Here is a 72,089-nt window from a genome sequence, read left to right on the forward strand (position 1 = left end):
GCAATTGAATTTAGCAGCTCCTCCCTCCCGCTTAGTTCCATCCCATCCTACTTCATCCACATCTGCTCCCTCCTCTTCTACTAGCGATGTGTCACTGGAAGACATCATGGTATAGCTTCAACGCATGGATGCTCATCTAGATACACTCTTTTTAGAGATGTATCAGATGAAAGTCCGTGTTGGCTGTATTGCACGACGTTAGGCAACCATGGGCGAATTTGCTCCCAAGGCTACTCCTTCACCACCTTCTTTTGATTCTGATGATGATGATGGTGATGACGATGATGCTTTTGAGGATAATGATGATGATGATGAAGATGCTAGCTCTACCAATGAGATGTCTACTTGACACTCTTACCCTTTGTCACTCGTGACAAAAAGGGGGGAGTAGTTTTGGATATGAGAGTAGTCTATCTTAGAGGGAGAGTTAGTATAAGACCATTTTGTTAAGGGGAGTGTTGATATGTTTTGAGGGATGTATTGAGGCTTTTATGTATCTTTTCTTTTCTTTCTTTTATAGATACATTGTTCTTGTACATTAGGTCTTGAGACCACTTTTACACATACATTGTACTTATTATCTTTATATGTGGATGTATGTTTCTTTCACCTACTCTTACATGTGTTGTTTCTTTTCTCTCTTTATACAAAGGTTTCTTATACTTGTATGTAATCTATTATTTCTGTTTCACACTAAGATACCTTGATGAGTTTTATTTAAAGTGTTTCAGAAATATAGGTTGTCAAAGTCTACTTGCCAAAAACTCTCTTCTTACAAAGTTTTTAAGAGTTTGTGTTAGGGTAGATTTTATTGTATTTAACAAGTGAATATGAGTTGAGTGATTTATGACTTCTCTCATATGCTCATTTGTTTGTTGTGGTTTTGTCATGAATTGTCAAAGGGGGAGATTGTTAGGACATATGTGTTTCATATGTTAAGAACATATGTCATGATTTTATGTAATTGGCTTATCCTTTGACGAAACGCACTTTACTTGTAATTTGGTAGATTTAGGATGTGTTTAAATACTTCAAGAAACTATGTTTCAAGATCAAGTGTTGAAGCCTTCAAGTCTGTCCAAGAAAACAAGCAGAAAGTGCAGAGTTACTAAAGCTCGACAATTAGCATGTGTCGAGGTTTAGGGAAGCTGTTTAGCCCATGTGCTCTACACTTGCTCGACACCTTCTATTTGTCGAGGTTTAAGAATTTCAGAATTTTGATATGATTTTCTTAGGATTCTTGAATGTGTCTTTGGGCTTTCTTTTCTCCTAACCCTAGACATATAAAAGAGATTGTTTTAAGGGCCGTCAAACAGTTCATAAGTTGTACAAGCATTCAGCAAACTCTGTTCAAGAAAATTATGATCGGAGATGAAGTTCTTGCCCTAGTTTATCTCTTTCTCTTGAAGAAGTTGTTGTGTATATGCACCATAGGGTTTTGTGACCAAGCATCTTCTTGATCTTCATCATGTGGATGAACTAAAAAAATTTGCAGCCAACAACCTTCTTAGTTGGTGATTGAAGTCGCGTACTGGGATCTGCACAATTGGTTAGTCATGTATTTGGAAGCCGTGCATCGAAAAGGGAACTGTCACTACAGAACAAGTCCAATTGGATATTGGGGTAAGGGTTCAATCGTAGGTTGGTAAGGTATTTGGGATTCCTTTACTTGCAACCGCTTGTTGTGACAATAGTGGAGTTTCGGAAGTGGTGACTTGAAAATCACCAGGTGGAGTTTTTGCCATGTAGGTTTTCCTCATTCGTAAACAAATCACCGTGTCTTTTATTTTTTGCTGCATATTTAGTTGTTTGGTGATTTGTTTGTGCTACCACGTGCTTTCCATGATAAATTGATTAATTAATAACTTGGTTAATTAATTAATTAATTTCAGTCACAGGGGTCAATCCGTTTTTGGCCTATCAATAAGAACAAATACCAATTGGGGGATGCATGTATGATATGTATGAACAAACTTACGAGAAATGCAAAGTATGGGTGCCTACAGACAACGCTTAAATAAGCACAAGTGAGCATGCAAGACAATGACATGGACGAACTAAGAAAATTGGCACAAACCAATTTCTATTATAAAAGGATGACATGATGCATGAATAATGTCCTAGACTCATACATAACACAATGTCAAAATTTGAGACTCATCAGAGTTCAAATGACGATGAAAATATCTTTGGATGTTTCACCGAACACATGGCGTGCACTCTTATTTCCAACACTAAAAGAGTGAGGGATCACCTCAAAACGTTGCTAGAAATACATGAGAATTATGCCTTAGAGGCCAAAAACCACTCAATTACATCAAATCTCAATCAACCAAAGCAAAAGGTTTGATAGAAAAAAGATTTTTCCTCAAAAACTCCAATATTCCCAGTTTTGAACTTCAACTCTCTAAAATGAAACTCATGAATTAAAAATGAGAAAGAGAAATTAAAAATACCTTAAAAATAGATGTTAGAAATGTGATACGAGTGATTTGAGGCCAAAAATCTCAAGTTTGGGGGATTAGGGACAACATAGGGTCAAGAACAGTAAATTAGAATGAAATAGAAACCATTTTGAAAAACTTCTTTAAAATGTTTATGCTTGTAAGCATAGTTAGACCGTCCAATCTGATTGGGTTAATCGGAAACTGGCCAAGCCCAGATCAATTTTTTAATTTAGAAAATTGGCCAACTTCAAATTAAAGTTTTGAAGCATTTGAATTTTTGGTCTAACTAGTGAACTGTTGAACTGATCATTGTTCAGCTGATTCAAGGGATGTCATTTTTTAATGAAAAATTCCAAAGAAGGGAGAGGTGAGGGTTTTAACTTTTAAGTTTTAACCTCTGACCCCCAACTCTTGCAAACTTTTTTTTTTTTTTTTTTTTGAGAAACAAACTGATTATTAAACACACACACACACACTTAATTATACACTTTGGCCAAGTTAAAACGCATTACTTAACGCAAAGTATCAACTCTTGCAAACTAAATGACAAGCACGCTAACCGTTAGGTAGTTGTTATTGTTATGTCTTCTCTTGATTTTTATATTATATATTTATTTTTCTTTTAGATATTAATAGTTTTTATTTTTGCTACTTCTTCTCTCTCTATTTTTTTGGATTAAAAGATAGAAAATCTCGCAATCTATTATTATTGGTTAAATTATTAGTCATTCAAGAATTATGTTTTTATATGTGAATGTGAAATTTATCAATTTATGTTGAAAATGGTTTTATTTTAAATCAAAAGGCTTTTAATTTGAAAGTCTAGTAAAGACATATATACTGTTTTATGCTTTATTATTTTATATTAATTTTATAAAAAAATTAAAAAAATTATTTTGAAAGTAGTTTAATTGCTTTAGATATTTTTACTAACTTGCTAATTTTTACAAATTTATTACCTTTATTTGTATTTTAAATAATTATAAGATCATCACAGTTTGACCCTATTTTAAAATCCTTGAACCCCCCTTTTCAATTCTCTGAACTATTGGTTTTTTAAAGCATTGCTTGTAGGTTCATTTCCTTGTACTCGTGTTATCATTTATTCAAGTATTTAAGTAGATTAATGCAATATTTAGTTGTTTATTGAAATTTTATATAATTTACTATTTACTTCAAATTAATTTATCGTTAGAATAATCATTTAGGTTTGAATCCTTTACATTTCCTACAATTTACTTTACTTTGAGATGATTTTCTTTGGATTAATTTATTGTGCATTAGTTTACTTCAAGATAACGTAGGCAAATTAGGTTCTTAACTTAGTCATTTAGGAACTTTGACAATTAGGATTTTCTCATTTTCATAATGTCATGTAAACTCATGCATTTCTAAACAAGTCCTATTAAGTTAAACATTTCCAAACCCTATGTCTTAGTTTTCGAAGTTAGATATTCACTTCAAGTAACTTGAAAGCATAATCAAGGGACCAAGGTTAATTAAAAATTAATTTTTACTCTAACACACTCACATTGTAAGTAATTGATGGTTACCAAGAGATTTCTTCCGTAATTTGGTCTACCTTCATAGTTGAAATTTATTATTTTTTTTATCCTGATCAAAACTCAACTTAGCTCAATATTCCACCAATCTAAATTATATAAACCAAATCAATTTTCAATTTATAGTATTTTGGATTTGTCAAAGAATTAGAAAAAAAAACACTCAATAAGGACAAGGTCCCTAGTTGGCTTTCAATTTCATGATACAATCCTAGGAGGGAGGCCAAGTTAGATGAGATCCCTTATGTTACAAAATAGATCTCAATGCCTTCCTTTGATTGGGGTCCCAATTATTCATCGTAAGAAAAAACGAACCAAGATAAACTTTATTCGTGTGACCTATGTGGCTGTTTATAGGAAATGAATTTGATTAAAAGAATTTGTGGAATTTGAAAATTTAAGAAATCATATTTGGGGTCCGTTTAGATACCGCTTATTTTGCTGAAAACTGAAAATTGAAAACAATAAAAAAATAATAAAAAAGTTACTGTTCATACAATGGTTACTGTTCATTAGCCTAAATGCACTGTTCATGTCCCATGAACAGTGCAATAGGCACTGGTTTAAAAAAAAAAAAAGCAGAAAATGCAGACGCAAGGGGAGAGACGCGCAAACCAAACGCTCACTTGGATTAATTTGTAACTTTTTTATTCAAGTTTTTGCAAACATGGCTATTTGGTAGATGTCACTAGTTCATTGAGTTGTAACACCCGCAAGGGTGCTAATATGGTAGAACTATTGTGAGAGATAATTTCTTATTTTGGACAAATTTTTTTTTTCTCTTAAATTGGTTTTGAAGAATATGTGGCAAAACATGACCATCTGCAATCTCCATATGGGTTCCAATTGCAAGAACACTTTGAAGAGATTGAATTGAGTAATTCATATAACATTTAGGGTACAGAGAGTATATTTCCTATCATTTTTGTTTGGCCAAAGAAATGAAATATTTTGATACTGGTGTACCATTTTGAGGTTAGATATATGAGTAGTGATATAAGTTTTATGGCATTGAGCTAACAAACTAGTGTGTTACCAATCACAAAATAACAATTCAAATATTTATTTTATGAGGTGGTTGAAGCCTACCAATCACATTTATTGCCATATTAGTTTGTAAACATTATGTAGTATAACTTATAGTACCTTTATCATTTTCCTATACAAAGATTTATTTATTATTATATTTATCAAAATATAATCTAAAATTTCACTTTTTTATAAGCCAAAGTATTGTCCTAAGTACATTAACCCAATGTAATCATTTTATTATATTGGCTGAAACCTCAATATTGCCCAAAATACCAAAAAATCTACAATATGGCCAGTACAACATGGTACAATTCTATATTTTGTCCAGTACATTTAAAAAAAAAAAATTCTAATATTGGTTTAATGACCGATATGGTATATATCGCTAGTACAACTAGTATTGACTTTCTTGATAGGAACACTATTGAACCCAAAAGTTTAAGTTTATGAGTTTGGCCTAATTATGTTCTACTAACAATTTGTTTTCTTTTTTTTTTTTTTTTTTTTTTTTCTTTTTTTTTTTTTTGTTTGGAGAAGAAGCAACTCATTATCTAATGTGAAATTTCACCATTTAACCAACTACACCACTTACATGTGAATATTATAACACACCTTTAGTAGTAACACACAGTGGCAGCTCTAGGAATTTTTTCTAGGGGATCTTAAGAAACTTAAATTAAACAAAAATTTAATTTAAAAAAAAAAAAAAACTTGAATATACTGAGATATCTCGAAAAAAAAAATACACATACACACAAAAATACATGAAATTTTACAATTTCCTTCTACAAGTTTTCATATTTTGAAATCCTCTCATGATAGTTTATTATCAATTTTCATTATTTATTGTCAATGTAAGTATAACCATTTTATTTTATTAAGTTTGTATAATATGTTTGTTTTTATGCAATTGTGGTTATATATTTGTAATTTTATAAAAAAATTTTAAACTAAGGTCTATCATAAGTGAATAGTATACAAATTCATAAATAAGGTCTATCATGACCATTAACCAACCATACCACTTACATATGAATATGACTCCAACTGTAACAGTGTAGAAATTAGTGAAAATTAGTCCAACGTAGGTTAATAGTTTACAAATTCATGGTTACAAATCCAGGAGGAGTACTAAGTAGTCTAGAATCACAACAAAGTTATATTCTGTAACAATCACATAGGTTTTGAAAATAAATAATATATTATAACAATCACATAGGTTTCAAAAATAAATAAATCACATAAAGATAACACTTTGAAATAAAACAATCAATAAAAGGGAAGATCCATCTTCTTTTGAGTTGCTCCCTAGTCATCATTCTCCATCACATTGTGTGCCCCCAACTTCACTAGTAGTATCCCTCTTCAAGTTATCATTAGCATTATGTTCATACTCCCTATCTTTACTAGTATCAGTCTGCAATAAAAGTATATCGAAATTAAAAAAAAAAAAAAGATACAAATTAATCCAAATACAACATGATATGAAAGAGCACTATGCTAACATATTATGAACAATGTTCAGATCTCATCCACCAAATATGTAGATTAGCTAAAACCAAAAGCGACAACATCCATCAATCATAAAAACCAATGTCAACTATATTCAAATTAAATTTCTCACATTCCGAACCGTAGTAAGATACTACATTTCAAATAACAACAATAATTACAACACCAATATGGGAGTTTATCTTTTTTTTTTTTTTAATTACATAATTTAAAGACAGTTGCGGCTCCATGATTATTTTCTAGGGGTTAATAAGAAACATAAATGATACGAAACCTAAAACAAAAGAGAACTTGAATATCACCCAAAAGAAAAAAAAAAGTCAAGTTTTACACCATTGCCTTTTATGAGGTTTCATATTTTGAAATCATCGCATAATATTTTTATTATTAATTCTACAAGCTATATCTCTTTCAATGTACATAACCAAGCAATCATTCATCCATTAATCTCTCTTTTGATTGATTTATTTCAAATTTGCTAAGATTTAAATGTGCTTTTTCTAAGGTTTTTTATTTTAAAATTTCTATTTTCATTATTCAGCTCATTAATTTTATTTTTCCAAATTTTAGCTCAAATTTTTATTTTATTTTAGGTTCAGCTAGCTGAGATATGAGATATCAACATGATGACATATGGCAGTGGAAGTAAATTAATTTTCAGCCACTTACGATTTTAAAAAGAAAAAAAAAAATTAATAAGGAACTACGGCATGCAAGCATGGCAATGTACCTTTTCAACGAACTTTTGGTCGCAAGTCTCCAATTTAGCCTCCCAATACTCTTTTATTCTAGCGTTAAAATATCCTTCTCCATCTCCCTCCTTTCTTACTAACCGCTTTCCTCCCATCAAAAATTGTGTTAGCTTTGGCGTGCTTAAGACTCCACTACAGAAAATCTTAAATTTAGGACAGATGGCCACTAATGCATTATTTAATGATGGGAATTTGATGGTGCGATTCCCCAAATGGAAGGCTGTGAGACTCGGCATTCTGTTGGAGGTAGTGGAGATCGCCGTGCCCAGCAGTGGCTTGGTTAAAACTTTGTTTATCATCATGTAGGATGCCAACAAACCCTCTTAACCCCTCAACCAGAAAATGGGGGGAAAAAGATCATTGAGAATCTATTTGTTCGAATGTAAATTGCATTTTCTTAATTGATATGCTAAGATATCATTTAGAAGTCTCTACTTCCATGATTAAGGTAAATAATTTTAATTGATATGTTATAATTTTCACAGATAAGATGCCCATATTCACCACTAACTTGTTATTTTAGTTAATTCTGGAACTTTGATGATATTTGTGAAATTTTCATTTTCTTTATATATAAATTTTAAATATTACATGGTGCATGCAAAGTACTAGTGGACATAAAACTTGTTGTACATGGTAAACAAACTACACACATGGATACATCTTTACATTTAGGCAAAACCCATATGAGTTGTCTCAATTGAGGATCTTGTCACAAATTCAATTATGATTATAAATATATATAACCACTCTTTATAACCTGTAGAGAATTGAAAAATGTTAAAAGTCACATCAGTAGTTTGTAAAAATGTTATAAAATAATTTGTGTCTGTAACATTATTCTAGATATATATAGGCAATTATGATCATACATCTCAATTTGTGCAATAACAGTGGGGACCGAACTCATTTTTCACACATTTTCCAGTGAGATAGAAGTGTGGCTTCGTACTTCCATTATAGAAGTGTATCTTCCCGCATCTCACATGACAAGTTTTGTGATTGCTGCATGTCAAAGCCAAATCACTTTCATATCGTTCTCTAAGTATTTGTTCAGATCCTTCACTAAAGCAGAAACAAAAGCCATTTGACGAACCTTTATTCACACATGTTGCAAAGATTAGTTTCACCTTTGGGTACGAAATCTTGCATCTATTAACACAAATAAAGTCCTTATTGCATGTCATTCTCATACTTTTTAGTTCAGGAAGAAAAAAACTCTATAGGTTTTTAATTACGAAAAAACTCTGTAGATTTTAGTGGTTGTGGTCTAAGTACTTTTTGTTCTTCACTAAAGCAGAAACAGAAGGAATTCGAGGAATCTTGTCTCACACACGTTGCAAAGATAAATTTCTCATTGAGATAAGTCGCCTTGCATCTCTCCATACAGATTGAATGCCTTTTGCATTTCTTTGTCAAATCATGTAGTTTAGCCTTAGGAATTGGAAGTCCTGTCATACAAAGAGATATTGAAGAGCAAAAATTAAAAATAAAATATAATAGAAATGTTGAAACTTTATGATTGTCTCCCCCCACAACCCCCCCCCCCCCCCCCCCCCCCAAAAAAAAGTCTTCACCATGCTTTACCCCCCCCCTTTTTTTTTAATTTTATTTTAAAATATTGGTTTGAGTCATTGGAAGTTGGGTTTCTATGTAATGACAATTTTCTTTTGCCCAAGCGTTATATCATGAGTTTGAGTATGGAATCAACCTCTCTTAAAATTTAGGGTAAGACTACATGTGAATCACTTTTCTTAGACCTTAACAAAAAAAGTCTTGTACATTGGGTGTGATCTATTTTATGCATTAAGTCATTAGAAAAGGCCTCATAAATGTTAAAAGTGTTGGAGTGAGTGTATTTCAAACACTTAACCTTTGCTTTGTGTCCCACATTTGTTAGGAATAAACCTTGTTATAAGTTTATAAGCCTTTGCATATCTTAAGTGGTAAGTTGGAATACAATGGGCTAGGTGTTGACTTGGGCTTGGGTATGTTATCTCTCTCTTGGGCCTCATTCCTTTTCCCTTTCTTTTCCTTTTAACCCAATTCAGTTCAGTCTGTTGGAGGCATTTAATGTGCTGCCCGTTGGGCATGCACAGTAACCATTGGAACAACCCAAGTCCTTTGCTTAGTTGGCTTATAAAACCCTACAACTCACACTATTCACATAAGTCATTCTTCATCTTCTCTAGCCGTCTCCCTCCTCTGTTTGCTCTAATTTTTCTGCACAAAAATTTAGCTTCAATTTTTTTGGTTAATTTTAAGAAAAGGCAAGTAAGGTTGTTCTTAGTTCTTGTTGCTTGGGTGTGCGTCGAACTTGAAGAATTTTCTATAGTCTAATCCTAGAGGATTGTTCGGCCAAGAGAGCCATTTGCACCGAGCACTACTCCTAGTGGCACGAATCAACCTTTAAAGACAACGCATTTTACGTGATTCTATAATTTGTGGGATCTTTCTAACTTTATCTATTTATTTTTGTCATTGCTAATTTTTCAGGGGTTGTATTGTTGAATCAAAACTTGTTTATTTAGCTAGATGTAGAAGATACCACAATAGTAAATGTGCAATGCTCGATGTAGTAGGTGCCAAAGGAATAAGTATGAGGAGATGTGTCATAACAGCTAAACCAATACAATAAGAAAATAAATGATCTTGTTCATATTTAATATAATGATGTACCTTTAAATTTGATAGAATACATTCCTTTCTATTAAATAAAAATGACAACAAAGGCACAGAGAACAATGGCCTCCAATAGGTCTTATGCTCATACTAAGATTATTGTACAAGAAATTATTTTTTTTTAAAAAAATTGCAAACAACCTAACCATTGTGTATTACCATGTACAATATTCTACTCCATTTTGTGGAATCCGTGACCAAATAGTGGAATTGAAGTTTACTCACCTGTGCTTAAAAGGAAAGTGAACACAAAATAGACACCAAACAAACATGCATTTAAGAGTCTTAGTCATATTTTCCTCCCTCCTAATAACTAGGTTAATAGTTTACAAATTCATGGTTACAAATACGGAAGGAGTACTAAGTAGTCTAGAATTACAACAAAGTTATATGGTGTAACAATCACATAGGTTTCGAAAATAAATAATATATTGTAACAATCACATAGGTTTCAAAAATAAATAAATCACATAAAGACAACACTCAGAAATAAAACAATCAATAAAAGGGAAGATCCATCTTCTTTTGAGTTGCTCCCTAGTCATCATTCTCCATCACATTGTGTGTCCCCAACTTCACTAGTAGTTTCTCTCTCCAAGTCATCATTAGCGTCATGTTCACTCTCCTCAGCGTCACTAGCATCAGTCTACAATAAAAGTATTTCGAAATAAAAAAAAGATACAAAGTAATCCAAAAACAACATGATATGAAAGAGCACGATGTTAACATATTATGAACAATGTTCCGATCTCATCCACCAAATATGCATATCAACTAAAACCAAAAGCGACAAGATCTAGCAATCACAAAAACCAATGTCAACTCTATTCAAATTAGATTTCTCACATTCCGCACCATTGTAAGATACTACATTTCAAATAACAACAATAATTACAACACCAATATGGGAGTTTATCTTTTTTTTTTTTTAATTACATAATTTGGAAGCAGTTGCGGCTCCATAATTATTTTCTAGGAGTTAATAAGAAACATAAATGATACAAAATCTAAAACAAAAGAGAACTTGAATATATCACATCGCAAAAAAAAAAAAAAAGGGTTTTACAATTGCCTTTTATGAGGTTTCATATTTTGAAACCATTGTATAATATTTTATTATTAATCCTACGAGTTACATCTCTTCCAATGTACATAGTCAAACAATCATTCATCCATTAATCTCCCATTTAATTGATTTATTTCAAATTTGCTAAAATCTAAATGGGCTTTTTTCTAAGGTTTTTTAATTAACAAATTTCTACTTTCATTGTTGAGCTTATTAATTTTTATTTTATTTTTCCAAATTTTAGCTCAAATTGGTTTGTTATTGAGTTTTATTATTTTATTTTTTAAAGGCCAAGATATTGATAACATGATCATATTCAAATTTATTTATGTTGGACTTAAAAAATATTTAAGGTCATGGTGTTCAAAATTTTATTTTAGAGGGTCAAAAAAATTAAAACAAAATTATATATATATATATATATATATATTTATATATATATTTTGCCAATTCAGGGGTTGAAATTATATATAATATTATTACTAAGATACTTATAAATTAAAAGGCTCTCTAAAGGCCCAAATAATTTTTTTTTTTTGTGTGTGTGTGTGTGTGTGTGTGTTAAGTAATTTGAAGAAGGCAATATGCATGAATGAAGGCCCACATTTGTGTTTTAATGTGGGTGCAATTGAATGACATCTGCTTGAATAGAAAATTTTGATGCTTTTTAATTAAACCAGTGCCAAACGAAACCTAAATAACAATCGTTAATAACTCTATATATTTTGGATTCAGCTAGCTGAGATATCAACATGATGACATATGGCAGTGGAAGTAAATTAATTTTGCATCCACTCATGATATATATATTTTTTTAATAAAAAAAACTGTTTTTTTTTTAATTTATTTAATTTTTTAATAAGGAACTACGGCATGGCAACGTACCTTTTCAGCGAACGTTTGGTCGCAAGTCTCCAATTTAGCCTCCCAATACTCTTTTATTCTAGCGTTAAGATCTCTATCTCCATCCCCCTCCTTTTTGACTCTTCGATATTCTTCCATGAATACCCATTCTAGCTTTGGCGTGCTTAAGACTCCACTACAGAAAATCTTCAATTTAGGACACTTCTGCACCACTACTTTAACCAATGATGGGAATTTGATGGTGCGATTCCCCAAATGGAAGGCTGTGAGACTCGGCAAGTTATAAAATTCCAGATATTTCAAATTATTGAAAGCGATCTCATCTCCTGCTTCTGCTTCACTTCCCTCATTTGCAACTATTTCTGTCATTCTTTCGCAATCCATAATGTCAATCCATTGGAGTTGCACGAGAGTTCTGGCTGTTGAGGGAGTTAATAAACTAATCAATACATCAGATCCGTATACTCTCAATGTCTTTAAGTAGTGGAAAGATGTGGATGAGAATGGCACAATATTCTTTAATCTGCGAAAATCTGATACTCCTGCTCTTGCAATTGGAGCCTCTACATTTGGAATTTCACCGTTTCCGTACAACCACAGCTCTTTTAGGTTGCAACAGAATTCTGCTGACGGTCCGCCACATGTCTCATTCATGGCATCGCCGTCATCCAATTTCAAAATTTCCAAGTTGAATTTATCCTGGGAAAACGCCAAAGTAATGTACAAATTAAGGAAATAATGAGTTTAATCTCCTCTAAAACGAGTTTTGTACAATTTAAATTAGGACAAGACAAATACGATCTAGCATATCAAAAATAATAACCAAGGAAAAAAAATGAAAAATATTTGAATAGCTAACCAATGCACATTGGTTCAACCATCATGTCATTCAGATCATGAAGAATTGGAGAAAACATCGCACTCACATTCTATTTGCTGACTCGAGCAATTAAATCAATAGTACTTTGGAGTAAAGACTTAAACATGAATTTGCCAACATAATAACATCTTTTTTAAAATGTGTAAATTTTAAAACACTACTAAAATATAAAGTCCATTTGGATATAGCTTATTTTACTGAAAACTAAAAACTAAAAGCTAAAAACACTGTAGCAAAATAATTTTTAAATGTGTGAATAGTATCATGAGACAAATTTTTAATTTTTTTTTGAATAAAGTGGTTGTGGGTCTTGTGAATAGTGTATAAACAGTGCATGAATAGTACAATTTGTATCCTAAAAGCTGAAATGCATGAAAAAAAAAAGAAAAAAAGAAAAGGAAAACGCAAAACACCAAACACAGGAAAATAATTCATATCCAAACGTATACATAATCAATAAATTAATTTATTATATATATATATATATATATATAAATAATATTCTTTTTATTAATCACATTCCTTACCATATTAGTTTATTAACCTTTTGTAGTTAAATTGATTACTATTTAACATTTTCCATAACTAAACATAGGTTCTTTCCATTTGGCCAATGACATACCTTATTTAGTGAATATCAATCTTTTATCTTTCTTCATCTAGTTAGGGACTAGGGCCAAGAGGGCATTGCAACACAAACCCCCCCCCCCCCCCCCCCTGCGGTCCTTCCCCAAGATGCAGAATTTTTTTAATGTATATATTAGGGACTAATTCAAATTGGGCTCAAGGAATAAAACTTGACCCCCTTCCCTGCAAAATCTTGTCCTCCTTCCCCCATTTCAGATTAGTGCAAAAAACTCCACAAATTAGTCAAAAACAACATTACAAATCAGTCCAAATAACCACCTATTAGCCCTAACAACCATAGTACACAAATCTCAACCCAAAAAACTTATCAAAAACTTATTACAAAAATAAAATACAAATTTTGATAACCAATGACCAGTTGAACCACCATTTTCTCTAAAACCTTAACCATTACCTTTCTTTTATTTTATAAAGAAAAGAAATTATGCTCAAATAAACAAATTATGTCATGTCATTGTTGCATGAGACTATCCATTGCACATAGGCTTAAGGGACGCTACATAATTTTGCCATTATTGTGGTGGAAAGCGAATTTAGCGTCAATGGTGTCTAGAACAGAAAATTAGAGGTCACCTAGGATAAAATTCTATTGATTTAAGAGAGACAAATTTATAGAATTTAGTGAGATATTAAACAGCATATATATACTGATATAAAAAATAATTTTTTTAAAAAAAGTAAAGATATTTGAAAGGGAATCTGATGACCAATTATTGTTGATTGGCTTGTAGCCGGAAGCTGAATGACAACATCCCCCACTTCCTTTATATTTCAATTCCCATGTCGCAGGTTCAAACATGCCCACCCTTTCCCTTCCCAACAAAAGCAAAAATTTGAAAGAATGTTCATAAAGAACTAGAAGTATTAAATGGAAAAAGGAGACAAAGAATAATCATAAAGAGAAAATTCTTATTAGAGCGAATACCTAACTGTCTTTTAACAAATTCATAATTGCATATCTAATTAACTATTTTTGTAACTAAAAACCAATTTTAATTACTATACTTTCAGGTTTTTTTTTTTTTTTTTTTTTTAAATTTCAATTAGAGTTTAATTTTACACCAAATGTCCCAACTAATCAAATTTTTTTTAATTTTTGTGCCAAATGAGTTAATTTAGTGTAAAAAAAACAAGGATTCCAATATAAATAAACCATAAAAAACCTAATCATAAAATTAGAGGAAGAGAGAGTTTGAATGATTTTATATTTATGAGCATTTTTTTTGTACAACTAGAAACAATTCATAATTATAAGTCATTTATGTAATATATCATGACTATGTATGATCCATTATATATATATATATAAATATATATATATATATATATATATATATATATTAACAATGGACATTTTTTTTTATACTATTTCTATTTAGATAATTTATATGAGAAAATATTGAACGTAACAAACAATAATTGAACTGAGCGATTCCATGCACTCATCCCTATTCAATTTGCGAGATTCTATTTGACTAATTTATTATTTTATTTTGTGTTGTATCTAATAGAATTTCATGGAAAATAATTTTGAATTGATATTGTAGTATATGTAGTACCCAATAGTGATTTTTAAAATTATATATGTAATAGCAATGCAATGAGAAACTTGGCTTAACTAATATCATGAAAATTGCAAGGAAAAACTATTTTAGTACCTCCAAATGTACTGCCAAACTATATTTTATATGTTTAATAACCTAAACTAACATCAATAGCATCACTAAAATTCATCATTCTTGTGCTTATTACATACTAGTTTTATTAATTGAAGGGCGTCTCAATTTTCAAGCCCACCAAAATTTTATGTTTTGCTCGCAATTCACATATGACAAATCTATTTGAGCGAGAATTCTTAAACAAGTATGTGCAGTTTGAATGCAACCACTAGGGCCTGAACTCAGCCTACTCCACCCACATATAATCCAATGAGTATATATACTATATATTAACAAAATATAATGACATGCAAGGGAAGTTGTTACCTTTTTGACGAAAAAGAGGGGTTGTAGAATAAGACTAGCATGATGGCCCGGCCCATTTGTTTCTTCGACACTTGACTTACTGGAACCAAATATTTTCAGTTTGTCGCATTTATGAATGCACAAGTCTTTCAACGACGGCCACTCTAAAGTGTGGTTTCCTGGATAAAAACTTTTGAGTTCAGGCAAATTTTGAAGTGCTAGATTGGTCAATTGTGGGAAAACAAACAAAGTGGTTGTCTCTATTCCTTCTTCTTTTGCTACGATTTCCTCCACCGTTGCACAATCTTTTATCTCTAGCATCTCAAGTTGCATAAGATCCTTCGCCACAGATGTTGGAAAAACACTTTTGAGACTGGAACAACCCTTAATTTTTATGGTACGTAATTTCCCAAAGGTGATTATTCCTTGAGGATCCATACTCCACACGTGCTTCACTTTTTCCAGATTTCCTAATGTTAAGGATATAAGTTCAGCGACTACTATATCACGTGATTCTTCAACATTATTTGTCCCTTGGATATCAAATACCTCTTCTATGGAGCCACATCTTTTTATCTTCAATTCTTTTAGATTTCGGAGCGTTCTCAACATATTGGGCGGAACAATTTTTGTAAGATTTGTGCAACCTGAAACGTTCAGTGTTTCTAGTTTGCCAAAGAAATCTGAAATGAGTTGGTCGGGCCAGATCATATTCATGCTATCCATGCCTTCTATTTCCAATTTCTTCAAGATCGGAAAGACAACCTGCAATTCTCACATACACATTGAGTCAATAAATGAAACTTAATTAAATTATATTCTGAAGACCACGATTAACAAAGAGGACACTATTATAAGGAAGAATTAAGAAGTAAGAAGGGTAATAATTCCTTTTCATTTAAGAGTTATTGTGTGGCAATACATAGTATCATTTTTTCAAGCTTTTTCTCAATGGTCATGTACGTATTAAGAAGGAAGAAGAGTAATAATTACTGGCATATAAATGGTGAGTTCTCATAGAAATAAAGGTTACAACGTGAAATAACAAATTTCAACTCTCCCTAAAAACATGAACTCATTCAGCCACTCTCCTATCCACTCGCCTGTGTTTTACTGATATAAAACTGCTTTACTTATATAAAATAAAAAAAAAAAAATAAAAAAAAAAAGTAGATTTTCTGAACACACAAGTGAACACATGTTCAGAGGCTAGTATATATAAATGCCAATATCATGGAAATATATTTTGAATCCTACAATATATAATAAATTATTTTTTTTTATAGAAGAGGTATTGTGTTGCAATATAGCGGTTTATTTGTTCAATTTCTTTCACATTGATCCGTAATTACAAATTGGAGATGAAATTTAGATGAGGATAATTTATCCACGAAAAAATAGAAATTGAGATAATTTGCGGCTTGATTCTTGAAAGCCTATTAAAGGCTTTGACTCTATGACAATACTATAATAGTGTATTTGTTTTACTATCATTTTAGCACGTTTTGAAATTCAACCAGAGATAAGATTTCTCCCCTTTTTGTTAAACCGTTTAAAAAAAAAAAAAAAACCCAAAAATGGAAGGGTTTAAAGTTTTTAAATTGGATCAACGGGATTCAAATTTTAATGACATCATATTTATTAAAATAAATAAAATAAATGTATACAATTTAATTATTTAACAATCTTAAGTAAAACAATATTTAAAGATGTTCAAATATATCTTACTCAAAAGATAAGATGATTTTCTTCAAAATTTACCACAAAGTAGATATTCTCTTATTAGTTAAAAATTAAGAGGATGGTTGTAAAAGCTCTAATCTTTGTGCTCTTACGTTAAGCAGGCTAGTCTACTAAGCATATATAGTCATCCCAGTATACATATTTGCATTAAAAAATTAATAATAATTTTATGTAAAAATAATTAAAACCAAATAAAATAAACACAGACAAAAAAAGTAGGACAGTTACTTGTAATTAGATCTAACCTTTTCGACGAAAAAGAGGGGTTGTAGAATAAGACTACCATGATGGCCCAGCCCATTTGTTTCTTCGACACTTGACTTATTGGAACCAAATATTTTCAGTTTGTCGCATTTTTGAATGCGCAAGCCTTTCAATGACAGCCACTCTAAAGTGTGGTTTCCTTGATAAAAACTTTTGAGCTCAGGCAAATTTTGAAGTTCTAGAGTGGTCAATCGTGGGAATACAAACAAAGTGGTTGTCTCTATTCCTTCTTCTTTCGCTACGATTTCCTCCACCGTTGCACAATCTTTTATCTCTAGCATCTCAAGTTGCATAAGATCCTTCGCCACAGATGTTGGAAAAACACTTTTTAGACTGGAACAACCCTCAATTTTTATGGTACGTAATTTCCCAAAGGTGATTATTCCTTGAAGATCCATACTCCACACGTGCTTCACTTTTTCCAGATTTCTTAATGTTAAGGATATAAGTTCAGTGGCTGCTATATCACGTGATTCTTCAACATTATTTGTCCCTTGGATATCAAATACCTCTTCTATGGAGCCACATTTTTCTATCTTCAATTCTTTTAGATTTCGGAGCTTTCTCAACATATTGGGCGGAACAATATTTGTAAGATTTGTGCAACCTGAAACGGTCAGTGTTTCTAGTTTGCCAAAGAAATCTGAAATGAGTTGGTCGGGCCAGATCATATTCATGCTATCCATGCCTTCTATTTCCAATTTCTTCAAGATCGGAAAGACAACCTGCAATTCTCAGGTACACATTGAGCCAATAAATGAAACTTAATTAAATTATATTCTAAAGACCATGATTAACAAAGAGGAAACTATTATAAGGAAGAATTAAGAAGGAAGAAGAGTAATAATTCCTTTTCATTTAAGAGTTATTATGTGGCAATACATAGTATCATTTCTTCAAGCTTTTTCTCAATGGTCATGTACGTATTAAGAAGGAAGAAGAGTAATAATTACTGGCATATAAATGGTGAGTTCTCATAGAAATAAAGGTTACAACGTGGAATAACAAATTTCAACTCTCCCTAAAAACATGAACTCATTTAGTCACTCTCCTATCCACTCGCCTGTGTTTTACTCATATAAAACTGCTTTACTCATATAAAATAAAAAAAATAAAAAATAAAAAGTAGATTTTCTCAGCACGTAAGTGAACACCTGTTCAGAGACTAGTATATATAAATGCCAATATCATGGAAATATATTTTGAATCCTACAATATATAATAAATTATTTTTTTTTATAGAAGAGGTATTGTGTTGCAATATAGCGGTTTATTTGTTCAATTTCTTTCACATTGATCCGTAATTACAAATTGGAGATGAAATTTAGATGAGGATAATTTATCCACGAAAAAATAGAAATTGAGATGATTTGCAGCTAGATTCTTGAAAGCCTATTAAAGGCTTTGACTCTATGACAATACTATAATAGTGTATTTGTTTTACTATCATTTTAGTACGTTTTGAAATTCAACAAGAGATAAGATTTCTCCCCTTTTTGTTAAACCGTTTAAAAAAAAAAAAAAAAAACCCAAAAATTGAAGGGTTTAAAGTTTTTAAATTGGATCAACGGGATTCAAATTTTAATGACATCATATTTATTAAAATAAATAAAATAAATGTATACAATTTAATTATTTAACAATCTTAAGTAAAACAATATTTAAAGATGTTCAAATATATCTTACTCAAAAGATAAGATGATTTTCTTCAAAATTTACCACAAAGTAGATATTCTCTTATTAGTTAAAAATTAAGAGGATGGTTGTAAAAGCTCTAATCTTTGTGCTCTTACGTTAAGCAGGCTAGTCTACTAAGCATATATAGTCATCCCAGTATACATATTTGCATTAAAAAATTAATAATAATTTTATGTAAAAATAATTAAAACCAAATAAAATAAACACAGACAAAAAAAGTAGGACAGTTGTTACTTGTAATTAGATCTAACCTTTTCGACGAAAAAGAGGGGTTGTAGAATAAGACTACCATGATGGCCCAGCCCATTTGTTTCTTCGACACTTGACTTATTGGAACCAAATATTTTCAGTTTGTCGCATTTTTGAATGCGCAAGCCTTTCAATGACTGCCACTCTAAAGTGTGGTTTCCTGGATAAAAACTTTTGAGTTCAGGCAAATTTTGAAGTTCTAGAGTGGTCAATTGTGGGAATACAAACAAAATGGTTGTCTCTATTCCTTCTTCTTTTGCTACGATTTCCTCCACCGTTGCACAATCTTTTATCTCTAGCTTCTCAAGTTGCATAAGAGCCGTCGCCACAGATGTTGGAAAAACACTTTTTAGACTGGAACAACCCTCAATTTTTATGGTACGTAATTTCCCAAAGGTGATTATTCCTTGAGGATCCATACTCCACACGTGCTTCACTTTTTCCAGATTTCTTAATGTTAAGGATATAAGTTCAGCGGCTACTATATCACGTGATTCTTCAACATTATTTGTCCCTTGGATATCAAATACCTCTTCTATGGAGCCACATCTTTTTATATTCAATTCTTTTAGATTTCGGAGCATTCTCAACATATTGGGCGGAACAATTTTTTTAAGATTTGCGCAACCTGAAACGTTTAGTGTTTCTAGTTTGCCAAAGAAATCTGAAATGAGTTGGTTGGGCCAGATCATATTCATGCTATTAATGCCTTTTATTTCCAAATTCTTCAAGATCGGAAAGACAACCTGCAATTCTCAAGTACACATTGAGTCAATAAATGAAACTTAATTAAATTATATTGTAAAGACCACGATTAACAAAGAGGAAACTATTATAAGGCAGAATTAAGGAAGAAGGGTAATAATTCCTTTTCATTTAAGAGGTATTGTTTGGCAAAACATAGTATCATTTCTTCAAGCTTTTTCTCAATGGTCATGTACGTACTAAAAGAATTGGTGATGAAATTTAGATTAGGATAATGCTTATAAGGATGAAAATTCAATTTAATTTCATAACCGGATTTCTCTCTCTATTTGCATAACAAATAGAACTCAAATTCGAAAACAGTATATTAAGAAATTGTTAAATTAATATGCACAATTTTTGGAAAAATGTTTCATTCCAAGCTGTAGTAGAAAATCAAAAGACAATTCTAGTATTAGTATTATACTAAATTTAAACTATTTTTTAGAAAATTTGGCAAGTGTAAAAAGTATATAAAGATGTATCAAAGTCACAATGTAATAGATAGATAATCAATTTAAAATACAGAATACATAAACTAATTATATAAGTATGTTCTACTAAAAAAGCATTTTATATAAGTACGTTCCATTTGTGTTTTATCTCGATTAGGGAATTTGGTTATTCTTCTGTAAAACTCTTGTTCATTGACTTTTTCTTATAATAATACTTTTGATCATTTGGTGCAATTTTCAAAAAGAAAATGTGTCTTGATATTGACAATACATAGTCTAAACTTTGTTATTTATTTTTTAGGGTGCGGAAGACTTATCAACATTTAAAGAGTAAAATTTAAAATTAAATCTTAAACATACCTTCCCGTTGAAAAGTACACGAGAATCGACAACAGAAAGGAAGCCCTTTAACTTGAATAACTTCCTTAATTCTAAAGAATGGAGATTTGCAAACATAATGCTGTCGTCACTATTGACCTCAATTTCTTCTTCTCTTTCTATCGCAACTATTGCACTCATTATCTCGCAATCTTCTATCTTCATTTTTTGGAGGTGTGAAAAGCATTCAACCATAGATGAGGAGAAGACAAATTCCAACTTACGACAGTTCCTCACATTTACCACTCTCAAGTTACAAAAAGTCTTCGTTGGAAGTCGTGTGTAGTATATCCGTTCCAAATTAGTCACATTCCACAGGGTAATTGACTCCAAACTAGGAAAGACAGAATCAAGAAGCCCCATAGACTTGATAATATACTGAATCTCATCATTGTCTTCAACTTTGAGATGCTTCAAACTTCGAAAACCTTCCGATTCTAATTCGTAAAGAATATTTTTGACGCCCTTCATTTTTTCCAAAATGAGAGTTTCACATTCCCCAAATAATCCTTTATAGACAGTCCGATTGAAAGCTTATTTTGAGTTTTAAAATTCGTGAAGTTTCCCAAGTTTCATTCAAGTCCCAAGCACTGCCTATGGCTATTCTATAGCTTTTCAACCTTTCAAAAAACTTGGTGTCCTGTAGAATCTTTGCATTCTCAATACATATATGTAACTTGGTCAACTCAGCCAAACCGTCCAACTCTGAGACCATTGCATTAATACTTTCTGTGCTTTGTGCTTCAACTTCCCATTCAACATAATCTGGCAAATATAATTCTTCTGACATCTTCAGATTAGATAACACATTGGGTGGAATAAATTTAAGTTCGGAACATTTTCTCAAATCTAGTAACTGAAGGTGAGTCAGCTGCCCTATCTCTTTTGGTAACCGTTTAATATCGGACAATGAAAGGCTAAGAGCTTTCAAATTCTTCAGTTCTCCAATTATGATTGCATTCTGTACCACATAACCGTCTAAACACAATGTTTGGAGGTTTTCAAGGGACGAAAGTGATGAAGGAAGTACTTCAGACCAGCTTTCAGATAACTTCAACACTTTGAGATCCTTTAACTCTTCAAAAAATGAATCTGGAATACTGAAATCAATTTTTTGGTCGAACAACAAAAGTAACTCAAGCTTTGAATATTCAAACTGATTAGGAAGCTCTGAATTATCATTAATGTAAGGCAACGAAATTGCAACTGCATCTTCCCTTTTAGACAGATTTTGCAATTCAATAGCAGTTCTTATAGTAAACATATGCTTCTCTTCAGATGCAATATTAATGACAACGTCACGAATTACGTCATGCATTTTGACTGTACCATTATCATCCCCATCCAACAACAAGCTGGAATCTTTGAGTCTTTCAACCAATGAGTGCACCCTACATCTCGCACCCTCTATTGTATCCACGTTATCAAACAAGCCCCAACCCACACCATATCTCAACAAGTCTTCTACTTTTATGTCGTCATCCTCTCCATGTAGACTACAAAGCAACAATAATGACTTTGCTTCATTACTTTGTAAAAACTCATAACTCATCTTTATACTTTTGTACACCTTCTCATTCATTCCCTCGATCTCTCTTGGGCTAGACATCTTCAACTGATTGAGGAAATCTTTCCAAATACGTGGGTTTTTCTGATTTTTTAATGCATTTGCAACTGTTGTAATGGCAATTGGTAATCCAGCTCATTCTTCGACAATTTGAAGCATAGTTGGTTTAATTTCAGAGGTTTTAGCTAAATCACCACCTATCTTCTCAAACAAGTTTCTCGCTTCATCGTTTAAGAAAACTTTGACTTCGAACTGCTTTTGGGTATCCATATCTTTGCATACTACATTATAAAATCTGGACGTCAACAATAACTTGCACCCCTTATTATCATCTCCAAAGGAAAAAATCCCAAGAGCTTCCAAGTCCAGGTACTTCCAAATGTCATCCAAAATTACAAGGACCCTATTCTCTTGTTTCAATCGCTTACGTAGTTGATCTCTTCTTACTAGTTCACTCTCCACCTCAAGTTTTAGATCTAATTGCTCCGCAATTTCCCTTTGAATCCTTTTCAAGTCTGGATCATTGGATACAACTAAAAAAAGGTACTCGTCAAACAACTTGTCTTTCTCAGCTTGTTTTAGAACTTCTTTGACTAGCATGGTTTTCCCAACACCTCCCATACCGTGAATTCCAATCCTAGTGATATTAGGATCTTTTAGTGCCTCTAGAACTCCAGTTATTGTTGGCTTTCTTGATTCAAAAGGCCTCATACCCTCTATTTGATGTCACAGTCTCTACCACTTGTGTAGACTCACGATAGCCAACGCTATTGCCATCAATCTTTGATATCTCATCCTTCAAATTCTTAGCTTCCAATGCTGCCTTGTCTGCCCTCTTGCTCACTTGATAACGGGATATCAAATTAGGACACCACACTACAACAAACTTGAGTTTTTTCAACATATTTTTATCTACTATCACTAAAAAATGTTAATAAAAACCTTAGTTATACACAACTGTTGTGTAAAGTAAAGAAATTCACATATTTATCTCCACAATTGGTATAACTGTTGAAACATGTGTTAAATATATATATATTTATATATATATCTACAATTGGCATAATTGTTGAAATAGGTGTTAAAAAAATAAATAAATAGGGAAAAGTTATATCAACAGTCGGACAAATGTGAAAAAAAAAATTAAATATTTTATTAACAGATATAAAATGTTGAAAATAAAAACACCGAACTTGTATATATTAAATATTTTTTTTATGATCAGTCTGTTATATATAAATCATTGTCTCTCTCTCTATCGCTGTCTCACTCTCTCTCTCTCTCTATCGATCTCTCTCTATTGCTCTCTCTCATAGCTCTTTGCGGTCATGGCTATTAATCAATTTCAAAACCTTTCTATTTTTCTATTATTTTCTAGGCAACCAAACAAAGTTCTTGACTAGGTATTTTTTTTTTTTTTTTTTACGATTTTCGTTTTGATTTCCTCATCAAGATCATCGCCGTCGAATTGATTTCACCAAGCTGGTACTACTACATTCAGATATTCACACTTTTCCCTATCCAAACCCTTCAATTAGGTATTTTTTCTATTTCTCTCGATTTCGTAGTTTTAAAAACTTATTTCTGATCAGTTTGTTTTTGCTTGGACTTGAATTTTGTCCATACTCTGTTATTCGCTTTGAGTATTTTGAACTTTTGTGGTCTTTGTTCTTGAATTTGAAAATTGAAATGCTATGTCAAAATTGAATTTGTGGTTTTGTGTATTGCGTGCTTTCAATGTGATTGCAGGTGCATTTGCATTGGTATTTCAGCTCAATGAAGGGTCAAGGAGAGTTCAAATTTCACTATCTGTGGGATTGAAAGCAAGAACGTCAGTTGGTGAGTAAGTGAGTGAGTTGCAGGTTCTTGATAAATTTCATTACTATTGTTCACATTTGTTGGCTGTTCTACCAAGAGGGTTTCTGAGAATTATGTGATTAAGTGTAGTTGTAAGTTGTAATTGATTAGATGTGCTCAGTTGTAAATTTTATAATGTACATTGTGATAGAGATGGTTGCTAATTTCCAATTTTTTGGTTTACAGCCTCAGTACTGACTTTGAAGTCTGAACTGATCTTCCTTCCCTTTTTGTCATCCCATCAGGTACAAAAACTCTTCAAAGCTTTTTCCTATTCTATATGAAAACAAAGTGTTTTTCATTATACTGAGGCTCTTGATTTCTGATGAATATATTTATGCTATAAGAAAATATTAGTTGGTGGAAGTTTTTAGTTTAGAAAACATTTTTGAGGGAGCTTAAATTTTTGGTACTGGTTGAATTATTTGGGGGCTTGTTCTTTGTGGCAACCCAATAAGAATTAGCTTTAAAAATAAACTCCTATCCTTTGTACAAAGCATAGCAACCTCTACACCAAAATATCACATACCAATACTTTCATCAACCCCTTCTCTGGTGTTGGACTCGTACTGTGAAAGCAATGCTCATGAGGGTATTTACTCCAAAAACTGAATAATTGATAGCCTAATCAAGTCTGGGCAGTTAAAACTCGACCCTCAAGATGTTTGATGAAATGCCATTTTGTGATGTTGTTACCTATAATTGGCTGATTTCTGGTCATGCCAGATGTGGGTTTCCAAAACTGGCTCTTTACCTCTATGCTGAAATGGTTCAAGAAGGAATAAGAGAAAGCCCATCCACATTTTCCTCTGTTTTGGGTTTTTGTAGTGATGCAGGGTTTTATGGAGAAGGAATTCAAGTTCACTGCAGGGTTATTACACTTGGATTTAGCTTGAATTTGTTTGTTGGAAGTTCACTTGTTGACCTTTATATGCATATGAGGCATGATGATGTAGCTTTCATGTTGTTCAATGAGTTGCCAAAGCAAAATATGGCCGTATGGAATTTGGTATTACGTGGGTATTGTGAACCCGGTTGTACGGGTCGATCAGATAAGTTATTAGAGTTGTTCTCTAAAATGGGATTGGATGGTGTGGAGCCAAATGGTCTTACCTTTTGTTATTTATTTCGTGGATGCAGTAACCAGAACTTTTAGATGAAGGAAAGTAGCTGCATTGCCTCGCTGTTAAGTTTGGATGGGTAGAATCAAATATATTCGTAGCTAATGCTTTGGTAGATTTTTATTCTGCTTGTGGAAGTTTAGTTGATGCAAAAAAATCATTTGATAGTATTCCAGTGGAGGATGTGATTTCATGGAATTCAATTGTTTCAGTGTAATGTGGAGTTCATTGTTACAAAGTTGTAGGGTCCATGGTAATGAGATAGTGGGAAGGAGAGTAGCAAAAATCTTGATGGAGCTTAAACCAGAGGATCCTGCAGTTTGTTTGCAAGCTTCAAATTTCTATTCTAAAATTGGAGAATTTAAAACGTCAATGCAAATTAGAGAGAGTGCTTATGCAAGGAAGGTGACAAGAAAGATTGGCCACAGTTTAATTGAGATAACAAGTTGCTGATAATATTAGCACCCTCTAATGATGGAACCAAGAGATCAAATTTGGCACCTACTATAGAGCCTCAAAGCAGAGGACTGCGGCGGTTGATGGTATCTTGGGGGCTATATTCCCATCAATCTAGAACTGTTTATCAAGTCTGGATCTTGTATAGGGAATTATTACAGAAGAGTTTCTTTTGCTTAAAGGTTTAAGCGTGATGTCCAAACGGACAATTTGTACTTTGGATTGCCCTGTTTGGTCTAACTAACTTCTTGACCTTTTCATCCTTCTTTCTTCTTTCTTTTCTTGGTGTGTAGTGCGTGCATGTGAAAAAAAGTGGGGCTGGGGGTTCATTAAAATATGGCTATACTACACATTGTACGTCTACATCAATTTCTTAATTGCAATAGTTTGAGGTTTCTAGAAAATGTAATTGTCTTTCCAGAATAATTTTATTAATTTCTCATAAGATTAGTTTTGTATGATAATCTTCCTTTTTCTGCATTTTAATAAAACTTTTCCTTATATAAAAAAACAAAAAATTGTTGTCCTTCATAGTTGTGTTTGTTTAAAATCTCTAGCTAATCCTTTCCCATATGAAGTTAAGCTTAGTAAACTTATGTTCTGTATGCAAACATAGGGAGGAATGTACACAATACACATATTATGTATGTGTTGCATGTTTGTCTATCTCAGTGCATTTGTTATTTTCTTTTTTGTATGTTTTAAGCACAAATACTAATAAGGCAGTTTTCACCAGATTTTTTAATATGATTTTTAACATCCCTTTTGTTTTAAGCACAACCTTAATCTGTTGCAAGTATAGGATCATCGCCATTTAGATTTTTTAATATAAATTTTTAATATGATCATCTCCATGTGGGGTGCAAAATTTGTTAGGTGAAGGGCTTGTATTCCTGAAATTATTTACTCAGCTTCGGTTTTAGTTTGTGGGTTCTGTTGGCCTCAAAGTTGCCACTTCCCTTGTTTTATTTATTTATTGTTTTCAGGCCTTGGCCTTATAATGACATACTTTTATAATTTTCCTTTACTTTTTCAGGAATTCAAAAGCGTGCTTCGTACAATAATAGTTTGAATGCACAAGATTTTATAAAATAATTCTGTTATTGATTTTTTGACTTAATATTATAGATTTAATTGAGTTGATTAAGATTACTAGTTATTTCTCTTGCTTCCATGCAGTATTTGAAAGAACAAAGACTTCCTCCTCAGACATTTATACCTCTTCAGTCAATTCGTGTTTAGCCAATCATTGAGAGATTGTGGGCCTTAGGTGGTACTGCAAAGCTGGTCTTTGATGTAATTCAATATCCTTTGCTAAGGCTTGTCTCTTTACTAGTTTACCTACACATTCTGATAGTGAAATTTCAATGTGTGCTGCACTGCCTATTGGCATACATCTTTCTGGTGATTTATATATAACAGACTGATCCTAATTTGGTGGTTAAGATACTTCTCATTGCAATTTATCTAATGATTCTTTGCTTCTCTAACTCATGATAATCACTCCAGGTTTTTTTATCTTATGTATGTTGCCTCTATCTTGTCCATTTATTTCATCTTGAAATATATGTTAGTAAATCAATATTAAAAATTCATTGTAAACTTTACTGCAATACGTTTGATCCTGTCTTGGAGAAGGCAATTCTTCTTGCTATTGGAAATACTCTTGTTTGTGATGAACTTTCTGAGGCTAAGGTACTAAGCTGAATTGGTGAGAGGTTTAAAGGTAATTATCACTAATCTTTTCCCTTCTATACCTGTTCCAAATCATAAAATTGATTTTGTTTTAAAATATTGATGTTCCTTCATGTAAATGCAAAATGCTTTTGAGTTTACTGTCTAAGTTGCTTTTCTCAATAATGTGATTTATATGGTTCATTTAGTTCATATATATATATATATATATATATATAGATATATATGTGTATGTATGTATGTATGTATGTATGTATGTATATATACTTTGTTTCTTCTTTGGGAATGGTATGGGGAAACTTTGACCTTAAATAACTTTTTTGTAATATATTATAATTGCTTTGTGTTAAGCTGTATGGGTTTCGAAAGGTTCTGGATTTGAATCCCTTACCATTGCCTTCAGACCAGCCTCAAGGGATTTCTCCCTATAACACAAGGGATTAGTTAGGTGCCTTAAGTGCTAGACACCATGTTAGCCAAAAAAGGGGAAATTTTTTCAAATTATTAACTTACCTGCTACCTAGGCCAATGAATGTTGCTTCAGCGATTATATTAAGTGTCATTTCCTAGACATTGTTGCCATGGTGATCTAGGCCTTACTGATTTTTCTGGGTTTTTTGTTCATGTTCTTTCATAATCTTTTAGGTCACTCCATTTATTGGTTTTCTGGATCCTTTATGAGAATGTCATGTCACTACATCGAATGAAGGCTACCATCATTGGTCGACTAGAGACAAATCGAGCAAATGAATGGATTGTAACAGAGAAACTAGGAGATGCTCTCAAGGCTAAAGCAGGCTTGAAAGCACCAAGAAAACCTGGGTTCAGGTTTGGAGAAAGGTATGCATTCTTCCATAGACTTGCTGTACAATTTAGTCATGCCCTCCTTTTTAAAGTAATATCATCTATACTAAAGAATATTTGATCAATATTTGTTATTTTGTTCTTAAACTGTGACAGACTCCATTTACTAGAGCTTGCAGTTGGAGCTTACCTATTATTTGTTGCCTGGTATGATGTTTTCTTTGGAAAAAACCACTTCTTCCTATTCCTTTTTATCCAAGCAGCTGCCTTCTTCATTGTGGGGTTTGGGTACGTTGGCACCTTTGTCCCAAACTCTTAGAGGAACTCCCAACAATGATACTGAAGTTCGTTTTGCATTTTGTTAATGTGTCTGTATAATTTCTGCTTCAGCAACATATACATGACCATTCATATGGGCATGGGTTTCGAAGGGTTGACTTTTATATTTTCAGTTCAAATTACTGATAAAAAAAAAATATTTTCAGCTCTAATTATCCATTGTATTTGTACAGTTTTTTTATTGTGTTAAAAGAGTAGTTGATTGGTTGTTGTAAATTTAATTAGGAATTGCACAATTGTGTTTACATTATATTTTGAATTAGGTTATTATATTTTGATCAATGTAAAAAGCACATCCAAATTTATTTATTTATTTTAAAGAAAATACTTATTTCAACTTTTACAAACCATTGAAATTTATCTCAAAATACCCTTTATCGATGGTTGAGTACATGTAGAAAAAAGTAATAAGCATCCTTATGTTTTTATGTTTCAACGGCTTTTAATAATACTTCGACATTTATTAACCGTTGATAAAAGTGTAACATTTTTTTCCAACAGTTGCATAGGCTGTAGAAAAAAAATTTCAATATAGTTTTTAATGGCGGTTCTTGATGGTTACTTTAACCGTCAAAAATAGTATTTTCAACGGTTTTTAGTACTTTTCTCAACGGTTTCAACCTTTGAAAATAACCAAATTTCTTTGTAATGACATCCATTGCAGTACGTAATCTTTGCTGGTCTATCATCTTCAAGGATTACCCCTGCCATTGCTATTATGTCATCAGATTCGGTAAGCCGTCTCTGCACATCATCTTCAATTTTCATTAGATTACTTATAGCAGAATCAACATCATGCTGCACCCTATCTCTGGCCTCACCCAACTCCTTAACTTGGGGTGTTTAGATTATCAACATTACTTTTGTAGTGAATCAGATAACCCAATTGACGTCCAACTGCTGCAAATACGCAATCGAGAATTTTCCCCCCGATTTTGTCTAGAAAATTCATTCTCACAACTGGCGGTTGTCTAGGAAGAGAAAGAAATCAATAACATACCTCTCTTCGGGTTTTCAACGTGGATGGTGGACCGTGATGCATTATGAGAATTCTGAAAAAGGGAAAACATATATAATAATAAAAATAATAATAAAACAAATGAAAACCAATTAATATTTTTTTTTCTATTTTAATGATATTGGTTCTGGTTTCAAAAAAAAAATTTTTTTTTTTTTTTTTGAATCTATAAAATTTGCTTTTTTATTTTAGCAATCTTCTGGAATTTATGGAAGGAGAAAATGGGTAACTAGCAATAAAAAACCAACTATTCAGTTAGTTGGTCCGATTCGGAAACAATTTCACTTATTAACAACTCGAGCCTCAGAGGCTCGATTTAGGGCCTTTAAATCGAGCCTTTGAGGCTTGGTTTACGTAGTTTGATGTGGCAAAATTCCACGTGTACTCCACATGGAATTTTGCCACATATAAGGCCTTTAAAATCGAGTCTTTGAGACTCGATTTACTAAAAGTAAAACCGAGTCTCAGAGACTCAATTTTTAAAGCCTCACACGTCAGGTCATGTCTTGGTCATGTCCATGTTTTTGTCTGTTTTGTTTTGGGTATGCAGAGAATATCTGACAACTCTCACACGTCTGTTTTGGGTATGCATTGGTCATGTCCATGTTTTTGTTTTTGGGTATGCATTAGTCATGGCAGAGAATATTTGACTAGCAATAAAAAACTCTCACACGTCTGTTTTGGGTATGCAGAGAATATTTGAATAGCAACAAAAAACTCTCACACAACCTCACACAACTCTCAGAGAATATTTTGACTGCATCACACAACTCTCACACCTTCAGCAACTTGTATCACAGAACCTTAACAACTCTCACAAAACCTCTCTCAACAACTCTCACAGAACGTCATACAACTCTCATAAACTCTCATACATATTCAGCAGCAAAACATTGCTCCTCTCTCATACAATCTCAGCAGTACATTTGCTTATCCTCATGTCAGGTAAGGGTCTCCTCACTCTCTAGTTGGTTGTTTAGTGTATATAGCTGCTTTAGAAAGTGTTGCTTGCATTGAATTTGTCATGCCATTTCCTAATAAAATATTTGTTTGTATTAAATATTTATACTTGTTTCTTGATAAGATATTTGTTTGTATTAAATATGTATATTTGTTTCCTTATAAAAAATATGTATATATATTTATACAACTATATATTTATATTTATATTTAAATAGTCAGTATTTATATATATATATATATATATATATATATATGTATTAGAGAAAGATACACGAATCCACTGACTAATAATCCATCCACATAGAAATATGGAATAGACATGCACGAAGAAAAATATGGAGAGAGATTTTCTTCTTTTTCTCTCTTATTCAATCTTGCACACAAATTCTTCTACCCAATAATGGATATGCGAATCCAATTTATAAAATTTGGCATGAATAATTGCGTATAAAACAGTAAGAGAGATAACTCTAGGTTATATATTAAGTGGACCTGGCGGCTGGTTGCTTGGCCCATTGTGGACAAATTTTTAAAAATTTAAAAACTTAGGCATATAGGCAAGAGTCGGTAATCATGCATGTTCAATGAATAATAGACACATAAGGAACCAAAAAAGAAACAGGTTCAAAGAATTGTGCAACCTCCCACTTTTATGAAATTCTAACCATGAGAAAGACATTATTGAATACAGTAAAAGCTATGAAAATAATTGGGTCACTAGTCCAGTTGCACCTAATTAAGCAGCTGGCATTTTTCCATTTTCTGGATGATATAAAGCTGATGACATATTAGCAGATCCAAAACAAATTTACTGTCATGATGGATTTTTTATATTATTTTTTTATGATTTAGAGTCAAAATTTGAGTTTGTATATCACATCTGGTATATTTCACTGTATATTAATGCCTTGATTTTGAAATTAGATGATATGTCTAATTTGATTGATCATGATCATATTCACATTAGTGTTTTTTTTTTTTTTTTTTTTTTTTTTTTTTTCTCTGATGAACCCTGCTCTATGTTATTTCATTAATAGTAGTGTAATAGGGTATGCCATTAATTTCCATAGCACTGGAATAATGATGTTACATAATTGCACTCATTCATTTGCACATCCTCATGACTTTTGTTATTTGGTTTGATATTTTTATTTATATTTTTGTTAGAGCTGAGTTTAAAATTTGTAGTGGGGGTGAGTTTTGTTTTTAGTTTTTTTATTTGTTTGAGTACGAAATTATAATGATTGAGTGTGTTTGTATGTGATGTGGGGTGAGTATATGCAATTGTTACACTTTTAGATACCTTGTAATTTTTGTACTTTGAGTAGATAGAAAAGGTTTTGTAATTGATGTTAAATGAAAGAGATAAAATATGTCACTAACATAAATTTCTTTGGCTCTCTAATAGGTTCACAATCTTTAAAGAATATTGATATAAATGTATACTTCGGTGGACCCCTTCACAATCCTGAAGGGATTGACGGATTCTCATTTAGAGGGGAGGGTATCGAATGCTACTACATGATGTTACGTCGTAAGTTGAAGACGTTGAATAATTTGAAGAGGAAAATAATGGACGAATTGAAATTGAATCCTGCTTGGTATGACATCAAGATTATTTATCGTTACCCACAAGAAGTCCTTCATGAACAGATAAATTACGGGTATATGGTGATCAAAGAAGATAAACATGTAAAGATGATGTTTAATAGGATCCAGAAAATGCCCCAAGTAAATGCTGCTGAGTTGTATGTAAGTTAGGAGGCGCTTGCAGACAACACTACTGAGGTGGTGCAACAAACAACTACTGCTTTACAATTTACAGCCCTAAATGATGGATGCACTACAATGAGAGGGTATACAATGGGAGGGTATACGATGGGAGGTTATACGCTCCCATCTCAAGATCATGTTTCCAATACTAGTGAAACCCTCTATCCTCAAGAGACACATTTAAAGGAGGAAGACGAAGACGAAGATGAAGATCATGTTGCGAATGATGGTGAAAATGTTGAGGTTGTAAATGAGTACGAAGAGAGGATTGAGCAAGGCGACTTTGAGAACGATGTGGATGACCATGAAGTCGTTCCCAATTTTGAAGAAGAAAATATGGAGTACCATGATGAAGGTGATGCAAATGATGATATTGGTGTCCAGCATAATAGAAATACGACCACTGGCTACAGACCTCCTACCGACTCATTCTACTCAAATACTTGGGAAGATATGGTTGATCCTTCACGTCTTTAGATACCATTTGTTTCTACTTGGGAAGATGGGATGCATTTTTGTAAAGAATTGACTTTTGCAAATAAAGAGGCGGTGAAGCGTGCATTGATAATATACGCAGCAAATGATAATAGAAATTTTATAATCCGAAGGTCAACCAAAACGAAATTGTGTGCCGCATGTATTGACGACAACTGCAAGTGGTATGTTGGGGCATTCATGAAGGCTAAATTCAATGGTCTGTGGATGGTCACGTCTTATGTGGGTCCACACTTGTATACCCTTTGGCCTACAAAGAGACGGTAAAATGATGGATTCGCATTTTGTTGCATCAGAAATTGTGGGAAAATTGCAAAAAAATCACACTGCACGTAATGATGAGCTCTGGGAGATCATACGTATTGAGTATAACCGTGAACTTTCTTACTATAAAGTATGAGACGCAAAACAAAAGGCAATTGCTAAGATATTCGGGGATTGGGAGGAGTCTTACCAAAAGTTGTGAAAGTTGTTGTTGGCATACTTGGATGAGGACTCAGGTACCCAGTACAGCTATCACACCATACCTAGGTCATATGAAGGTACTGCGTTACTACGCTATGTATATTGGGCATTCGCTCCATGCATTGCTGCATTTCAATATTGCAGGCCAGTGATTAGTATTGATGGGACCCATCTGTATGGTAAATACAAGAGGGTATTGATGATTGTAATGGTAACCGATGCTAACCAAAAGGTTTTGCCTCTCGCCTTTGCTGTTGTGGACAAGGAGTTAGGGCCTAGTTGGGGGTGGTTTTTAGAGTGTCTCAGGACTTCCATAGAGCATGTCATACCTAACGATGGCATTTATATTATTTCTGACCGACATAAAGATATCAAATCCGCCATTCGAGAGTGGCCTAGACGTGAGGATGGAAGAGAACAGGTATATCACCGATATTGCCTTCGACATGTTGCTAGCAACTTCAACAGACACTTTGATAACCTGACTCTAAAGGCATTGGCCTTGAAAGCTGGATATGCGAGTCATGAAGCTAAATTTGAGTCCATAATGCAAACCATTAAGGAGGCCGAGATTAATTTACTGAGGGGTGTAGACCCTACTGATTGTCGAATTGAACGTTATATGCCATACACATATCTAGTGAGTGAGGATGTGGAGAAATGGACTCAGTCACATGATGTGGAAGACGTTATGGGGCAATGACAACTAATATCTCTGAGTGCTTTAATGGTATACTTAAAGGTGCCCATGGTTCGTCCATTGCTACAATGGTTCAGTTCACTTGGTGCAAACGTGTTGCATATTTCCACGATTGACATAAACAAATTGCTTCTGATCTCTCTCGAGGTAAGCTGTGGAGTGATTATGCAATGGAGATCTATAACAGAAATGAGCAGAAAATTGCAGGACACACTGTGAGGAATTTTAATCATGCAGAGGGTGTATATCAAGTGGTTACCCCGTACAATGACCATAGAGGTGGAGGGGGAAACCACAGTCATGAAGTGCGCATATTTGCTAAAACATGTGGTTGCAGAAAGTGGCAAAACTTGAAGATCCCTTGTTCACATGCAATTAAAGTTCTTCAAGGTCTGCATCTCAATGCGACCAGCTATATTGACCCATGTTACAGTTTGAACAACGTCATTCTCACATATTCACATAATTTTGTGGTGCCAAAGTCAGAGTCATTGTGGAGGGACGTTTCCGGACCACGATGGGTGCCTGACCCACAGCTGTTGCGGGGCATAGGTCGTCCTATGAAGTCAAGAATAAGGAATGAAATGGATGGGGTACGGCAAGAACGGGGAAATCGGAGGGAAGATCCGGACTTGAGGGAGATTCAACCGAGGCAACAATGCAGAGTGTGTCATTAAGAGGGGCATAATCGTAGAAGCTGTCCCAATTCTCGTGGGGCTTCGACAAGTGGTAGTGCTATAAACTAGGCAAGTGCCCTCACTGTTTTTATATAATATATTCAAAATTTCATTTTGTTATTGTTCTTTGCATTTGGAAACTAATGACCGTATTTTAATTTTTGTCAGGCAAGCGAAACTTGATTTTGCTAAGTGACATTGTACGTGGGACTTGTGGTTATCTTTTATATGGACAAGTGCTAGGTGACTATGTAGAGTATGTTGTATCAGTATGGAGAAGTGCTTGGTGACTATGTAGAGTATGTCGTATCAGTATGGTTTAGTATGGACAAGTGGTAGGTGAATATGTAGACTATGTTGTATTTATTAGTTTTTATTTTGGTTATTGTTGAATGTTGTTGTAATTGAATTATTTGTTGTACATTGTACTCGTTACATTAGTTGCGTTGTGCAGCTCTTGCCTATAATGCTAGCAATGATATTACTTTGGCATTAGTAGCTACTACTTTGGCAAATTCAACCACAGGGCCCTCCTTTGAAGCGATGATAGCTAGTATTGAATGTCTTTGTGCGTTAACAGGGAACCTATAATGCCCATGAATAGTAACTGTTTTAATCCGGTTGTTTGCATATGATGTACGAGCCCTTGACCACTATCATCTACTTGTATCTACTTGTTTACCGCTGCTCATGTTATGTGTTCTGGATCTAGTTTACTGCTGCAGGGGAAGGGAAACCAATTCTGGTTTACTGCTGCAAGAGTAGCTGCCAAAAAAAAAAAAAAAACCCAGTGGAACTCGATTCTCTTATACTCGATTTCCTTAAATGAAAATCGAGTCTCTGATACTCAATTTCCTTAAATGGAAATCGAGTATAAGATAGTCGAGTTCCATTGCGAATTTTTTTTTTTTTTTTAATCCCAAGTTGAGAACTAATTTCAACAAGCAAGTAAAAATTTATATTTTTATAACTTATTGCTTTAATTAGAAAAGGATAGATCTAAAAAGTCACGAGAAATATAACAATTAAGAAAACTTTTCTATTCTGTGCATAAAACTAACTACAATGAAGAAATTGTAAGAGTCAAATTCAATGAATTAGGTTATTTGTCTCCATATATTGCAAGGAAAAAATAATGAAATTATAGACTAAAGAGAACCACACCAAGTCTAAAAGCTCAAATTTGAAATTTGTTTACTTTATCTCATTTGAATTGCAAGTTACACCACCGATTGAGCGGGTTCAAAATAGCTTTAAAGGATTGCTATCAGTAACAAGTACACAAATTTCAATTTGTTAATTTGCAATTAAATTACTTAACCAAACAGTATTCCACACAATTGAAGTCTAAAAATAAATGTTAACTTCAACCCCCAAACACATGAAACCCTGCTACCTGATCTTCATTTCCTTTGAATAATTGAAGAGCTTCTATGACTGCTTCCTTCCAGCCATCCAGTCTGCATAAAAAAATAAATAATAACAAAATACAATTCATGAGAAGATAAACTATGTCATTCACAAAAAAAGTTAGAAAAATTAAACAAAAAAAAGGCCAAATTTATGTAGAATTCAAATGTACATAACCAAATTCCACGAAGCCATCATTGAGAAAATTCTGCTATCCATCCACACAGACACTAAACTAATAAAAAATTGTGCCACTAAGATCCACAAAAAGCTTAACGGCAGATAAAATAGAAAGCTTAATGCCCACAAAGCAGATTCTAACATAATTGCCAAACAATTTGGTTAGCAGAGTCAGTGATATAATTTCTTTAGTTGCCTAATGTCCGAACAACAAAAGCACATTCAAAATAAATAAATAAATAACAAAAACCATCTTATTTGATTTTCCCATATCATTTTAAGAATTAAACCAATACAACCATAATCTAATATTTTACCTAATCACAAAGAGAAACATTAAGAAACAACATACTAAAGAGTTCAAAATTATAATCATGTATTAAAGAAAGAGACGAAGTTTACCATATTGGATTCAAGGATCCTTTTAACAATAGAAAGAGAATCATGCAGAGATCTCTACATGTCATCAAGCCTATAGTCATTTGCCCCTCGGAGGATCAAGGAAACCTAGAGAAAGTTTGTTGTAAAAAGAACACATCAATGGCACATCCTCAATGTGTAATTAATATGTAACAATCAATACATTAAATAAATAAACAAGTGAAATTTTATATTAAGCATTCTTTGAATATAGCTCAATGGCACATCCTCACATACTGTGTAACTTACCAATATAAAATAAATAAATAAAATCATTCTTTGAATATAATTTAGCATACGGTATCAATAGTCAAACTTAACAGAGGTATAGCACTCATTGTCAAGCCCATAGGAATTCCACAAGGATTACAAGCAATTGGGTCCCAAACACAAAACTAAATCCAAATTCAAACTAAAATAAATTACTCACCGCACTTGTAGTTTTAGTCCCCTTTATCAATATCACATCATCATCAGCAATGCGCTCCTCAACAACTTCATCTGCATATCCTAACAGTGAAGAATCACATGATTCCTCTTCTTCCATATCAGCAAATGTTGATACCTGCATCATCCATCAATAGTACAGAATCATTTCCAGAATAATAATGGTTAACCTGTCCAAAATCCAGTAAAATTATCGTAAACATGCAGCGGAGAATCGACGATGTGTCAACTTGAATTGAATAAAGAAAGAGCTAAACATAGATTCCAACAATTCCCTCCCTCATCACTCTGGAAATTCAGGATCAATGTTCTACATTATCCATTAATTAAGTTGGGAACACATGCCTTCAAACCAATGAAATGCCAAAATAACAAGAAGTGCAATAAGGTCTCATCTAACAAGGCATTCTCTAAGACAGAACTGAGCACACAGCCTCAACCAAGCGACCTCACTCAAATCATAGACCTCACTGCTTCCAGTCATCATATGGGAATTCTGGAAGACTTGGAAATTGGTATGTGCCGATGCACATATGGTTTAATTTATTAGGCAAGGACTAAATTAATGTCCAAAAGGAAATTTAAAATAATATAAAACACCCAACAAGAGATACAAACATATTCAAGTGTACGCATACCACTACGCCTATATGAGAACATGAATAGGATAGAACTCGATTTCATAATAAGTGGCTCAAATTGCATTTTTTAACTTGTTCAATAATGCATGTCCACATCCAAAATTTATAGCATTAATTCTGAACTTTTCCAAAACACCCACAAAAACCAATAAAACACACTAAACACTCATCAGAAGTCAACGATACACAGATGCCTTGTTTAAGTATAGAAAGTGTATCAATTTCAATAACATCTACATTCTTGGAACAAAAAATCCATATTACATTCACATGTACAACAAATCAGCATACCAGATTTGCAAAGAAGTCACTGTCACCAGATATCAACTTTGAGGACATGCTTGTCTTGGCACAGTTAATTAGACAATCTTTTCCAAGGTTTTCAACCTAAAAAAATCAACAAAAAAACCTTATCAGGAATATACTATTACATACGTTATAGCTTAGACAAAGCATTTCATTAAAAAGAAAATTAGCTTCAGCCTAGCTCATGGTCTCTTTGATTTTAGTTAAAGATCCTAACGTAATTTCTCCATCAGCTTATGCACAGCTTCTTTTTTGTGAGAAACGAGGGTAAGAAGAATTTGAAGCCAGACTCAAGTCAGGGTAAGAAGAATTTTTATGTCTCAATTGGCAATACACGGAATCTACATCCAAACATTCTTGACCAATATGAAACACAGTGGTTTCTGCATTGGCACCAGCATAACTTTCAAGAAGGAATGCACGACAGTTAGTGTCAACCTAAAGCAGAGTCATCAAGCATGACAGATCACACTCTATACAAGAGTGGACGCCTACAAATTATTGACTAAGAGAATTTTGAAAGAAAACAACTGAAAATCATTGCAGACATACCTCACCCCTCTCCCTAACCCCCAAAAATTTGATAGAACAAAGAAAACACATGTTACACCAATAAAAATGTTCAGAGTCTGTAACAGGCATGATCTCTGATAAATTAGTAATCATGGATTTCTGGTTTAAAATATCTTTTCTTATTAAGTTTTCTTAGCATCTAAAAAGATGCAGGCATAGCAAATACTCACCTCTATGCTGATCAAGACACCAGTAAGAGAGCTAGCTTTCTTTGACAAGGTCAAAAAGTCAGCCAATGTCAGTTATCTTCCAGCATTTTTGTACTTTGGATTCCGGAACAATCTGTAGCCTGCATAGGGATTTGCTATGGACGCTGCAAGAATTTAGAAAAAAAATGCAGGGATGTTAAATATGATTCTAGGAGTAACTTTGCTATTCATTGTATTCACAAAAACAGAACAGAATATGCCAGTCAAATAACATAACCAAAATGCACTAGAAGATATAGAACAAGGAAAGCAGATGAATTGTCATGAGAAAGGGCCCTCTCAACACATAAGAATTTAGGATGTCTCAATTTATGTTCCCTCTCTAAGGTCCAAATATCTTTTCCAAAATGTTACAACATCCCAAAAGTTAAGTGAAAGATTTACATTTTCAGACTAAAGTTGACTAAATCAACCTGTAAAGTTGTAGTAACATTTACTTCCTTTTTTTTTTATATACGTTTGAAGTGGGGGAGGGGCAGGATTCAAACTTAGTCATCTACATTAGAAACACCAAGAGAAGCCATTTGACCTAAAGCCTAAAGCCTAAGGGTCATTGGCAATAACAAGTACTTTCTGACTCTTCCTTGTACCTCCTGAATTTTCTACATACATGTATGGTTCAACACTGCAGTAGTTCTCAGAGACATTACATAGAAAGTTTGGATGTGTGGCTCACTACATTTACGCACCACGTAATTGCATGGTCTATGTGATGACCCAAATCACTAATAAAATCAAGAAACAGTCATGCTCCAATTAAGAATACTGATGAAAATAGAGTTATAAGATATTCACCAGTGACGTGTTAACCAATAATTAGAAGTTAGTAACATTTCCTTAGGTTATAATTTTGCAAGGAATTAGGTAGGATGTTTCTCTCATAGTAATAACAAAAGCTGTGTTTGGAAAAAATAATTTTAAATAACATTCTAAATATTACATTTACACCACAGAATATGTAAATGACAACCAAATTCAACTTACGTGTCAAAGAGTGAATCTGACTCCATGTCGGGCTAAAGGTCAACAATAATATCCTAAAAATGTCACCAATAATATCCTAAAAAATAATGTTGTCATATAAATACAGTTAGAGAAGCTCATCGATCAGTTACGAGCAGAAAAGTATCAAAGCTTTTATTAGAAGCAATATGCTATAGTGATATACATTGTGCTGAAGCATTTTGACCTAGATGAGCAAAGCAACCTGCAATGTGAGAAGAGAAATCAGCATCTTGAAGAAATTATTATTGAAATAAGCAGGCAATAATCTATCATAGAGAAAATTAATTGATTATGTCCGAAATATGTAGACATTACTGTTAAATGAAATGCAACTATAAGCAACGGTATTTTAATCCTTCAGTTCTTAAAATGTAATTGTGGCCTCTGGCACACAAACATATGCAAGTACAAATAGAACAAAATCCAGTTTCACTGAAGGATTTACTGATCTTAATCAAACATGACCAATTACCCATAATTGTTATAGACAAACATCTCCCTAACTGCACACCCTGCGGTATATCATAGAACATAAATTGGAGCCTAGCCTTGTAGCCTCTTAATAAGTTCTTCCATTTAGTATGGTTTTTATTCATAGGACACACCATTCAATGATGCACTTCTAATTTAATCATTCTTCTCTATCGACCTCACTTTTATATACCTCTACTTTATATGTAAACTAACAACAACAACAACAAAACCTTAGTCCCAAATTTTTGGGGTCAAACTATGAATCCTCAATAGATTAGTCAGGATAGGCCACAGGTATTTATATGTAAACCATAATAAAAATTAAAACGGACATTGATGAGTATTATGCATCTTTCCTTCAGCTGTACCATCTTTTACAAAAATTACAACAGAGAATCAATCTTGAAGTCCAGCTGAGGTCCCTAAAATATTTATACTCTTACTAAATAATTTCTTCATTATTGTTGTGTTTCTCCTTGAGTTATAAAATGCTGTCACAAATTCAAACACCATACTTTTTTTTTTTAGGTAACAAAAAACTTTATTAAAAAAGAAGCCAACCCGAGTACATTGGGGATGTATCGTGGGGACAAAAATCAAGGAACATACATGAAAGGGAACTCCACTACAATTCCTGCAGTCTTTTCATTGATTCACCATGCATTGTGACAATGGCCTAAGCATTCATAGAGGCCACTCAATGAACATACTACACAACCATCTAGAACCTATTGCTGTTATAATCTCATATATGATGAAGTGTATGTAAGATAATCAATTAAGCTGATAAACAATCAAATTCAAAAATGCTGCATTAAAGCTCTATTTCGGAACTACAAATAACTATGAAAATGGAGGATTCATTTTGTTCACATTGATAAACATGTGAACAAAATTTAATATTTTTAAAAATGAAAAATGAAAGCAAATTATATGCTAATTAAAAAAGGCAAGAAAATTTTGGATGTCAGGATCTACTGACATCAGTCAACCATTCAAAGGAACCTCTAAAACAGTTGTATAAATTCACAGAATCATTATGTTTATACATCAAAGGATATGCGCTCCATTAAACATTATCAGCACAGTAGAAAGAATGCAAACAGATAACAATGATCTACTGAAACATATGGACCATACCTCAGGAAAGAAAGCAACAGTCCAACGCAAGTGCTGAGTAGCCAAGCAATAAAGCCATACTGCAAAAAATTGCAAAATAAAGATAAAACACTCAATAATGCTATTAGAAATAGCTTATAATGGATACTAATGCACAAAGTGAAACGCATTCATAATTACAAATTGCAATGGATAGCTTTTTTAAGTATTAGAGTTAGAAGTAACAATTAGTTTTATGATGGAGATAAATTATTTGGTACAGGAATTTGCAACTGAAGTACCATATTTATAAAGTCGCCTTAGATTAGAGATGGAGTAAGTGGTAGTGCCAGCCTTTGTTAAAAGGCTTTTACTCTCTGTAGGAAAGCTGGGTTAAAGAAAAAAAATTAAGTACGCAAAATGCTTGTAGGCTCATAGCAGCTTTTCTCCTACAGATTCCTTTATTTAGATAAGCAATTTCATTCAACTTACAGAAAACAACTGATCAGAAAGACAAGCAAGTAGGCTTCCTTCAAGAACGAACAGTTTATTCATTTTTACAGGTTAATTACAAGACTATATACATATCCAACTCAACTTCAAAGACTTCCACACTGCAGAAAATTCAACTATAACCACTTTCGACATAAAAACCACCATATTTCCATATCGAATACATGCACTCATACTTTGCGGGGTTTCGATGTCATGCCCACATCTTCCACTTGAAGTGATCGTAGGAAAGCCATGATTGAACATACAACTGGAGAGAGCAGCAGCACCGCAAAGCCAAATTCAAACTACAAACACAACATTTCCACCAAATATCTAAATGAGGTGAAACAATGTCATACCAAAATCACCTCTACAGTATGAAAACCCATTTAGCTCCCACCATCAAACTGGAATGATTTAAAAACCCATCAGACGGCCACCAAATAAAATGAAAATTAGTCTAAGGAAGAGAGATCCTACTACCTGTTGGTGTGTAGCATTAATGATTTTGATGGTCTTTGGACGAAAAATTGCCACAATGATTGTTTCAAGGATGAAGACAAAACTAAAAAGAACCCACGCTCGCTCTGGAGTACCTGCTACATGGTGTAATACAAGTCTAGACAATTGAAGCCATTTTTCAAGCCCATGAAGTCTCAGCTCTTCTGACAAAGAAATTTGGTGGGGCATAGCATTGTCAACACTGTTTGAGTCAATTACAGTGATATCAGTGTTGTCACGATGATCCCTATCTGCATCCAAACTACTCCTCTGTAGCAATGCCAGTATAGTTGGATCCAAGTTCTTCTCCTTCAACATCATGGCAAAATTAGGATCCAATCCTTTATCTTGCAATAAGTTAGTCAATTCGAGGTCACCATGCCTTGCCCTTCTTTTCAACATAGATGTAATCCTAGGGTCATTCAGCCTTTCTTGGAAGGCAAGAGCTAAATAGTCTAACGCTTGTTGAATTGCAGAAGTTGAAGCACTAGACTCACATCCTTGGCTTTCGAGCCCACTACTACAACAAACCATCAAGGAGCTAGTGTGATCAACATTTTTATCAGCACACGATGTCCCTATCTCAGCCTCTTGAATGGCAGAACGACAGGAACTGCTGCGTAATGCTAATTTGGCCTTCCACTATCTATGCTTTTATCACTGTTTATTCCCTCTTGTGAACTAGCTGTTCAACACAGAACAACATTATTCCAAGAACCACCATCAACTGTGCATTGTGCCATACTTCTTCCATTTGCTTCAATTACATTACCAAGGTGACTCGCTTCAACACTACTACTGCGTTTCATACTTGAGCCGCAACCTTCAGAAGAGCTAGATGAACTGTTCTGTTCCTTTTTACGAAATCCTTCTCTTAGACGAATCACTGTGCTCTGTAAGGCATCCCTCCTAGCTGCCAATGGATTCGTAGCTGATAAATGACGAGAAACTGCAGCCCCCAATAGAACAGATGCTACAACGGCATAACTAACACAATGCCCCAAGTACCTAAAATGAAGAGAAAATACAATGACTGTGACAACAATGACAAAAACCAGTGACATTACAATTGATGTTTGAGATCAGAAAGTCTATAACAAACCAATAATGCACTCCAAAGCAAATTAGAAAAACCCGAGAGGTGCCAGCTACAAACAATGCTGCAACACGACTATTAAGAAGCTTAAAGCCATACAGGCATGCGCCCATGTTCCAATCTACATGACAACAAATGCATTTGAATAAATTAGCACCATAATAAGTAATAACATCTTGTTGTTGAAGCAAAGACAGTAATACAAATTGCCCATTACATACTAATAGAGTGATTAAAAACATACCAAGAATGATAACTGCAGCTGATGTAACGGCTCCCAGCCAATGTGCCTCCTTTGCTGTTACACCATATAAGATGGAGTACACAACAAGTACCATAAGTGAGCCGAGGTAGAGAAGTCCGAGATGTGAAGCCCTATAAATACAAAGCAAAAAAATTAAAATATGGAAGACTATGGAACAAGATTCAGGAGGAAGAATAAAATTCAGATAAATCAAATATGCACCATAATTGTCAAGTAGAAATTGAAGCAAGGTTAAACTGCATATTCAGTCTTCAATATTTGATCTTTGTTAAAATCATCCTTATTCTTTAAAAATTGTTTAAATTTAGTCCCTATACTTTTAAAATTGTTTCAAAAAGGTCATTATCATCTTTTGATTGATGGAAATGCCGATGTGACAGAGAAAATTCATGCCATTTCATCGAAGTGATCACAGTTTCACAAATTCTGTTTGTTACGTCAGCATTTTCCATCCATCAGATGATGGTAAGGACCTTTTTTTTTTAATAAGTACTATTGGTAACAACCTTGTTAAAACATTTTAAAGTATAAGGATGATTTTGAAACAAATGTCAAAGGTTGAGGACCAAATATGCAATTTCAGCTTTAAACAGGTCAAAATCTAACACCCAATCTAATTTTAATACAACCACACCCAAATCTAACACCCAATCTAATTTTAAAACAACCACACCCTCCCTTCCCAAAAAGAGAGAAGAAACATGTCAACCTCAATGAAGTACAATAATAATACCTACTCTATACTGCACAAATCCCCATTTTCAACTTGTCTACATTGAACCATGAAGAAGGTTGTGAAACAAATTATGCAACTATTTAAATCACAAACTTAAAGACCCTTGCCATCCTAGTAATAACCAACAGCTATCAACAATATGAAGATCCAGCAACAGCTGATTAAATATAATAGCTAAACTTCTGTGCAAAAATAATGACTTGCCTACGAGATTGACGAGGATACAATTCATTGAGGTCTGGTGGCTCTGGTAAACAAGCCACAGGACCAACTTCTATACAATCAGAATAAGCAAATTTGTATGCCCGCCGCACATACTCGTCCACATCTAAGCCATTTCCTGTATAGTAGGGAAGAAAATCGTTAAGAAAATAATAGCAGTAACTACAAGATTCATGCCTTGAGTAATTCAAAGTACCACAGTGCAATTATACCCCGGTAATCACGTAAGTGAAGAAACAGGCATCAGGATGAGAAATTACAAGGCTTACCATTAAATACCATTCTGCAAATAAAGAGCATGTTGATTGCCAAGGCAATTGCTGATGCACCAAAGAAGAAACCAGAAGGTGAATATCGCTCAGATGCACTTGAACTAGCTGTAACATACACAGCACAAAGTTCATATGCACAGAGTAGGAAGACAGCCAGAAGAAGTAGAATAGCAACAGCCCCTGTTAAAGCAAAAAGGAGGAAGTTAAATGCATGGATAAAGTCAACTTTATAAGCCTCCGTGTGTGTGTGTGCAAACATGTAAAGACATACTATAAATCTTTTTTTTTTATAAGACATACTATAAATCTATAACAGAAATTATCCCCCCACCCTCTATCCTTCATTCTCCCTATCAGCATTGAAAAGAAAGCTTAACAACTAAATTAGACATAATAACAACAAGATAGAAACAAATCTATGCCAATGAGCTCTAGCTCAAATGGCACCTCGTCCCCTAGTAAGACTAAGGTGGAAGGTGAGGTCATGGGTTCAACACCCATGGGGATCTTAACTTACCTATAAAATAAAAGAGAGTGAGAGAGATAGAAATAGATCTATTTAACAAAATATAATATAAACTCCCATCAACCATTACTCAAAGAACACATTTTTACAAAAATTAACAAAGAAAATTCTCTGCTTGCTCGTTTTATCCATTCTTTCATTTCCCTTTTTCTTAATAGGTTGCTCCACCCACCAAATATCCTTGTTAATTTCCCTATTATCCGTTTTCTTCTGCCTTTCTCATTCTTTCTTCTTCCTAACCTATCCCTCTTTGTATCCGCACCTCAAAATTTAAACCATAATCAACAAATAATAAAATAGTAAGTAGTTGCTCCTTAATAGTATGTTTTTCTCTAAATACTAAATGCAGTATGTTCACCTTGTCTTACCCACTATGAATCCATAAAAGTTCAAATATGCCATCTGAGGTGGGCTTTCTTACCACACTTTATTTAAAGTGTAAGGATCCATTCCACTCATGTTCAGAAAGCTTATGCAGGCTTTCATAATCACTTTGCCATCGCTATTTCATTTGCTTTCTGTTTTTCAAGTTGGAAAGAGACCACTCTGAGCAGACAAATTATAGTCAAGCAGCTGGACTATAAACTACCAAAATTTAAAAGTGTAGCCACCATTACTGTGCTAGATCTAGATCCTAATTCCTAACTCCAAAAGTTAATTTTTTAACCCCCATGGACATAATCTATGGGGAAATCATTACAGGTAAACTTTTTTTTATTGATAAGCTACACATACCTGATGGGCCTTGAACCCATGAGCTTACCTTCCTGCTCTTACAATGGGGAGGAAGTGCCATTTAAGCAAGAGTTCATTGGCACAGTGGATAATTTTATCAAGAGGAAAAAAAGGTTTTTTTACATTGGTGCTGTTTGTTTTTAGATGGAAAGAGACCACAGTTTAAGCAAACAAATTAGAGTCATGCAGCACAACTGTAAACTACTAAAGTCTAACCGTTTAGCCTCCATGACTGAGCTAGATACTACAGCTGTTGGCTTCCCTTGGAATGCTATATTGCAGGCTAAGGTGCCACCAAAAGTTGACCTTTTTTGTCCATGGACAGCATCGATGAGAATATGGTGGATTTTTTTATATATTATTATTTGTAAAGCTGGGCGTCTTTAACTCATGACCTCACCCACCATGCTCTTACAAGGAAGAAGGTGCAATTTGAACTAGAGCTCATTGGAGCGGATAATTTGACTAGGGAAGAAAGGATTTCTGAAATTGGTGCTGCAAGTCAAGTAAAACTGAAAGTGCATGGTGGGGATCACCATTTTCTTATCTGCCATATTGAAAGAGAGATGTGGTAGTTATTTTTCCTATTGTTTGAAATTAAAAATTCCAAATTCAGGGGGTTTTTCTTTTTTATTGTTGATAATGGAGGTTTGGGTGACACAGCACAGTGTTTGGAAAGTGGTACTATTGTGCCTAATGTTGACAATATGGTGGGAAACTAAATAAGACATTTCAACAGGCATAGTATAGGTTTCCGAGGTTGTTGTATCGGTGGATTGCTCCTTCAGGCAGTATGTCTTCTGCTTTTTTTTTTTTTCTTGAATTCCTTATTCGTGCAGTTGTGTCTTAGGGACTATACTGTGTACTTTAGTTACCCCTTCTTTAATATTTTTTTTTATTATTTATGAAAATAAGAATTAATTTAGGACAATCTTATGTAAACATTGTGCATGCATGAGGTCTCTTCTCATTCTAATACAACTTATTAAAAGAAAAATATTCCAGGTTTTTAGCGCCTATTTTAGCATGTAAATTGACTCCATTTGGTTCCCATTGAAGATGAAATTTTCAAAAGCCCATTGCAGATGAAATATTTGAAATCCCTTTACGAAAGTTCCATTAAAAAATGATCTCCAATCACTTGACAGGCATCTGTAATTTTAAATTTAATAGACTACTATGCAGAATAAATGTTGAAAGGAACTACCAAACATTCTCATTTTCTGAAAACTTATTCAAAAGAAGCCAAAAATAAAAATTATTTAACATATATATATATATATATGAACTCATACAAGTACAAGCAACCAGAAATATCACTTTGGAAGCAGGAATTGCATCCAAAACAGCATGCATCTTGCGAAACAAGCCCAATTGTTAAGTTGAAGCAAAATATCATTTTTGTTACCAAACATAAGAAACTCAATACAAACACTAACTTAGGAAACTTGATCGCCAACTAAATAAGATTAACAAATCAGAGTAGCAGAGTAGCCAAAACTAGTAATTTAATTAGTCAACAATAAAAAGGTCAACAGAATACATACTTGAGCTCTGCCATTGTGTTCTCCACCAAAGCATGATTGAATAGAATGCCAAAAGAAGAGCACTACCAGCCATTATTACAGCCAACCCAATTATATCTCGACCCAATATTACAATCAACCACCATCGCTAGGAAATAAGCACCACAACTGGAGAAATAACAACCATCCATGCAGACAGATTCAAGATACCACAAAGTAAACGGAGATGCGGTCCTTGCAAGATATCTGGCCATTTTCTGGCAAAAATCCAACTGGAAAGAGAAACAAGGGAAAAAAAACAAACAAACAAACAAACAAACTAAGTACAAAAGCCACAATAATGTATTTTGGGCAAGCTACAGGATGAGCAAGGAAGAATTGGCAGTATGTAAAAGATAAAATTTAGAAACCATCAGTGTACAAAAGAATTTAGAAACAATTTTCCAATATTGGAAAAAAAAAAAAAAAAAACAATACAATCAGCAATAGTATATCAAGTTTAAGGGAAACCAGAGAAACATAATTCATATGTTCTCATTTTTCAAGTCTTTCCATATACCTAATCGAAAGTTCATCCTTAAATATTCCGCTATAGTTTCCAATTTCTGAACCCTTACTCTATCTCCTCAGTTTTGCTAAAGTTCCTCACTAGTTTTCTTTACAGTCATTCTCAGAAGATGTTCATTTAAGTATACTTCCCCTGTACTAGGGTTGCACCCATTTTAGTGTTTTTTAATACATTACTTACTAATCTAAAAAAATTTCCCACTGAGAAAACTCACATATTCATCCATCATATCCTCCTCTCAAACTTTTCCATCATCTATCCCTCAAGATTCCTTATTAGAATGCAAGGTCTTTCTAAATTTTACATTTTCCTACAAAAGTATGGACCTAATTACCTACCTCTGTTACCATTTCGCTGCCATTTTCTATTCTTACTATCGTAGCAGCACAAGTCAGGAAATGAGGAAATAATTCACAAATAGAAAGCAAGTGACAACTGACCGACATTGTTGTGATTTCCCCAATTCAATACAACTCATTTGTAACATAAATAGATGGAAGCACAAGCCAACAACTCCTATGATTCCATGGCCAATTCTTCCCTTCCTCAAATTAGATATGAAAAGAAACTTATTGAACCGACTGATTTAGCTTAAATTAATAATAAATCATTTTCCCATAATTTATTATTAAAAAAATCGCTAAAATAGTTTAACTAATTGACTAAAGGCACCAAGATAGGCTCTAATAAGTTCATATTCTAGAGCTTTTAAGACAAAGGACATCATAAATATATATATATATATATATATATGTGACCAAAAGTGCCAACTACTTCACCATTGCTTGGGGTAGATACCCCATCTCCCTGATCTGTAAGATGGTAGTAAAGCTGGAAATGTTTATCCTTATAAAAATTATAGGCTAACAAGAAAAGGCTAATGACCAAAAAGGAGAGCATAAGAACAACTGATACCCCAACTTCTGCATGAAGTACAAATTCAAGCAATAAAGATTAATTACCTGAGCCACAGAAGTTGCACCATGCTGTTTGACAGCTTACTCCGATCAGGTGCAACAATTGCCACGTACCAAAATGAATAATCTAATAAGGAGGCACGTTTTCAAGTTCTACTTCAGCAGCAGCAAGATTCTGTTTAGCTGAAATGATTCTTTGTTGCCGAGATTCTTCTTGCAGCCTCAAGTGTTCCACTTCTTTATATATCTTTCTAGTACCCCCTAGGAAAAAATATAAAGAAATGGAAGACCTGAAGAAGCAAGAAGAATCTCGGCAACATAGAATCATTAAAGCTAACTTTATCTTGCTACTGCTGAAGCAGAACTTGAAAACGTGCCTCCATATGAACCTCCAAAAGATGAATTGTGAGTAACTTTGAGAACCCAATTATTGATTTTTCTGGCTGTGTGGGTTATGACGTGAACCCACGACCTGAAGCTTTAAGCCCATTTTGACGAAAAGACTTTTCAGTAAAAAAAGATTAGAAACCTATTAGAAATAAGTCATGCCATTGAAAACAACACACCCACTAGCCATTTACAAATTTAATTGTATCAAGAAACCAACCTCAGTATTAATCCTTGCTTTGGATATGGCATCATCCTTGAGCAACTTCTTCAATACCTGCACAAAGTTCACTACCCATTAGCATCACAAGTTGAAAATCTCTATACACTGCCAATAACCAAAAAACCTCAAAACATAGTCACTTGCCTCAGGAAATGGAGAAACTATAAAGAAATAGAAGACCTGAGGAAGCAAGAAGAATATTGTCAACAAAAAATCATTGATGCAACAAGTTTGCAGCTGCTGCTGAAACAGAACATGAGGCAAGATAGTTAGCTCTCGTTAATGCATGCACACGGAAGCGGGAATTAAACTTGTATTCCTTAATAACAAGAGAACCATAGATAACCACAAACACATGAATATCTTGGAGTCACAAACACATGACTATCTACCTCCAGCTAATGTCCCAACTGTATCATTCACCTAGTTCCAATAATGTACATTAAAACCAGTTTGGCCACAAAAATAATTTCATGAACTTTTCAACACCAGCTTGAAATATCCAGTTAAAGGAATGAGGTATCATTTGAGTTACCTTTTTTGAACCTTACGCTTTCTCGTATAATGAGGAGGTCTTGCATGTCCTTCGTCAGATGCCTCGGGCCTAGCTTTGTGTCCATGTTTGTGCCCCCCTGTCCCACAAGGAGGTGCCTTAGATATACGTTTTGGCCGACCTTCTGCCGCTATAGGTAACCCAACAGGCTGCTCAGCCTGAACATAGGGTGGGTCGATGGCTGAAGAAGGGCCAGTGGACGTACTGTGGGAGGGTGGGTCCTGTTGCAAGGCAGGAGGGGTTTGATCAATACCCATGTCAAAGGATGGAATAGGTGACAACTCAGGAAATGACCGTGGGGTGGATGGACGAATGTCATACCCAGGATAGGGATGTGGGGTGGGTAGAGGGATGGTGGGGCTAAGGGACTCATGAGGAGTGGATAAAGGGATGGTGGGGCTAGGGGATGGATGTGAGATGGGTGAAGGGATGGTGGGGCTAAGGGATGGATGTGGGGTGGATGGAGAGGGATCGAGGGTAGGGACAACCTGAGGGATAGCAACAGGCGGACGATAGCAACGTCCGGCAGGAGCTGTGCTCGTGCTTGGACTCTCAGTAGTGCTTGGCCTCTGAGTAGGCGCTGCCGCAGGAGTAGCTGCCTCCTCGTTCGGGGCCTCAGGTTTCGGAGGTCGTATACGGCCAATCTCATGCACTGCCTCCAGCACATCAATAATGTCCTTCTGGTCCTCCGTGCCCACTGGGTGACGCCTCAACATACGGACATATCCTTCAATCTGCACATGGAAAAACCAAGTATATTAGTAATGCAATATCAAAATCAAGAAAGCCAATCAATAGTAAAATAAAGGTTGGTTCCAAATTGATACGGCAACTGATAATTGCAAATTATAGGGACACCAAGTGTTACATTGGACTAAATTGAAATTATCTTTTGTATTAAAGATGTAGTTAGCGGATATCGTGTTCTCAAAAATGCAAATTAAAAATTCAAATGAGGAAAAAATTAAAAATAATAAAAATGGAAAGAAGAATGTATACCATAACTCTAAAGGCTGAAAGGAGATATGACCTTAGAGCATCCCAAATTAGATTTGTATATGAACAAAGTTCTCTATAAGGTAAATCAACAACATCGCCTATAAGCAATCTTAAGCAGACAACAATTTAAAAGAGAGGTTTGATGCTAAGCAAACATTGGACCACATAAGAAGAGTTCTCTAAACAGTGGTAAACTAAGTAACAAGTATGGTAAGATGTAGAACACATGGAGAAGTTACCATTAGAATCAATCTAGCACCGGGGATATCGATGAACCTTCGAGTTACCCTTTTGAACCAACCGAAGTACTCGTGCTGTAGAGGCATATCACCAAGCACTGCTTGACAAAGCCGTTGAAGGCGATGACCCCACTTCGTGATATGCATAGCATGTTTCCGCATCCAATCAACACCAACCTTCCCCCTCAAATCAATGGCATGAAGAATTGTGTTTGTGTCAACATTGCGGGGAATTTCTTGGATCATCCCAAATTGTCGAACGACACGATCCGGTGTATATATTTCTACTAGATGGAAACATACAAGCGGCACCATTACCGTTCACACTACCCTCCCTGCAACGCACCACGGCGGAAGATTCTCGTATTCATCTTGATACGGCTGCCACACCACCTACAACAGCCCAAAAACAAGTATGCAACACATTAAGCAATTATGTTTATATTTTAAAGTTTAGCAAATGTATATCTTGTTCTTGAACATGTTGAACAAGGCCTTTTCATACCTGGCTTGGCAACATTAACGCTATTTGCTCCCGATACCTGTTCCTAAAGACCTGGGCAGGCCTATTTTTCTTGTTTGGGACCCACACCCACCTACAATCAAGAACAGGGGATCAATATCTACAACTTCCCTAGTAAGATAATATTATGATTAAAACTATAATGTAATCACATATAACTACTAAGAGAATCTTGAAATTTACTCAATTAATAATATCAGTAGAATAAAAAAGTCCTTCTAAAAACAGAGCACATATAAGCCATATGAAAATCACAAAATTAAAGTATATTAACATAATCATATATATTGAAACTCTGTTTAACATTTTTAAATGTTGACATAAATGATTCATACAACCCTTTTAAATAAAAATAAAAATTTATATTTTAAGTTACATGATTGTAGGCTTAGGTAATGATCACATATTGTATATGAAGTTACTAAGGTACAAACTTACTTAAGGGACAGTGGACCACGCACTGGAGGACCATAAGCACCCACTGGTGGGCCACACTCAACTGCCGGGCACAAATAGGGGAACCTAGCCCACGCCCAATACTGGACCAACAATAAACACCCACCAATCTGACTGGCTTTCTTATCGCTTACCCTGCATAACTCTCGGTACAACCATGCAAGGCAAGCACTTCCCCGACTATACCTTCGTGGTTTGCGAAGGTCTTCCAATTGCTGCACCTACGTTAGATGCACCCTATCATTGGATTTGTCCATGAAGATTGTGTCCCCCAATAGCGCTAAGATGTAGCATCGTGCATACTTATGCAGTTGATCGTCTTCAGCATTAGGTGGCAATGGATTAGCAACTTGCTCCAAAAGCCGTTTGATGAGAATCCTCTAACCAGTAAGTTGCATATGGTCTTGATTTGTAGGTCGAAAGCCAAGGTACTCATGGCACACATTCTCCCATTCTTTTTGTGTGTCCCTGTTATAACGTCACCATCAACAGGAAGCCCAAGAAGAACCTCCACATCCTGCAATATGATGGTGACCTCACCATGTGGCATGTGGAAGGTGTGAGTCTTGGGTCGCCATCGCTCCACCAAAGCTGTTATCAGGCCATGATCAATCTCTCTACCCGGTGTCCTGAGAAGTCCCTCCAAACCAAGTGCCTTAATGATGCCAACGACTCGATCGTCCACCATTGGCTCTCAATTGGAGAACTCTTCACTACGGGTACGATAGGTAAGGGACCTTGGATCCTGCACAAAACATAACCATGGATTAACATATGACAGCAAGTGCATGTACATTGTATGAATTAAATGCATGTACATTCGTTAAATCTTTAGTGGTGTGTTTTACCTGCCCATTCCAAATAGCTTCTGATCGATGGTTGGCCTGCAACGTCAACACTGACATGTCAATGGGGCCAGGCCGCGCATGGTTAATCTGTCCAGCATTTGCAGCAGCCATACTACACAAGAATGATAAGCAATTAGCACATACTAGACATTATTGAAAACAAAAACAAAAACAACCTAAGAAATATTGTCAATAATAATACATAATGAAACAAGGAAAATGGATCGAATGAACTTATTACTATAAGATTCCCCTAAAAAAAAAAAAAAAATTATAAGAATATCATGTTGTACTTGTACAAGGTCAAAATGTTACTACTAACGACATAGAAGTCATTCTCAATGAATTGAGTGCTGAAATACACATGTTCAAACGCTCGAATTCCATTAACTCAGAACTGCTTTACTAAGCCTGTTAACTAAGTCTCTCTTGTTGGGTATTGGATACCGAATCCATTCTAAGACCTTGTTAAGGGGCTTATAATTGATGACTAGTCTAGGGACACCTCTCTCAATCTCAGCGTTTTTCTGGACATAAAAGGCTGGACAAGACCATGGTGACCTAGAGTTTCTAATGATGCCTTTTCTAAGGAGATCCTCTATTTCTGTCTTGCAAGTATTCATGAGGTCCTGGCTCATCTGGATAGGCCTGGCTTTGGTTGGGATGTCCTTTTCATGGAAATCCTTGACATAAGGTAGTGCAACTTCGTGCCTTTTCCTATGCCAAAAGGCCGTGGGAAGATCAGAACAAACTTCCTGCATGAGTTTTTCTTCAAACTTTCTAATGTTGGATTGGAAACTTCATCTTTTGATCTATCCCTGGCTCTGATACCAAATGGGGGGTAAGCTACTTAATTACAGAGGGAGAGCGTGTCGATCTGGGCAGACTCAATGCGGAAGGGAAAATAGGTTACAAATGTAGTTCTGGTACATTGGTAAACTAAGGGGGAAGAGAAGAGAGCCATTCTGATTACAAAGTATTTCAGAGTACTAAGTAAAAAGCTCTGCAGGAGAGGAGAGGACTTATGAGGATTAAGCCTGCTGAAGACTAAAGCCAAAGGTCCCTTTTATAGCTGAGGAGAGCCTTGGATAAGATCAGGAGACTGCTGAAATCACGGAGAGTAAATTGCTTTAACTGAGGGTAGATTCTTTTCCACCGAAAGCAAATAGTAATTCCCATGATTCTGACAGGGGTACTGTAGAGTGAACAGTAACTGGTCACTGTTTATGAACAGTGTTTTGTCCCCTTGTTTTTCTGGAATAGTGACTCTGCATAGTGTTCTGGACTGTGCAGTGAATAGTGGTTTGTCTGCATGCGGGTACTGTTCTGAATAGTAACCGGTTCTTTGCAAAAGATGATTTCTGAGTTTCTGGAGGCTGTTCTGGAGCGTCCTGAGGTATCCGGGAATCATATATTAATCGCTGTCCAAATTATAACCATCATAAGGATCTTGTGAATCCTGGAATGGGTCAATTGGGACACGGTTGCATGAGGCTTCAGAAGAGGCAGGAGAATCCTTTTCTACTGACTCTAGCTGTGCAGACTGAAGGAGTAGCTGTTGGGCAAGATCTTTGAGTTCCCTGCTTGATTTCCCGGAGAGTACTGAATCAAGGCTGGACTGAGATCTTGTGCAATGAGCTATTGGTTTCTGAACTGGAATTGGAAAGTCTTTATACATTTTGGTGATAGCATCAGTTGGTCTGAACTTATCCCACCATTTTGTAAAGAATTCCCTATCAAGTATATTCTGATTTATGGCATAGTTCCACAAACAAATCCAGTGGATTTTGTATCGAGCTGTCATATGCAGGATAGCTGGAAACTGTGAAGAATGCCTATCTGTCTGGAATTTGGAAGCAAAGTATCTTAGTGCGTCCTGTAGAGGTTCTGGGAAGTTCTGAGGGTTGAACCAAACATTTCCCACCACTTGAGGAACCACGAAGTATTTGTCCTTTGAAATTCCTGTCGAACTGAATAAACCATGAGTGATCATAGGTTTCTGTTTGGAAGAATAATACCTTTTCAAATGCATCCATGTAATCATAGTAGTTATACAGGGGTTTTGAGCCCTTGAGCGTTGTAAGTGTTCCGAGAGTGGAGGGATGTCCCCAGTCTTTGCAGCTTACAAAACTCTGTATTGTGAACTTATGATACAGGACAACTGAGGGGTTATCCCTGTCTCTGATATCTTCTATCCTGGCAGACTTCTCTTGTGTAAGAATGCCTTTATAGAATTTGATGCTTTTTTCTGGGCTTTTGGGAAGGAAATGCCATTCAGGAGGCAAGACTTCCATTGCTAGTGCCAGTGGATCCGTTATATGAGCTAAGTGTGGCTCAATATAAGAGATATGCTGAACAAAAGGTTTTTTAATATAAGAAGCTCTACCTGTTCTGGGAGGGAGAGTATATGAAGGCTTTTTAGACACAATCGGACCAAAGGGTTCTTTATCCTTGCATGGAGCTAAAGTTGCTTTGGGAGGAAGTGTGGCTAAAGCAGAACTATAACTTTGTTGTCCTTGGGGCCTCTGGTAATTTGGTTTCGGGATTGTGGAGACCAAATAACGATTGGCTACAACGGATGGTGATACAGGTGCAACTTTGGGTGAACTGGAGAAGGGTACTAAAGGACCAGGGTTCTGTGCCTGACTAGTACTCCTATTTTGTTTAGGCAATTTAGGGGGTTGGGGTTGTACGGGTTTCTTCCCGGACATTTTGTTCTGGATTCTGCAAAAATTCACGGGTTAGGAAGTCAGGGATACTGTTTTGAGTTCCTGCTATGAATTCAATGTCAAAATCGAAAACGGAAAGAATAGCTTGCCAACGTGCAAAAATTTGTTTTGATGCAATGTTTTGAACATCTTTTTCTAAAACATGTTTTGCAGATTTACAGTCAATTCTAATAAAAAACTTTTGATTCAAAAGGTCACTTTGGAATTTTGAAATGCATAGTACTATAGATAAAATCTCTTTTTTAATAGTACTATAATTAAGCTGAGTGGGAGTCCAAATTCCTGAGTGAAAACAGACAATCTGTTCAGGGGAAGTGGGACTAACACGCTGAAGGAGAATACCACCTTAACCAACGTTAGAGGCATCTGTTTGGACTACCTTGAAGGAATTTTCTGAGGGGATTCCGAGACAAGGGAGTGACTTGACATATTTCTTGACTTGTTGGACAACCAATGTATGAGTGGGTGTCCAAGGAGGAGGATTGTTTCGGAGTCTATCAAAAAGAGGCTTGCACTGTTGCCTAAGGTTTTGATAGAAATCAGAAATGTAGTTGAGGGATCCTAAGAACCTTTGGAGTTGGGTTTTTTCTAGGATCTCATCAGGGAATTTTTCTGCAAACTGTATAGCTCTATCTATGGGTTTGATGACTCCATGTCTTATATCAAAACCTAAGAACCTAACACTGGTTTGGAAGAGCTTAATCTTCGGGGCCGAGACAACAAGACCATTTTTTTTTTATGGTTTGGAAGAACGTCCTGAGGTGCTTCCAATGTTTGTCTAGGGATTCAGAGAAGATTAATACATCATCTATATAGACAATGGTATGACTGGAGAATGGGTTGAAAATCTCATTCATGATATTCTGGAATTCAGAAGGTGCATTCTTGAGACCAAAGGGCATTACATTCCATTCGTAATGGCCAAAGGGTGTGGTAAAGGCTGTCTTGTACCTATCAGACTCTCTGATTTGTATCTGCCAGAAACCACTCTTCATATCAAACTTACTGAAAACCACTGCTTTACTAAGCCTGTTAACTAAGTCTCTCTTGTTGGGTATTGGATACCGAATCCATTCTAAGACCTTGTTAAGGGGCTTATAATTGATGACTAGTCTAGGGACACCTCTCTCAATCTCAGCGTTTTTCTGGACATAAAAGGCTGGACAAGACCATGGTGACCTAGAGTTTCTAATGATGCCTTTTCTAAGGAGATCCTCTATTTCTGTCTTGCAAGTATTCATGAGGTCCTGGCTCATCTGGATAGGCCTGGCTTTGGTTGGGATGTCCTTTTCATGGAAATCCTTGACATAAGGTAGTGCAACTTCGTGCCTTTTCCTATGCCAAAAGGCCGTGGGAAGATCAGAACAAACTTCCTGCATGAGTTTTTCTTCAAACTTTCTAATGTTGGATTGGAAACTTCATCTTTTGATCTATCCCTGGCTCTGATACCAAATGGGGGGTAAGCTACTTAATTACAGAGGGAGAGCGTGTCGATCTGGGCAGACTCAATGCGGAAGGGAAAATAGGTTACAAATGTAGTTCTGGTACATTGGTAAACTAAGGGGGAAGAGAAGAGAGCCATTCTGATTACAAAGTATTTCAGAGTACTAAGTAAAAAGCTCTGCAGGAGAGGAGAGGACTTATGAGGATTAAGCCTGCTGAAGACTAAAGCCAAAGGTCCCTTTTATAGCTGAGGAGAGCCTTGGATAAGATCAGGAGACTGCTGAAATCACGGAGAGTAAATTGCTTTAACTGAGGGTAGATTCTTTTCCACCGAAAGCAAATAGTAATTCCCATGATTCTGACAGGGGTACTGTAGAGTGAACAGTAACTGGTCACTGTTTATGAACAGTGTTTTGTCCCCTTGTTTTTCTGGAATAGTGACTCTGCATAGTGTTCTGGACTGTGCAGTGAATAGTGGTTTGTCTGCATGCGGGTACTGTTCTGAATAGTAACCGGTTCTTTGCAAAAGATGATTTCTGAGTTTCTGGAGGCTGTTCTGGAGCGTCCTGAGGTATCCGGGAATCATATATTAATCGCTGTCCAAATTATAACCATCATAAGGATCTTGTGAATCCTGGAATGGGTCAATTGGGACACGGTTGCATGAGGCTTCAGAAGAGGCAGGAGAATCCTTTTCTACTGACTCTAGCTGTGCAGACTGAAGGAGTAGCTGTTGGGCAAGATCTTTGAGTTCCCTGCTTGATTTCCCGGAGAGTACTGAATCAAGGCTGGACTGAGATCTTGTGCAATGAGCTATTGGTTTCTGAACTGGAATTGGAAAGTCTTTATACATTTTGGTGATAGCATCAGTTGGTCTGAACTTATCCCACCATTTTGTAAAGAATTCCCTATCAAGTATATTCTGATTTATGGCATAGTTCCACAAACAAATCCAGTGGATTTTGTATCGAGCTGTCATATGCAGGATAGCTGGAAACTGTGAAGAATGCCTATCTGTCTGGAATTTGGAAGCAAAGTATCTTAGTGCGTCCTGTAGAGGTTCTGGGAAGTTCTGAGGGTTGAACCAAACATTTCCCACCACTTGAGGAACCACGAAGTATTTGTCCTTTGAAATTCCTGTCGAACTGAATAAACCATGAGTGATCATAGGTTTCTGTTTGGAAGAATAATACCTTTTCAAATGCATCCATGTAATCATAGTAGTTATACAGGGGTTTTGAGCCCTTGAGCGTTGTAAGTGTTCCGAGAGTGGAGGGATGTCCCCAGTCTTTGCAGCTTACAAAACTCTGTATTGTGAACTTATGATACAGGACAACTGAGGGGTTATCCCTGTCTCTGATATCTTCTATCCTGGCAGACTTCTCTTGTGTAAGAATGCCTTTATAGAATTTGATGCTTTTTTCTGGGCTTTTGGGAAGGAAATGCCATTCAGGAGGCAAGACTTCCATTGCTAGTGCCAGTGGATCCGTTATATGAGCTAAGTGTGGCTCAATATAAGAGATATGCTGAACAAAAGGTTTTTTAATATAAGAAGCTCTACCTGTTCTGGGAGGGAGAGTATATGAAGGCTTTTTAGACACAATCGGACCAAAGGGTTCTTTATCCTTGCATGGAGCTAAAGTTGCTTTGGGAGGAAGTGTGGCTAAAGCAGAACTATAACTTTGTTGTCCTTGGGGCCTCTGGTAATTTGGTTTCGGGATTGTGGAGACCAAATAACGATTGGCTACAACGGATGGTGATACAGGTGCAACTTTGGGTGAACTGGAGAAGGGTACTAAAGGACCAGGGTTCTGTGCCTGACTAGTACTCCTATTTTGTTTAGGCAATTTAGGGGGTTGGGGTTGTACGGGTTTCTTCCCGGACATTTTGTTCTGGATTCTGCAAAAATTCACGGGTTAGGAAGTCAGGGATACTGTTTTGAGTTCCTGCTATGAATTCAATGTCAAAATCGAAAACGGAAAGAATAGCTTGCCAACGTGCAAAAATTTGTTTTGATGCAATGTTTTGAACATCTTTTTCTAAAACATGTTTTGCAGATTTACAGTCAATTCTAATAAAAAACTTTTGATTCAAAAGGTCACTTTGGAATTTTGAAATGCATAGTACTATAGATAAAATCTCTTTTTTAATAGTACTATAATTAAGCTGAGTGGGAGTCCAAATTCCTGAGTGAAAACAGACAATCTGTTCAGGGGAAGTGGGACTAACACGCTGAAGGAGAATACCACCTTAACCAACGTTAGAGGCATCTGTTTGGACTACCTTGAAGGAATTTTCTGAGGGGATTCCGAGACAAGGGAGTGACTTGACATATTTCTTGACTTGTTGGACAACCAATGTATGAGTGGGTGTCCAAGGAGGAGGATTGTTTCGGAGTCTATCAAAAAGAGGCTTGCACTGTTGCCTAAGGTTTTGATAGAAATCAGAAATGTAGTTGAGGGATCCTAAGAACCTTTGGAGTTGGGTTTTTTCTAGGATCTCATCAGGGAATTTTTCTGCAAACTGTATAGCTCTATCTATGGGTTTGATGACTCCATGTCTTATATCAAAACCTAAGAACCTAACACTGGTTTGGAAGAGCTTAATCTTCGGGGCCGAGACAACAAGACCATTTTTTTTTTATGGTTTGGAAGAACGTCCTGAGGTGCTTCCAATGTTTGTCTAGGGATTCAGAGAAGATTAATACATCATCTATATAGACAATGGTATGACTGGAGAATGGGTTGAAAATCTCATTCATGATATTCTGGAATTCAGAAGGTGCATTCTTGAGACCAAAGGGCATTACATTCCATTCGTAATGGCCAAAGGGTGTGGTAAAGGCTGTCTTGTACCTATCAGACTCTCTGATTTGTATCTGCCAGAAACCACTCTTCATATCAAACTTACTGAAAACCACTGCTTTACTAAGCCTGTTAACTAAGTCTCTCTTGTTGGGTATTGGATACCGAATCCATTCTAAGACCTTGTTAAGGGGCTTATAATTGATGACTAGTCTAGGGACACCTCTCTCAATCTCAGCGTTTTTCTGGACATAAAAGGCTGGACAAGACCATGGTGACCTAGAGTTTCTAATGATGCCTTTTCTAAGGAGATCCTCTATTTCTGTCTTGCAAGTATTCATGAGGTCCTGGCTCATCTGGATAGGCCTGGCTTTGGTTGGGATGTCCTTTTCATGGAAATCCTTGACATAAGGTAGTGCAACTTCGTGCCTTTTCCTATGCCAAAAGGCCGTGGGAAGATCAGAACAAACTTCCTGCATGAGTTTTTCTTCAAACTTTCTAATGTTGGATTGGAAACTTCATCTTTTGATCTATCCCTGGCTCTGATACCAAATGGGGGGTAAGCTACTTAATTACAGAGGGAGAGCGTGTCGATCTGGGCAGACTCAATGCGGAAGGGAAAATAGGTTACAAATGTAGTTCTGGTACATTGGTAAACTAAGGGGGAAGAGAAGAGAGCCATTCTGATTACAAAGTATTTCAGAGTACTAAGTAAAAAGCTCTGCAGGAGAGGAGAGGACTTATGAGGATTAAGCCTGCTGAAGACTAAAGCCAAAGGTCCCTTTTATAGCTGAGGAGAGCCTTGGATAAGATCAGGAGACTGCTGAAATCACGGAGAGTAAATTGCTTTAACTGAGGGTAGATTCTTTTCCACCGAAAGCAAATAGTAATTCCCATGATTCTGACAGGGGTACTGTAGAGTGAACAGTAACTGGTCACTGTTTATGAACAGTGTTTTGTCCCCTTGTTTTTCTGGAATAGTGACTCTGCATAGTGTTCTGGACTGTGCAGTGAATAGTGGTTTGTCTGCATGCGGGTACTGTTCTGAATAGTAACCGGTTCTTTGCAAAAGATGATTTCTGAGTTTCTGGAGGCTGTTCTGGAGCGTCCTGAGGTATCCGGGAATCATATATTAATCGCTGTCCAAATTATAACCATCATAAGGATCTTGTGAATCCTGGAATGGGTCAATTGGGACACGGTTGCATGAGGCTTCAGAAGAGGCAGGAGAATCCTTTTCTACTGACTCTAGCTGTGCAGACTGAAGGAGTAGCTGTTGGGCAAGATCTTTGAGTTCCCTGCTTGATTTCCCGGAGAGTACTGAATCAAGGCTGGACTGAGATCTTGTGCAATGAGCTATTGGTTTCTGAACTGGAATTGGAAAGTCTTTATACATTTTGGTGATAGCATCAGTTGGTCTGAACTTATCCCACCATTTTGTAAAGAATTCCCTATCAAGTATATTCTGATTTATGGCATAGTTCCACAAACAAATCCAGTGGATTTTGTATCGAGCTGTCATATGCAGGATAGCTGGAAACTGTGAAGAATGCCTATCTGTCTGGAATTTGGAAGCAAAGTATCTTAGTGCGTCCTGTAGAGGTTCTGGGAAGTTCTGAGGGTTGAACCAAACATTTCCCACCACTTGAGGAACCACGAAGTATTTGTCCTTTGAAATTCCTGTCGAACTGAATAAACCATGAGTGATCATAGGTTTCTGTTTGGAAGAATAATACCTTTTCAAATGCATCCATGTAATCATAGTAGTTATACAGGGGTTTTGAGCCCTTGAGCGTTGTAAGTGTTCCGAGAGTGGAGGGATGTCCCCAGTCTTTGCAGCTTACAAAACTCTGTATTGTGAACTTATGATACAGGACAACTGAGGGGTTATCCCTGTCTCTGATATCTTCTATCCTGGCAGACTTCTCTTGTGTAAGAATGCCTTTATAGAATTTGATGCTTTTTTCTGGGCTTTTGGGAAGGAAATGCCATTCAGGAGGCAAGACTTCCATTGCTAGTGCCAGTGGATCCGTTATATGAGCTAAGTGTGGCTCAATATAAGAGATATGCTGAACAAAAGGTTTTTTAATATAAGAAGCTCTACCTGTTCTGGGAGGGAGAGTATATGAAGGCTTTTTAGACACAATCGGACCAAAGGGTTCTTTATCCTTGCATGGAGCTAAAGTTGCTTTGGGAGGAAGTGTGGCTAAAGCAGAACTATAACTTTGTTGTCCTTGGGGCCTCTGGTAATTTGGTTTCGGGATTGTGGAGACCAAATAACGATTGGCTACAACGGATGGTGATACAGGTGCAACTTTGGGTGAACTGGAGAAGGGTACTAAAGGACCAGGGTTCTGTGCCTGACTAGTACTCCTATTTTGTTTAGGCAATTTAGGGGGTTGGGGTTGTACGGGTTTCTTCCCGGACATTTTGTTCTGGATTCTGCAAAAATTCACGGGTTAGGAAGTCAGGGATACTGTTTTGAGTTCCTGCTATGAATTCAATGTCAAAATCGAAAACGGAAAGAATAGCTTGCCAACGTGCAAAAATTTGTTTTGATGCAATGTTTTGAACATCTTTTTCTAAAACATGTTTTGCAGATTTACAGTCAATTCTAATAAAAAACTTTTGATTCAAAAGGTCACTTTGGAATTTTGAAATGCATAGTACTATAGATAAAATCTCTTTTTTAATAGTACTATAATTAAGCTGAGTGGGAGTCCAAATTCCTGAGTGAAAACAGACAATCTGTTCAGGGGAAGTGGGACTAACACGCTGAAGGAGAATACCACCTTAACCAACGTTAGAGGCATCTGTTTGGACTACCTTGAAGGAATTTTCTGAGGGGATTCCGAGACAAGGGAGTGACTTGACATATTTCTTGACTTGTTGGACAACCAATGTATGAGTGGGTGTCCAAGGAGGAGGATTGTTTCGGAGTCTATCAAAAAGAGGCTTGCACTGTTGCCTAAGGTTTTGATAGAAATCAGAAATGTAGTTGAGGGATCCTAAGAACCTTTGGAGTTGGGTTTTTTCTAGGATCTCATCAGGGAATTTTTCTGCAAACTGTATAGCTCTATCTATGGGTTTGATGACTCCATGTCTTATATCAAAACCTAAGAACCTAACACTGGTTTGGAAGAGCTTAATCTTCGGGGCCGAGACAACAAGACCATTTTTTTTTTATGGTTTGGAAGAACGTCCTGAGGTGCTTCCAATGTTTGTCTAGGGATTCAGAGAAGATTAATACATCATCTATATAGACAATGGTATGACTGGAGAATGGGTTGAAAATCTCATTCATGATATTCTGGAATTCAGAAGGTGCATTCTTGAGACCAAAGGGCATTACATTCCATTCGTAATGGCCAAAGGGTGTGGTAAAGGCTGTCTTGTACCTATCAGACTCTCTGATTTGTATCTGCCAGAAACCACTCTTCATATCAAACTTACTGAAAACCACTGCTTTACTAAGCCTGTTAACTAAGTCTCTCTTGTTGGGTATTGGATACCGAATCCATTCTAAGACCTTGTTAAGGGGCTTATAATTGATGACTAGTCTAGGGACACCTCTCTCAATCTCAGCGTTTTTCTGGACATAAAAGGCTGGACAAGACCATGGTGACCTAGAGTTTCTAATGATGCCTTTTCTAAGGAGATCCTCTATTTCTGTCTTGCAAGTATTCATGAGGTCCTGGCTCATCTGGATAGGCCTGGCTTTGGTTGGGATGTCCTTTTCATGGAAATCCTTGACATAAGGTAGTGCAACTTCGTGCCTTTTCCTATGCCAAAAGGCCGTGGGAAGATCAGAACAAACTTCCTGCATGAGTTTTTCTTCAAACTTTCTAATGTTGGATTGGAAACTTCATCTTTTGATCTATCCCTGGCTCTGATACCAAATGGGGGGTAAGCTACTTAATTACAGAGGGAGAGCGTGTCGATCTGGGCAGACTCAATGCGGAAGGGAAAATAGGTTACAAATGTAGTTCTGGTACATTGGTAAACTAAGGGGGAAGAGAAGAGAGCCATTCTGATTACAAAGTATTTCAGAGTACTAAGTAAAAAGCTCTGCAGGAGAGGAGAGGACTTATGAGGATTAAGCCTGCTGAAGACTAAAGCCAAAGGTCCCTTTTATAGCTGAGGAGAGCCTTGGATAAGATCAGGAGACTGCTGAAATCACGGAGAGTAAATTGCTTTAACTGAGGGTAGATTCTTTTCCACCGAAAGCAAATAGTAATTCCCATGATTCTGACAGGGGTACTGTAGAGTGAACAGTAACTGGTCACTGTTTATGAACAGTGTTTTGTCCCCTTGTTTTTCTGGAATAGTGACTCTGCATAGTGTTCTGGACTGTGCAGTGAATAGTGGTTTGTCTGCATGCGGGTACTGTTCTGAATAGTAACCGGTTCTTTGCAAAAGATGATTTCTGAGTTTCTGGAGGCTGTTCTGGAGCGTCCTGAGGTATCCGGGAATCATATATTAATCGCTGTCCAAATTATAACCATCATAAGGATCTTGTGAATCCTGGAATGGGTCAATTGGGACACGGTTGCATGAGGCTTCAGAAGAGGCAGGAGAATCCTTTTCTACTGACTCTAGCTGTGCAGACTGAAGGAGTAGCTGTTGGGCAAGATCTTTGAGTTCCCTGCTTGATTTCCCGGAGAGTACTGAATCAAGGCTGGACTGAGATCTTGTGCAATGAGCTATTGGTTTCTGAACTGGAATTGGAAAGTCTTTATACATTTTGGTGATAGCATCAGTTGGTCTGAACTTATCCCACCATTTTGTAAAGAATTCCCTATCAAGTATATTCTGATTTATGGCATAGTTCCACAAACAAATCCAGTGGATTTTGTATCGAGCTGTCATATGCAGGATAGCTGGAAACTGTGAAGAATGCCTATCTGTCTGGAATTTGGAAGCAAAGTATCTTAGTGCGTCCTGTAGAGGTTCTGGGAAGTTCTGAGGGTTGAACCAAACATTTCCCACCACTTGAGGAACCACGAAGTATTTGTCCTTTGAAATTCCTGTCGAACTGAATAAACCATGAGTGATCATAGGTTTCTGTTTGGAAACTCTTGCAAGCCAATTGCTCATCAGTTCTTTTGTAACTTAGTTCGTTGCTAAGGTACTTAAGGTGTTGGGTTTTGGCTTCTAAAAGGTTAAGGGTCTTGGAGATGGAAACCTCTTGGAGACTATTGATGTCTTTAGGTTCAGGACTCCTAAGAAACTTAAACTTGACTGGTTGGCCAAAAGGATGGGTAGTGATTCCTTCACTATCTGTGGTGAAAGGATACAACAGACACATGAATGGGTTTCCTAAGATAACCCTATCTGTCATATTCTTGACAAGAACAAAGGTGGTTTTAAAACACGTATTGTCTTGGCAAATATGTACTTTCGGGATTTTAAATTCAATCTGCATCTTCCCGCCACTTGCGGAGGTTAACCTTTCTCTGGTTTTCCGGAAGTATTTAGAGGGAACAAGTCCTTCCTGAATGCAGTTGAGATCAGCTCCTGAATCTATTAAGGCTACTGTCTCGAATTGAAAATCCTGTATGACAATCCTGACTTTGGAATGCCATTTCTGAGAATTAATTCTACTGATGGATTTCAAGAACGATCCACTGGATGATTCTGGTTCCATGTCTGCAGTAGGATTAATTGTATGATCAATTTTTAGGAGGGCTAGCTTCTGTTTAAGGGTTATGACCTCAGACTTAGTATTCTTGATTTCTTTTTGGAGATCATGGGTGGTCACTTCTTTCTTGATTTTTTTCAAATCAAGTTTAGGTTCTAGGAACCTAGGTTCGGATGTACTAGCTTCCTTGATTAGGGTTTTATGGAACTCACTAAGTCGTCGAGTTTTCTCTTCTGGATCCTTGATCTGTTTTATGAGATCTAGGAGAAGTTCTTCTTGCTTAGAGAGTGTTTTGATAGTGTTGTTCCTGCAACAACTATTCTGACAAGGTATGACTTCATCTGAACTACTAGAGGTGCTATCTGAAACTCTAGGAGAGGATGAATCTTGATAGATCTGACAGATTTCTCGGTCAATAGAACTATTTGGAGATACATTTTATGGATGGTTAGGTTCTAAAGCTTTGGAGACATCTTCAGATACTAAGGAATGGGTAGGAGATTTGCCTGGACATTCTTTCTTGTAATGTCCTTTCTTTCCACACCGAAAGCATTTTCCTTTTGCTTTAGGTTTGAGTGTTTCAATAGGATTGAGATTCCTTTTGCTATAGAAGCCTCTAGCTAAAAGCTTTTGTCTTCTATATTCTCTAGAAACAACCCTTTCTCTGTGGAAGTCTTTAAAGGCAGGGTTTCCTCTAAATTTGGATTTCCATTTTTTAGGAGGAAGTGAGGGTGTATCCCTTAACTGGTCGTCTAGTGGTTCTTTCTCCTTTTCACTTTCTGAGGAGGGTTCATTAGAACTGCTAGAAGATACGTGGGCTTCTAAGACATTTACTTCTGGTGAAGGAGAGATTGGTTTCTCTACTTTCTTTGTTGAATGTCTAACCTTAGCTGGTGGAATGGGTTTTGATGGAAGTTTGGTTTTGACATGGTTCTTTTTATGCCAATTGAAATGTTTCTCAAAGTATTCAAAGAAAGGATAATCTGCTTTCACCGTTCTCATGAATAACTTCCATTTCTCCAAAACTTCAACTTTCTGTTCCTTGGTATGGTTGGCTCGATAGGCTTCTCTTTTAACTCTGTTTTGTTCAGAATTAAATTCCTTTTCGAGGTAGTCCATATCTGGAACGAATTCCTCATCTTTGTTCAACACTAGGAGCTGATGTTCGTATTCAATTTCTGGCTGAATAGGATTCTTAAAATCAGATCCTGATGGTGAAGGAGGTTTAAGACTATCTTGGCTGTTGTCATCTTCCTCATGATCAACAACTGAGTCTTGCTTGGCTGTGTAACAAGGGGTACTAACCTGAGAGTGGTCTTTGACTCCTTGGAACAGTGGACCTAAGTCTCTTCTAGAGGTAGGAGCTCGTGTTCTAGACGAACTACTATATTGGGATGCAGGTCTATCTCTAAGAAGGATAGTTGGCTGCCTAGAGGGTTGGCGTAGATCTATGGATCTAGACCTGTGGTGTAGATCTATGGGAGATCTGGGTTCCTCATAGTCTAATGGTGATCTAAATCTAGACTGATCAAAGCTTAGTCTAACCGTTCCATCGGTTAACTGCTGGATGATATCTAGATCTGGACTCTTAACAGGGTTCTGAACCTGTAAAGGATAATTCTCATTTTCTAAAGTCCATTGTGCTGGGAATGTTATTTCAGACCATTGCAGGGTTTTAGGTACCTGAACAGTGGATCTAACATCCGAGGTTTGGATAAGAGTAGTTTCACCTGGCTTTCTCTTATCGAATGCTTGAATGGACATGTTGGTTCGCATGCACTTATAATACACCCTGTATATAAGAGCAAGCTGCTTGGTTCCATGTAACACAAGGTTTCCATGGGTCTTAATATTGAGAGTGAGGACCTTCAGGATGTGAGGGTCATCAAGTGCAACTGTGAGGTTCGGGTAACAGTCGAAGTGAACTGGACCATTACTCAAACTGGATTCTATGGTTCCTAGGAGACTGTCTCTAAATCTGATAAGACGGGTGTCTCGTAGTGCCATAAGGATCGAGTTGTTCAAACCTTCTCTGATCAATGGTTTTATTCCAACTTGGACAAGTCCTATATGGAGGAATTTATGATCTTTTTCCCTGTGAGCTTTCACGGCTGCAGGGGACAACAAATAACAGGTTTCATATTCCTTGTTAATGTTGTAGACTTGTTCTATAGTCCTAACATGGTAGTCTGTTCTGAAAGATTTTCTTAACAACCATGACGAAGACTTATAGACCTGGGTTGTGGGAACTTTGGGTATGTTCCAATCTCCTAACTTCTGATCTAGATCTGAAAGCTGGTATGACTCCGAGTTGATTGTTCCATCTTCTTGTGGAATATCAGGAGGATTTGTACTGCTAGATCTAATGGAAGTGGAAGAGTCACTCCTTCTAAACATCCTATTTATCATTCTGGATTACAAGCCTAAGAAATCAATTACAACCTAGACTACCTTTATCTTCCAATTTCTGGATCTATCCTTAGATCTGAAACAGGGAATGTACGTTTACCTTCCTACGATATGCTACCACTTATGGCTGTTTCCGGATGCCTTCTGTGTCTTTTGCTGCTACTTACCACCGCTATACCTAGCTATTGGTGTATTCGAACTCTATCGCTCACGCCCTAACGCCTAACGCCCTCCTGGCTCACGGCTCCACGGGTAACACTTACTGTTTGACGCGAGTTCACACCAACCTTCGGGATTAGATTTACCGAACAGCAAAACCAACACAGAACTGGACTTCTACCTAGACTTATCGGGTAACATGTCTTCATAGAACCTGGTTTAGTACACATCTGTAACAAATTGTTGGGAAAGAAACAAAGACAAGAAGAAGAAGATAACTGGGAAGCAAAGGATTAGCTTAAACAGATAATCACAAGATAATAAACAGTTTGAATGAACGGGAGGCTCAGCCTACCACCAAAAGAAAGAACAGATACCACAAACTGATATGAAATAGTAGATGAAAAATGCAACATATGGAAGTGGAAGTGCTATCAGAAAATAGATGTAAAACAAAATAATGTTTGTTAGAGATAACATACTTCAAAGTAATGTATAACCACAAAATAATGGATAACTATGGCGGTAATACCGACCAACTTGATTGAAAATCAAAATAAATACAATGGTAACTTACAAACACTTACGATCGAGCTCAAATGGCTCTGATACCAAATAGGGGGTAAGCTACTTAATTACAGAGGGAGAGCGTGCCGATCTGGGCAGACTCAATGCGGAAGGGAAAATAGGTTACAAATGTAGTTCTGGTACATTGGTAAACTAAGGGGGAAGAGAAGAGAGCCATTCTGATTACAAAGTATTTCAGAGTACCAAGTAAAAAGCTCTGCAGGAGAGGAGAGGACTTATGAGGATTAAGCCTGCTGAAGACTGATGCCAAAGGTCCCTTTTATAGCTGAGGAGAGCCTTGGATAAGATCAGGAGACTGCTGAAATCACGGAGATTAATTTGCTTTAACTGAGGGTAGATTCTTTTCCACCGAAAGCAAATAGTAAATCCCATGATTCTGTCAGGGGTACTGTAGAGTGAACAGTAACTGGTCACTGTTTATGAACAGTGTTTTGTCCCCTTGCTTTTCTGGAATAGTAACTCTGCATAGTGTTCTGGACTGTGCAGTGAATAGTGGTTTGTCTGCATGCGGGTACTGTTCTGAATAGTAACCGGTTCTTTGCAAAAGTGATCCCTGTTCTTGTCTGGATTCCTGAAGTTGTTCTGGAGCGTCTGGAAGCCTGTGTGGAACTTAATCAGTATCATGGCCAGAAGGATAACCATCATAAGGATCCCATGGAGGATCGTAATCATAGTTATGGTCGTGGGATCTGGCAAACTTGTCACAAATGCCACAGAACAGGATAGGTTCATAATTTGCTTGTCGCATTACTATCTGTCCGGGCTCAATGTAATCAATCCTTTCTGTATGGAGAGACTCGGAATACGGCCTGGTGGTGAATACTGTAATTCTTCCAGTATTTCCAACAAAGTGGTAATTCTGCCATAACTCATGGGTGACATCTATAATTTCATTGTTGAAGTAACCACTCCAGCAGCTTGCAAGAGCTTTAGGGTCTTCATCATGGAGATAAGAGTCTCCTTCATACCAAGGACCGTTATGGGTGTACCCGTTGATGAGTACAAGGTGGTGAGCAGGTTGGATTTCCATCCAATTGTTTCTGTCCCAGTGGGGGAGAGTACTCCAGCATCTGATAGAGACAAATGGACTTTTGATTTTTGATACAACCTGTCGGATGATCTGTGGAAATTGGTTGATCTGATCATGGCTAGTTAGCCTGATGAGTCGGACGAACCCATATTCGAACATTCTTGAAAGCCAGCTGGGATCTTCTTCAACGGACCAATCTTCATAGTTGACTATTAGACCGGGGAAGGGATGTTTCTTCTCATAGATCCTTTGACCGCTTCCAAAGTATTTTTCCCAAGTGGATAGGATGAAGGCAGCATCTTCTGATTCATCGTATACTGGGAAATGAGTGATGACCAATATCTGTAGATGTTTGAACCATAGGTCACATGATTCAGACATAGCCTTGCTTCGGAATATACGATTTTGTATATCAGAAGGCAAGTTGGCAACAACACTTCTTAGCTGGGTTTGAGTCTTAAGACTTAACCGAGCATAATCTGTGCCCATGATAGTCGTTTTATCCGTTGAATGGATATCCTCTTTGCCAAAGAGTTGACTGATGGTGTTTCTTCCAATCTCAATTTCTGCCTCAAGGTTAACTAGGTGCAATTCTAATGCTTTGAGGGTTCTTTGAAATAGATGATTGTTGCTTTGGGTATAGGCTCTTTGAAGATTATCGAGGACAATTTTGATGGAGGGTGGAAGTCCTGTATACACTCCATTTGAAAACTGACAATTTCTAGATAAAACTTCATGTAAAGTGATAGTCCTTTTACCATTTGAAAATGTTATTTGGAGTGGAACATATTCTGGAAGGGATGTTACTTCCCTGGGTTCTGGTCCAGAGGAAGCGCCTTCTTGCATAGGGGCTTTCCCTTTGTTCCTGCTCGAAGAAGCCATTTTGCACTTACTAGTACTAGTATAGAAAGATATTTGCTTTTCTTCCTGCCATGTATTAACAAAATGATTAATTCTGGAAACATGTTTGTTAAAATCATGAAATGACATGGAGCAAATACTTTTATATGCAATGAGATGAGATGATAATTCAGGAGGTTTATTATCAGATATGATGGATGGTACAATTTGATCAAGGTTCTGGGCTTGATTTGGACCAAACAAAGAAGTTTTGATAAGGTTAAGATTTTTAGAAACAGAAACTCTTTTGAGACACTCAATGTCCTTGGGTTCAGGATTTCTAAGAAACTTAAACTTGACTGGTTGGTCAAAAGGGTAGGTAGTGATTCCTTCACTATCCGTGGTGAATGGATATAACAAACACATGAATGGGTTTCCTAAGATGACCCTATCTGTTATATTTTTGACAAGAACAAAGGTGGTTTTAAAACACGTATTGTCTTGGCAAACTTGTGCTTCTGGGATTTTGAATTCAATCTGCATTTTTCCACCACTTGCAGAAGTTAACCTTTCTTTGGTTTTCTGGAAGTATTTAGAGGGAATGATTCCTTCCTGGATGCAGTTGAGATCTGCGCCCGAATCTATTAGGGCTACAACCTCGAATTGAAAATCTTTTATGACAATCCTGACTTTGGAATGCCATTTTTGAAAATTAATGCTACTGAT

At 35.7% G+C, this 72,089-nt stretch overlaps 5 protein-coding genes, 1 long non-coding RNA gene and 2 pseudogenes across 7 annotated transcripts; 2 read left to right on the forward strand and 6 right to left on the reverse strand.

The window, feature by feature from the left end:
• Positions 1-6,079: 6,079 nt before the first annotated feature.
• Positions 6,080-7,367, reverse strand: LOC126717611 (uncharacterized). Its single transcript, XR_007652670.1, has 2 exons — positions 7,284-7,367; positions 6,080-6,458 (listed from the first exon to the last, which is right to left on the reverse strand). It is a non-coding gene; the product is annotated as an uncharacterized LOC126717611 (long non-coding RNA).
• Positions 7,368-10,241: 2,874 nt separating this feature from the next.
• LOC126717610 (uncharacterized) lies at positions 10,242-12,985 on the reverse strand. 2 transcript variants are annotated; one of them, XR_007652669.1, is made up of 3 exons: positions 11,939-12,985; positions 10,436-10,633; positions 10,242-10,397 (listed from the first exon to the last, which is right to left on the reverse strand). XR_007652669.1 is itself a non-coding variant. In XM_050419443.1 (2 exons), the coding sequence occupies exons 1-2, from the start codon at positions 12,569-12,571 to the stop codon at positions 10,532-10,534; spliced, it is 735 nt and encodes a 244-aa protein (XP_050275400.1). In that variant the 5' UTR covers positions 12,572-12,984; the 3' UTR covers positions 10,242-10,531. The 2 variants fall into 2 exon arrangements, 1 of the variants encoding a protein (XP_050275400.1); XM_050419443.1 differs by having other exon boundaries at positions 10,242-10,633; positions 11,939-12,984.
• Positions 12,986-14,812: 1,827 nt separating this feature from the next.
• Positions 14,813-21,412, reverse strand: LOC126717612 (putative disease resistance protein At4g19050). Its single transcript, XM_050419445.1, has 4 exons — positions 20,923-21,412; positions 19,366-20,109; positions 17,398-18,141; positions 14,813-16,174 (listed from the first exon to the last, which is right to left on the reverse strand). The coding sequence occupies exons 1-4, from the start codon at positions 21,409-21,411 to the stop codon at positions 15,233-15,235; spliced, it is 2,919 nt and encodes a 972-aa protein (XP_050275402.1). The 5' UTR covers position 21,412; the 3' UTR covers positions 14,813-15,232.
• Positions 21,413-21,451: 39 nt separating this feature from the next.
• LOC126719448 (disease resistance protein At4g27190-like) lies at positions 21,452-22,549 on the reverse strand. The gene has a single exon (XM_050421999.1). The coding sequence runs from the start codon at positions 22,547-22,549 to the stop codon at positions 21,452-21,454; it is 1,098 nt and encodes a 365-aa protein (XP_050277956.1).
• A 93-nt stretch (positions 22,550-22,642) lies between these two features.
• Positions 22,643-23,218, reverse strand: LOC126717613 (disease resistance protein At4g27190-like). The gene has a single exon (XM_050419446.1). It carries the CDS (start codon positions 23,216-23,218, stop codon positions 22,643-22,645), a length of 576 nt encoding a protein of 191 aa, XP_050275403.1.
• A 983-nt stretch (positions 23,219-24,201) lies between these two features.
• LOC126719449 (pentatricopeptide repeat-containing protein At3g09040, mitochondrial-like) lies at positions 24,202-26,031 on the forward strand (annotated as a pseudogene).
• A 1,863-nt stretch (positions 26,032-27,894) lies between these two features.
• LOC126717614 (glucomannan 4-beta-mannosyltransferase 9-like) lies at positions 27,895-29,029 on the forward strand. The gene is made up of 2 exons (XM_050419447.1): positions 27,895-28,476; positions 28,597-29,029. The coding sequence occupies exons 1-2, from the start codon at positions 28,325-28,327 to the stop codon at positions 28,757-28,759; spliced, it is 315 nt and encodes a 104-aa protein (XP_050275404.1). The 5' UTR covers positions 27,895-28,324; the 3' UTR covers positions 28,760-29,029.
• Positions 29,030-36,035: 7,006 nt separating this feature from the next.
• On the reverse strand, positions 36,036-52,208 carry LOC126719450 (calpain-type cysteine protease DEK1-like; annotated as a pseudogene).
• Between the last annotated feature and the right edge of the window lie 19,881 nt (positions 52,209-72,089).

Source organism: Quercus robur, chromosome 3 (genome assembly GCF_932294415.1).
Source record: "Quercus robur chromosome 3, dhQueRobu3.1, whole genome shotgun sequence".
Classification (NCBI taxonomy): domain Eukaryota; kingdom Viridiplantae; phylum Streptophyta; class Magnoliopsida; order Fagales; family Fagaceae; genus Quercus; species Quercus robur.

Excerpts from the sequence above, each read along its gene's own strand:
- LOC126717613 (XM_050419446.1), bottom strand. The coding sequence starts at position 23,218 with ATGAGGCCTTTTGAATCAAGAAAGCCAACAATAACTGGAGTTCTAGAG.
- LOC126717614 (XM_050419447.1), top strand. The coding sequence starts at position 28,325 with ATGTCACTACATCGAATGAAGGCTACCATCATTGGTCGACTAGAGACA. Across the intron at positions 28,477-28,596 it reads GGGTTCAGGTTTGGAGAAAG|ACTCCATTTACTAGAGCTTG; the intron begins GTATGCATTCTT and ends AAACTGTGACAG.
- LOC126719448 (XM_050421999.1), bottom strand. The coding sequence starts at position 22,549 with ATGTCTAGCCCAAGAGAGATCGAGGGAATGAATGAGAAGGTGTACAAA.
- LOC126717612 (XM_050419445.1), bottom strand. The coding sequence starts at position 21,411 with ATGAAGGGCGTCAAAAATATTCTTTACGAATTAGAATCGGAAGGTTTT. Across the intron at positions 18,142-19,365 it reads CCCTCTTTTTCGTCGAAAAG|GTTGTCTTTCCGATCTTGAA; the intron begins GTTAGATCTAAT and ends TGAGAATTGCAG. Across the intron at positions 16,175-17,397 it reads CCCTCTTTTTCGTCGAAAAG|GTTGTCTTTCCGATCTTGAA; the intron begins GTTAGATCTAAT and ends TGAGAATTGCAG.
- LOC126717610 (XM_050419443.1), bottom strand. The coding sequence starts at position 12,571 with ATGAATGAGACATGTGGCGGACCGTCAGCAGAATTCTGTTGCAACCTA. Across the intron at positions 10,634-11,938 it reads ACCAAACGTTCGCTGAAAAG|ACTGATGCTAGTGACGCTGA; the intron begins GTACGTTGCCAT and ends CTTTTATTGTAG.